Genomic DNA, 72,089 nt, shown 5'->3' with positions numbered 1-72,089 from the left:
ACAGTCGCCCTGCTGATGATATTTTAATTCTGCAAGCATGAGTAGAGTGAGAAAATCAATCACTGCATTCATTAAGTTGAACATTTATTAGTATCCAAAAATAAAGAGGGGTGAAAGTTCATCGTCAGTTTTCTTACCTACCTGCTACTAATGATCACGTACAATAGTTAAACAAGGCAACCGATAATGCAGCATTCCCAGCTAACCAATGCTGACCGCAAGATTAAGTTAACATGAATGTAGCTTTACGCTAACGCTAGCTACGACTGTTCAATGGACTCACGGCAGAGAAGCGTTAGCCAAAACTTAATGGCAACCGGCTTTGTAAGAAGACAACGGGAACCGATCATCTTGCAATAGTGGATGTGTCAGTTCACTAATTGTACAATAGCCCCGTTGTTGGTGACAGAAAGCTGTCTGGCCATTGTCAAAGGGTGACTTGCACAAATTACCGGCAACACAGGCTAACGTTAGCCGGCAAGCTATCCGTCTGACACATGTCATGTCACCGCTGTTTCCTTTTGATTTCCAGTCATATGCTCCACCGCAACTCAAAGAAAAAATCCAGAAAAGATGTACCTGCAAATTCCAGCCGGCGGACTCCAGGAAAAACCGGGCCCTCTCCTCGTCCACATCAGTAACAGCGACGAACTCCCTCACTGACTCCTCTTGGCTCGCCATTTTGATTAGCTCCTTCAAAGACTCGTCCGCCTCCACCTGAGGAAACAAGCAACAGATGATGGTTCCTATCTGATTTCGACCAGGCACCATGACGAAAGAGACGCCAACAAACACAAATAAAAAATAAGTTGGCTAACATGTGGTTTAAAACATGCTTGTATTTGTTTTAAAAGAACATGTGGGACTCTCAATTTTAATAGTCCATAGTCTTTTTTTTGACAATCACAATTTGCTGCACCGCTTACATTGTTTTGACCACGAGGTGGCAATCTATCCACAGGTTACGTAAAACTACATGAACTCACGAGCTTTCTCTGTGTAGAACAAAGGCCTTGACCCAGGGATCGCAGAGGAAAACGTGCCAGTGTGTCTGGGAGCAGATGATCGCAGAAGATTTACTTTTACTGATAAGACTAAGTATGTGCTGTCCATATGTTTCACAGAAGAGATGGTGAATTGTATAACATTTTATTACAACTAAATTATGTAACAAACGATTACACTGGTTTAGGATTTAGATTTGCTTAGACTATGTACAGTTGATAATGGCTCATGTCGATAGTAAAGGATGTTTTCAATCCACTTGAGCAGCAATATATTCACTTCATACATAGTTTTATTATCTACTATTGCTATGTACTGGGTGTGCTTTGTCTAATGCATTTTGATTTCTATGTTATCAAAATGAATCTGATGCTGCTCATCTCTCTAATCTGATCCTATCCCATCTCATCAAGATTTGACACCTCAGTGTGAGACCACAGAGCTTCTAATAGAGCAATAAGACGTGCATCTCATCACACCTTTCAGCTCATGTCTTTAGTTTGTGGTCTTGTGCAAGATTACCAGGGAAACAGATGCTGACTGACAAAATAGTTCCAGTAAACACGCAAAGGTGTCTGATGGCAGACTAGTCAGATGCCACAAAATAATAAGTATTGGACAGATTGGGAGCATCATCATTCTGTGTGTGTGTGTGTGTGTGTGTGTGTGTGTGTGTGTGTGTATGTGTGTGTGTGTGTGTGTGTGTGTGTGTGTGTGTGTGTGTGTGTGTGTGATGGGGCCGGGGGGTTCATGTGTTTGCTGTTGGTTGTTTGATCTTCAAGACTAATTAATTTGTCGCAAAGTAAGAAAACCATGTTGTCACCTCACCTCATGAAGCACAACCCCCATCTCCTCTCAGACGCACACAGAGAACAGGATAAAAACAGAAACATTGCACTACTCGAGGAGGTTTAAGTGGCAGTGATTATATATTGTTTCCCCCTTGGATGTTTTTAGCTTCAGGGTCTGTGTGATGAGGCAACAGCACCCAGATAGAGGGCAAGAGAAAGAAAGACATAAAAAAGACAATGTCAAGAAGAGAAAGATGTTTAAACCGACAGGCTGACACATTAAGAGCAAGGAAAGGTGTGTATGTGAGAGAAATTGAGAAAGAAACAAGATAAATAAAGCAGTAAAGGCAACAGTGACAAATAGGTATTGTGCTGTAACTATGTACCTGAAGCCTGTACACACCAATACAGCACTTTAGGAGAAAGGACAAAACACAACTGTCACAGGAAGAGTGAGCCATAACCCACGTCATGGGTTGACAGCAATGAATGTCGCCGCAGGAAACCCTGAAGCCATTTGTGTGTTGATGTATGTGTACAAACGTACTTAATCTTCCCATGAGAAATGAGGCTGATGTCGCTGTAGTGTAATCTTACTACCACTATATAGTTACAGAAGGTTAGGAGCAGACAGTGGAAACTGACAGTCTGAGGCTCTGGGACACAAAAACATTACAGGGACAGTAACGACTTTGCCAGCGACTGATTCGATGAACCTGATGGAAAGATTGTGAAAGTGTATGATTGTGATGAACAGTAAGAGAGATAAGCTCTAAGACAAGTTATTTTTGCGTTAGTTTGCTGGTTGAGACTCATAAGCACAGGGTATTAGAATTGGTAGTCGATTAGCTCAGCTTAGGATAAAGGCTGAAAGCAAGGGGAAAGTCCAAAGTTCAGAAATACACTGAACCAGCCCCTTTAAAACTCCCCAATTAACCAGTTGAGTCTTAAATGTTTAAACCTTACCCAAATGGCATCTAAATGTGGCAAAACTTGCTATTTAACTGGGAGTTAAATGCTGGAACAATTTCTCGGCAGCCAGCAGTATGTCAATGTCCAATGTTGCTGGCGATTTTCAAAAGGCCTCTTTCAGCTGGCATTTTGACTCGTCACATTAGGAAAAGGTGGCTGTATCCATTCAAGTATCCCAGTAATTGGACACAGACAACGTGACAGTGACGCAGTCATTCGGTGATGTTACACCCTAATTTACATACATCATGCAATAATGTATGGATATGTAAAAAAAAAAAAAAAAAGTGAAACAATTGAGTCACACTAAGCCAACTAGCCAAGTGAATCTAATTAGCTTCATGATTCACTATAATTATTCAAGCTACTACTGGCTCACCTACTGTATCTAAGTCTACATGTAATTTCAAAAAGCTTTTATAAGAGGTGTTGTATAGACTGTGAAACTTAAGCATCTTGAACACGGAGGATTTCAGAGAAACTGATTTAAATTCACTTTTGACAACTCTTGTAAACTCTGTATTGTAAAAACATACAGCAGGAGGAGTGATACACACTGTCACTGTCCTAAGGCCTGAGCAAACGGTTGGGCTATATTGGAATCCGCCTATTATACCAGCAGCAAAATGTAAATGTAGCATGTTGTATGCAGTATGTAAATATAACTAATATCTGTTGAGAAGCTCCATAAGTGTCTGCTAGCCAGCAGGTCCGTTGTACTCCAAGACCCCTCTTACCCACAGTCACACTGACCACTGCAGCTACACAGCAGACTGCAGCAACAATGGCAATGGAAAGCCAGACCCAAAACTGAGAGATATTTAACATTTTCATACCACTGTTATTCTGTCATAAAACGTACTTTATTGAAATCATGCAGCTATTGCCAATTGGGAAATGTTCACAATATGACCACACCACCATGACCATTAACACAAACAAACAAAAATACCATCAATCAGCAAGTGTTTTGAAAAGGCCCGCAGTTTGACTGAAGCAAGGATAACAAGGATAACATCAAGCTTCCAAAGCAACAGAAATACCAAGAGGACTAGCTCCAACGTGCGTTACATTTGCAGCGAAGTAATGAGACAAAATGCTGGTGAATATGGTTCCTTCCACACATCAGATAAGAAGGAACCTCACATAGATGTACACTTTCAGCAAATCATTCCTCACACTCAAAGTCTTTGGGAACAAATCAGGTTTCCACTGTGGATTGGGCAGCTACATGTACTTTTATAGCCAAGCCCCCATCAGGAACAGAGCTGGGCTGAGAAGCCATTTTGACAGTGGCCACACAGAGCGCAATAGTTTTTTCCAAGGATGTCAAAGGCATTACCCTGATATTCTTACCCTCACCCTAACCAATCACACACCTCTTGCCTAAACCTAACCTTCTAACCCAACAAATGAAGGCAATGAGTACCAACCAATCAGTCAGAGTATGGTGGGTCATGACTTCAGTGTCCAATAGGAAGTCAATCAGCTTGGCCAGAGGAAGTCTCAGATATGGTCAACCAGCTCAGCTGGTGAAGGACTCTAGTGAGAATGCTCTATAGGCCCAAAAGCAAGATGAAACCTGCAGAGCCTTTTTTGGAGAATATGTCCAGTGAGCAACTTTCATGGGAATGAATGGGGCACCATGTTTGGAAATGTAACGTATTGTACGTAATGTACTTAACTTAAGTCACGTACATAAACGGTGGTAAACGGGGCTAACGGCTGTAGGCGAACCTACATGTGTTCTGGCCAGGACTAGCTTCCTCAAAGAGCAGACAGAAACTAGCTGTTGTTCCATTTCAGCCTGCACTGAAATGAGACAAGTGCCCATAAATCAGGTAAACAACATGTCAGGGATTGGACCCAAACTGCTTCTGGTCTTTATGCTAAGCTAAACTAATAACCTCATGGCTCCAGTGTCATAGTTCAAGCAAAATATGAAATAAGTGTCTTTCCCAAAATGACAAACTATTCCTTTAAAAATATGTGGCTGTGTATCCAAGTAGTAAAAGGCAGTTCAATCATTTGCAAATGTTTCTTATTTGTAATTACACATTTTAAACTCTTGTAAGTCAGTTTCAGATCCCTTTTGCAATGCAGTTACCTTACAGTTATGGCTAAAAAATATTTCAAAAGCCAAATAGTTTTTGAATGTAGCATGGATATTCAAAATACCTCTTGAACTTTCCCATTAGAGGAAAAATACACTCCTGTTCTAGGTTGTAATTTAACCTTGAGCAACCTGCAGGACGTCAATAACCAGCAGAGCATCGTGAAAGTCAGGTGAAATGGCCTCATAAAAGTGAAGCTGTTGGTGGAGGATGAGTAGGACAAGCATCCATAAACCCAAAGACCCGAGAACATCCCTCCACCTCCCTGTCCCCCATCCATCTAAATCACATACACACAAGTTGTGCAATTACCTTGCTCTTCTTTCCTCCCTCAGGCAATGGCACCATGTCATAAAGAGAACCACAGCACTGTTTATGACTCCTGACAGTTAGTTAGTGAAGGCTGGATCTCACCCCACCCTGACCATAGCTTGTCCGTCTCAGGAAAGCAACTAACCTTTTGGCTGAGCAATGCTTTGGAAAGATAGTAATAGTAATAATAATCATATGTCTTGCTTATTAAATGAAATATGTGCTGTTTTTGTTCTGCTCTGACACTGTATCACTACAACTGTTGATTGATACTGACTTGAGGAAAAAGCATTTTTTGTAGACTAAAAGCAGTCCCTTTAAACTTTTCTAACTACATTACTATAATTTGTTATCCTCTACTGCTGCAGGAGTGTTGACCAGAACAATAAATCTCCTTCGTCTTCAGGCAGGCAGTAGCTAATAGTGACAATGCTGTCTGAAGGGTCAAGGCCTTGTGTTAACCTAACTACCCTGCTAAAGGTCAACAGTGTCACAAACCATTGGTTCCCTAGACGCAAATCCCAAAACAAGACAGCACATGATGTATGGGCAGTAGACATGGTGATGCTGGATAGATGGATAATAGAAAAATATTTATGGCACTGACTCTTAATCCAGCTGGTTATCTGTATTGCCTCATAAGACCCAAAGTCTTCAAAAGTAGATCATCATATTCACTCTTTTAGTGCACCGTAGAATTTGTAGCCAACAGGCTGTTGTGATCTCTTTGTTATATTTTGTCACAAGGAGCCGCAGGATTTTTGGACGCTGTGCTATGATACTCATTCTGCATATATCAATATCATCACCGACGGTGGTTTTGTCTGTTGAAACCGCTAGTGTATTCACAACGTTACATCGGTATTTCCCTTTGGGAGAACTTTTTTGACCACCACACAGACACGATCATAGAAGTCCAGGTGAAGTCAGCTCCAACAATGGCTGCCCTGAGGGTCTCTGACAACATGGGGCTTTGTTCCCACCCATCAACAGCCTAACCATAATTACAAACTGTCAGACCCATTTCTTAGGATCTGGCTGACATAATACCACTGGGACTTACCTTACATCATTCTGTAATGTGTAAGCAGGGAAAGTAATCAAGTATTAGTGACTGAGGGGCCCTGGAAGAAACATTCATGAGTTTCTGTAGACCAATACTATCTGCAGTAACAAAAGTAATGCCATCATACAGTTGTGAGAACAGATTAGAAACAAATGGGACAACTAAAGAGCTGCAGGTCATGGGTGTTTAATGACTAAGATTAATTCCTGACGCAGAGGCAGATACAAACCTTCATTCAGTGTTACCTCATAAAATACTTGCATTGTTTACATCCATGTTAACTAGCTTGTAGTTTTTCATTGCCTTTGTTGGCACAGTGCTACACTTCTTTGTGGTACCACCATCAGCCGTAAATCTGGTCAAGGTGGAGCTAATTCTTGCTATTTTATATGCTGTACAATAGTCTAGGAGTTGTTATTTCTTTTGAATATTTGATTTATTCTTCTTGTTTTTTAAAAATTATTAGTTATTTATTACCTACTCTTCACCTTGTTTTTAGGTTTTTAGGTGGCACGGTGGCACGGTGGCAACACTGTCGCCTCACAGCAAGAAGGTCCCGGGTTCGAATCTCGCTGCGGGCACCGGGTGTGCCCTCCACCATCGGTGCCTGCTGCTCGAGGAGGGCCTTTCTGTGTGGAGTTTGCATGTTCTCCCCGTGTTCACCTGGGGTATCCTCCGTAAAACATACCCCCACTAAAAACATGCAAGAAGATCACCACCTGACCAATGGTGACACAAGGAAATGGGTCCCCGGGCGCCGGTTGGATGGCAGCCCACCGCTCCTGGTCTGCCGCGGAGGAAGGACGACCAGGATGGGTTAAAGGCGGAAGTTAAATTTCGTGTGACAAATAAAGGGGAATGTCTCCCCCCGATTCTTCTTCTTCTTCTTTAAGCAACCCTAGCAGTGTGACTCTTTAGATGGAAATATTCTGTCAGTCCACCACTTACAAACTGAAATATCTACAACTATTGGATAAATTGCCATGAGGTGTTTTAAGAACTCAGGTGGTCCCCTGACTTTTCTCCTGGTGCCATTATCAGGTCAAAAATGTAACAGTTGAATATATCATCATCAATGTCATATCATTAAATGATATATTTGGTACTGCTTCCTGCTTTGAGACTTCACTCTGGCACAGTGGACAGTGACGTTAAATGTTAGTTTATGCATAACAGATAACAGATAATGTCATATATCTGGATTGCTGTCCAAGATCAATGTTATTGAATCTTTGCAGCTGAATGTTAGTAACCTCAATAAGCTGTATGTATTTGCTGTGTTGAACACACCCCATTCCTCCTGCGAACAAATGACTTGAATCCCTCAGTGAGTGAACATATCCCGACCCGTTCGCTCACAGCTGACTCAAAGCTCAACTGAACTGACAAATGAATGGATCATTTCAGTTTGTTCACCCAAAAGATCGGCTCTTTTGGACAAAATGTTTGTGAACGACACAACACTCCTGAAGAGCCTGATATATCCCTGTGGAGACCAAAAACAGAACTAAAATGAGAGGGAACTCATAGTCGTCAGGTGGACACAAACACAACTTCAAATGAATTCTCATGATACACTGTATCTGCTAGATGTGTAACGGATCACTGTTTGCTAACATGTTTGCCATATCCACTTAAAAAGTGACCCAGATTGGCAAAATAGAATATGAAAATGTAAGAACAGTATTGTTTTATATCATCAGTAAATGTACTAATGACTTTCCACCACTGTTGAAATCTCAGGGAGAAACAAGCCAGCACTGCTGTAGGCAAATGATATTTACATTCTCAATCATCACTGTGAGTTTTCCCTTGAGTTATTGCTCGCCAGACATTATCATGTCTCGTTTTCTCTGTGTTTTGCTTTAGCCCATGAGGCTGTACAGCGAGAGGAAGAGAAACACTCTGGTATCAACAGGAAGAAAGAAAGAGGAAGGGGCTTATCATCTCTGCAGCCATTATACTGTTTAGCTAGCTCATTAGTTTTGCCTGCATCTCAAAAAGCATCTTCCCTGCACGTGCACATACTTGAAAACTGTCTGTCTGCCTGTCTGTCTCTCCACAAACCAAAACCAGAGCCAGCTCCATTTCTATCTCCATGGCAGCAGACAATCATCTGATACAGTTGGCAGAACCGGGTCTGTGGGGACCAGACAGGAGCCACTGACCTACATATGACAAGAGCACATCCACTGTAAGTAACACTGGGTTAAATTGTTACATATTGTGGCAGATCATAGAGTCAATACATAATCATATAGCAGCAGTGAGGATGCTCTGATATTGGCTGCAGGTACTACAATGCTGTGGATGGGGCAATTGAAAAGGGTCCAATCCATTCTCTTATTACCCCAGCAGGCGGTCATAAATCTGGACATGGCCCTCTCCTCTCTCCACTGCCAGAGAGAGATTTACTACAACCAGCACACCGCCTCTCCTTTCCTCTCCTCTCCTTTCCACTTCCTTTATTCACATGTCTTTGTCTCTCCTCTTTTCCTTTACAGCCCCCTTTTCTTACTACATTTCCTCTTTTTAATCCATGTATTTTCTCTGTCCACATCCCAGTGTCACTGAGGGTCAACCAGCCACTACTCCCTCATTGTAACTGAGTGAGACACACTGACCCACCACCGAACAGGCTTTAATTAAACCCACAATGATTTACAGCTGACAGACTGGCTGCAAACGAAGCAGGTGAATGATGTAGAGTAAAAAAATAAAAATAAAATAAATCAATATAGTGTATTAAATAGAGAACATAGAGAATTTTATGTCTCGTGCACCTTCAAGTCTAAAATCAGGCAATGTGGATAGAAGGTCAATGTAATTTGTGTGTAATTGGCTTATTTATAGTGGACAGAGTTGATGCGTGAATTGGTTAATGTAACTTAATTTGATCTGGTTGAACTGGAGATTTAATCAACAGCAGCAGTTAGCACATACATATGACTGACACCAGACCAGCTCTCACCCTGCTGACCAGATCTCCAGGTGTGTTTAACGGGACAGTTGGCTGTCCAGAGGGACACACCGGCAGCTGACGGCTCCGCTCTCTCTGCTACATCACGTCAAAGGAGCCGGCTGCTGGCTTCTCCTCTGAATCAGAAGAGGGGGAGGTGCAGATGACAGACCTGCTGGAGAACACACTGAGGCATATGCAGCACAATCAATTCTTTGTCTTTTTTCTCAACAAAAAATTAAATATAGCAATGTACCGTCTGGCCTTCACATTTTTTACAGTACATAATACTGTAGTATTATGCCTATATATATATATATATATATATCTTCCTGACTACTGTGTGGAGGACATTTGTAAACCCACCCACTGCATACTACTGAATTAACTCTTTTTGCTATCTACAGAGGACATTTAGGGCTTTTCAATGATACAAAATGTGAAGAGGTGGGGCTTTGGTACCTTTGTCTTTCTCATTAAGGAAAATGGTGTCCATCAGTGCAAGCACATTTTATGGGAAGAGGAAAAGTAAGTGTATAATACTTTTTATTGAGCAAATTTTGGCTTGAAATGTTGTTGGCATATTTTATATAAGTCCCTTAACACATTAAAACATTTTAAATGTTTAAAAAAAAAAGTCTTTTTTTTTTTTTTTTTTTTTTCCAAAAAATTGTAAAAAAAAAAAAGAGGGAATTTAAAAAAAAATTGTGATTGGACAAATCTTCAGAATCACCTTAAGCAAGAGTGCATGACCTTCACTGTGGGAAACTGAAAAGCTGTCCATCAGTTAAAAGACTGTAATTACAGAACAGAAGAAACTGACAATAGTAGCTTGGTCGGCACTTTTCTGAGACACAGATCCGACTGACTGACACAATTGCACCAAATGCAGCCATACAGATATTGAAAGGAATATTTTAACACGCCATGTTTCATTCTTTTGTTTGTGTTTTGGTGCAGGTAATTACATACCAGCAAGTCAACAACAGAGAAACATCGTAAATGTGCTACTTAGATCCCATTTAAATGCGTCCATCTAAACAGCACATAACATCAGTGCATTCACACTTGAACTTAAAAAGAGAGTCAATAAGCCTGTGTAATAAAGCCCCCAGGGCCCGTGTGCTACTGTTAATGGCTACTAAACCTAAATAAAACACAGATAAAAGCAGCCTATAAACGGACATTAAACGCCCCTGTCTCTTTGTGTGTTTTATTACCACACCAGAGCATCCAGACAACCTACAAGGCCCTTTCAGACTCTTTTAATGTCCAACACTGACACTGCACACACACACACACACACACACACACACACACACACACACACACACACAAACTCTGTTTGGGGTAATACCACATGACATTCCCCTCGATGCCTCCCGGACAATCCCCCCTCTGCAGCTTTCCAGCATTTTTAGTGGTGATGATGGAGAGAGACCAGGGTCACCGTGGTAACCACATGGTCGGCTGGATACAGGACCTCATCTGGCTGTGTATAGGCGTCTGTGCCATGCCTGCGAGGAAACTGCCCCAGATCTCAGTTGACATTTGGCAGCCTTTAGTGTCTGTGTGTCTGAGTTAGTGTGCGGTAGAAGTGTTTGTGGTGGGGGAGGGGCTGGTGACTCTGGTCTATGGTGAATATGAATAATTTCATTTTATGAGTCAAATGAGAACATTTGGATGTGTGTTTTTGGCTTTATGTTTGTTCACTTTTTACCATATCTAAAGCTGTCTATGCTGACTTCTGGCTGAGATGAAGAATCTGGGTGAAATATTGATTTGCCACATCCAAACTAGGCCTTTTAACACTCAACACAGATGCTTTCAAGTGTCTTCTTTTCATCAGAATTAAAGATTCTCTTTTCCATTTCCGTCTTTTCATCTTCCAAGTTTTTGGGGGTCTTTGAATTTCTGGTTTTCTGGTTTCTCACTTTAAAAAGGTTTAGTTTCTCTCCTTCTACGCATGTGCTTATGTAAGCCACTGACATTGCATTGTTGCAGAAAAGGAAGACAGAGAGTAAGGGAGAAAGACAGTGAGAAAGAGAGCTGGAGAGACAAAGCAATGAGATGGAAAGACTGGGGGTGATTAACAGGATTATACAGATGCATGACTGTTGCAAAAGCCTTACAAAACACTGTCCTCACTGATACATACGTCAGCCCAATAACTAACTCAATTAATACCTGAGCAGAATTATCATCTGCTATGAATCAGGAGCTATTTTTACCATATTTTTTGAGCTTTAGTCATTTTCTGTGACAACAAACTCAAATCATTTCATGAGACAGTGTTACAGGTTCATGTGTAAATCTGATTTGATCTGTTTAATTATTAATTACGTCGCAATGATGCCATCAGGGTTATCTGCTTAGGCTAGGAGACAGCACACACTGGGGGTGTCGGGTTAAAAAGAAATGCAATGTTCCCCAAGCTTGGGGGATGTAAGAAAAAACCTGCTATTAAGCTGCATTATGGGGAATGTAAGAGTCAGTGGTTTTTGGAAGTTGACCCACATAGTCAGTCAGCATATTTCTACTGTGCAGATTTTGACCAGTCTTTATTTAATCTATGTCACATGGGTCTCTATACGTAGTAAAATTGAGGGTCTACATATGCAGATATGGTCCCGACATGTGCACTAGAAAACAAGGTGACGACCTCACAACTGAAAAGAGCTCTTTGTTTGTTGTATTTGGCTGAAGAAGAAAAAAAAACATAATGTGTTTAATTGCTTAACAGCAATTACCAAGGATGGGGAACACAGTACATACATGCAGTACATAATACAAGTTTCCAGTCTGTGCAGTTGACGTGCGTGTGGTGCTGATCAAACTTGGGACGTGGTTGGCGTGGATGTATTGCTTCTAATAGCCAGTTTGGTGACTTGATTTAAGAGAATTATGTTCTCAAGCTCAGTAAAGCCCAACATATCTTTTTACAGCACGTTTTCTATTGTGCAAAGGCTGACTCTGTTCATCATGTGATACCTTTAATTATCACTTCAGTTAATGATCAGATTTATTCGATTTTATAGCTTGTCACCACAGGCCATGTGATTGTGTCTGCTCTAAAAGGTTTCAGATAATCCTCACCTCTTCCTTTCAATTCATATAAAATTTAGGGCTTCATATATTCAAAACACAGAAAGTCATGATGCATTTATGGTGAAATACTTCCAAGCCCTGCATAGGATTGAACTTGTTTTTATTGTGTGACTCAGACTTAAAGTAAAGGTGTAACTACTACAGCCCTGTAATAAAATCACACAGGGGACTGTTAACTATTCGACCATTTCAAGGCACATAGAGGACAACTCATTTGATGCATGTAGGGCAGCCTGTATGGCGCTGCCTCATGATTTCTGCAGTGGAAGGACAATCCTAGACCCATCAGTGCCTCTCACCCATATTCACATTAGCTTAGACAGAGGAAGTGGGCTGCGGAAAGCAGGCCAAAGTTGTGTTGCAGACACTTGGTGTCGGTTACAGAGTCAGCCGGCGCGCAGAAAGAGATACCCGGCCTGTGCGTGGAGATAACGAGGAGACAGAGGCGCAGCCCCAATCACACATGAAAGGGATTTTTGGAGGCTGAGTCGAGGTTCTTTTCCCCTGGAGTCCCTCCTCCCTCCGTCTCCCTCCCTCTCACACACTCACAGACACACACACACACACACACACACACATACAACAGGCATCACACACAGCAGCACACACACTTCATCCCTGTCTTTCACTCTCTGTCACACATACACATGTAGCTCCTGGCTCCCTCCTTCTCCTCTCTCTGATTCTCACAAAGACAAAACAAGTCCTTGGATCTTGTGACACCGTTGCTGCCGTGCTATCTTTGTGTGTTTTTCTTGCAGTCTGGGTCTTTTTACTGCTGCTCTCTCAAACTGTCTATCAAGTCCGACCTCCCCCCCCCCCCCCCATGTTGTCCTCTCTCATGCATACACACACTCTTTCTCAGCCTTTTATCTTGTTTTGATTTAATTGACAATTGCATGTCAGGTCCCATTTTCTCTTCGCATCATCCAGAATAACTGAACAATGGGAGCAAATATATCCTTTTCTAAAAACATCCTAATAACAGCTTTTTCTCCAACACTCCTGCTTTTGTTTAATCACCAAGCAGTCAACTTGATGCCCCCTCTTCCCTTTTCCTCACCCCTGTTTCTTCTGGTGCGGTTTCCTCCCAGTCTTCCAGAGATTGCCGTTATCAGACAGGAAGTAGTGGACAGTGGCTTCCTTTCCCATATTCCCAACGCAACATAATGGTACCAATGTAAAAAGAAAGTCAGACTGTTTATCAAATATTCAGTGGATAGGCCTACAGCCAAGAGCTCACTAGAGCATTACATCAATTTTTAAGTAAGGGCCTCAAGAGGCGTCCTTTACCATTTGTTCTATCTTATTTGTGAGTGTATGGCTTTACATGTGCATGTATTAACAGTTCTAATTACGTCATGCATTTCAGCTGCACCGAGCATGCTTTGTTGGACACAAAATTAAGTGTTTTTGGCATAAAACATTCAGCTGCATATCAGTGCTACAGCAACATTATTTTAATGATAGTGAAGGAATATTATGACAGAAAACATGCAGGTCTGCAGATCACAGTGAGGCCAGCTGGTCTCACCAACTGTATGTAAGTTAGCCAAACTTAGCATGGTTCTAACCTAAGTGTTTACCAAGTGAAGATTTAGGAATCACTAAATTGAAATGGATTGCACCACGTAAAGTTCTTCTTGTGCAGAGAATAGCTGGTAAATATCTCCACCCACTAACTGCTGGGTGTACGGTAACTGAGCCAATTGACAAAGCTAATATTAGCTTGCTACAATATGATCTGTTAGAGTGAAGAGTAAATGAGGTAAAAAGATGTAGTCGACATATCTGAGCTGATTATAATGCTAGTTAACACATGTAAACTGGAAGGTTTCACAAAAACAACACTGTCATGCATGAATCATGAATCATGGTAGGAACTTCTTGTTTTTTTTTTAACACATTTTTCAAGGGGTTTTTGCTCAGGTGAGCAATATGAGTTAGAGTTTCAGCTGAAGAAAATATGTATTTAACAAACCAATGAGTAAGATGATAAGGTATGGGAAAACTATAGAGTATGTTTCTAATGCTGTGAAAATATTTCTTTAACATATCATGTACTAATTCTAACACTGTTCAATACAATACTGTTCAAAAATACTGATCCTCCCTCATTCAGCTCTTCACTCTGCATATATAAGAAAACACCTTTTGAACAGCTGTCCCCTGTAGTGACCACTGTGCATGAAGAGCTGACATTGCACAATTTGATTCAAATAAAGTTACGCTAAAAGGCCAGAACACATCAGTTAGGTTGGCATTAGATATTTTCCACTCATTCTAACCTGTAGGGTGACAAACTCTGCCAACAAAATCATAAGTACATTCACAAAGGATTTACAGTTAAGTTTTGCTAATTTATCATTTGGCCTAAAAACTGTTTTGTTACAGTTTGTGAGCCTGCAGTGACATCCTGTTCCCATTGTCGATCTTAATCGCTTTGATTGGGCAGCGCAGCCAGTGTTTCCTAGCATTTGATTTACACGTGACTGTACCAGCTAAGACAAGTTTAAATGGTGCAACCGGTTCAGTATATCACTAGTCTGAAACTAGCTGGTAGTTAAGAGCTTAGCATGGACTTTCAATGCAAACTTAGTAATGAATGTGTTAATAGATGGTGCAGCCCAACCCCGATCAGTCAACAACATACTCCCAACTTGCTCATTAGGATTATCTTTATCACTTAGTGCATGTAAAAACACATTTAGACCTGCTGTCTACTGTTTTTACTGGGCCATCTGTCAAAGACTGAAACATCACGACTATGTGAGCTATGCAGTACACAGGTCACATTGATTGTGCCATAAAGTTTAACAAGCCTGTTTAGCATGAGCGCAGATGTAAAAGGGAAACAGAGCAACCAGTAACCAGACAGAATGACGTCTGTGAAGGTCATTCTGTCTGGGTGGTGAATCACACTGGAAATAAGAAGTAAAAGAGAGAAATAGGAAGTTTATTGCATTTACAGAAGTTGCACAAGTTTTGCATCTGTTGTGTGTTTTCTCTCTCGGAGTGCAGTAAGAAAATGATTTTGGGCTGATAAGACACCAGCAGATATGCTCCACGTTACATGGGGGAACTGTGTGTGTGTGTGTGCACATGTGAGTGTGTGGGCTGTGCATGCTGACACACTAGTGCTACCGTTGGGTGCATGAAAGAGCATGTTTGTATATTTTTGTGGATGTGTGTGGTTCAGAGTTGACTCCCCTCTGCTGGACTGACGTCACAGTGACAGCCACAGGTGATTCAGCCTGTAAGTCATGTGTGGGAGTGTGTGCGCTTGGGTGTGTGTGTTAGAGAATGATGTGTAAGGTTTTAATGGAATTTTTCCGAGGGAGAGAGGTGGAAGTGGAGAAGATTAAAAGTAGCTGGAAGCTCAGGTAGGATGAAAAGATGAAGAGTGAAGGATGGGGCCAGTGCAAAAACATCCACGTCGCAAACCCATGTAGCCTCATATCGTTTGTTTGTTTGTTTTGTGTGTGTGTGTGTGTGTGTGTGTGTGTGTGTGTGTATCACATAACTTATTCTACATACAGTAATCAAGGCCTGTGCTTAACCAAGAGAAACTTTAAGGTTACTAGAAGCTCAAAGAAACTCAGCAGAAGCCCTTGTCACTTGTTTAAGGAATCTTCAGACATGTCACAGTGCCTTGAAAATAGACAAAATAAGGCATATCATCATACTGGTGTCATGAAAATGACAAAATTCAAGCAAATTCTTGAAATAAGCAGACACTGGCACTGTGATAAAAAGAGATTTTTTTTAGAACCAATAACAATGAATGAAATAATTTAGATGATTAATTTACATCATGAGAGAAACTGACTGAAACAGGAAGGAGTATAGACAGAACCTGTTGGTTTGACAGCTCATTATCCAACCAGAGATCAGAGTTCTGACTCACACTGCTGGTTAGCATCCTTCCTGCTGATGTATCATTGAGCTGCGCCAGGACTGCTGCTCTGACGCTGACCGTGACCTCTGACCTCCCTGTGGAGTTGGACATGATAGAACAATTTTCCTATGAACTAAACATTTCAAGTCTGACTAGCTGCAGGGACAATATTTAAACATTTTATAAGGGAGAACTAGAAAAAGCCATGGTGGAAAATAGGTCTGTGTGGGAGCAGTGATGTTCAGCTCTGACACAAACAGCGGTGGTATCAGATCTCTTACCTGGCTTCAGTGACGTGGGAATAAAGAAAGCACAGAGAACAAGGCCCTGCAGTGTGGAGGGGATGACAACATGACAGGCTATAATAACATGCATTAAGTCCTGAGCGGGAGCAGAAACCAATACACCGCGATATTAGCTCTCCTTCGCCTCGAGGTGGCCATAAAAGAAGTACAACCATGTCTCCAATACAGAAAATACAGCACACACACACGGTCACACACTGCCTTGCTGTCAGCCACACACACTCCCACACACATGCAGGAACAGACACACACACTCTCGCCAGTGAAATCCCACACCATCCCTCTGTTCTGCCTCCAGTTACATTGTGGTGTATGAATAACAGCTATTCCACCGATAGAATGGACTTGGAAAAACATGTGAATAATGTAAATGTCCTGCTGAAATGAGGAAGACTTTGATAAGCAGAGAGAAAATTGTTTTAATGGAGGAAGAAAAGATGCACTATGGCCTTGATTTTCCGCTCGTATTCATGTCGGTATTCTTCTTCTGGACACTTTCTTTTTGTGAGTTTTCAACTTTTCTAGAAACTTGATTCAAACACTCAAAATGTTGAGCTCATTCAGGACATCTCTGTCTCTATTTGGGTTTCACTTGTGGTATGTTTCATCCACACCTCATTCATTATTAACTGAGATTTTGGCACGTGTTGAATAGTTAAAGTGACATCTCAACTGACGATTCACCTGCTTTCATCTCTTGCTCTTCAGTTGACATTTCAACCTCGACACATTTAACTGCTGTCAGTGCACCCAGCAGTCAAATAAAAGTACTTTCACTTCAACTGATATCTGAGCTACTTTTACCACTGACACTAAAACCCACTGCTTTCAACTCTTACTCTTCAGCTGGATGTTCAACTGCTTTCAGCTATCACACGTCAGCCCACATTTCAGCTGCTTTCATTTCTTACTCTTCAGCTAACAATTCAACTGCTTCCATCTACAAATGACAGTTCAGTTGTTTTCATCTCTTACCCTTTGACAGTTCAGCTGTTTTTATTTTTTACTCTTCAACTGGCATTTCAACTGCTTACAAACCGTACTTTGAAATGACAGTTCAACTGCTTTCAGTGCTTACACTTCAATGTGCCACTGCTTTTAGTTCTAAAGTCCAACAACTTCCACTCTTCATCCCAGGTTACTGCAGCTGAATCATACCTACATTTCTCTAACTGTTAGTTTCTGGTTTTGTGAAGTGCTTTTAGTCTCATAGCCAGGGAGCGAGACAGCTGATTAGACAATGACATGACGTAGGATGGGACTTGAAATTATAGGAAAGATATATTCCTTATTCATTCGTTTGCATCTGTCATTGCGACTCCTCGTGCCTCCACTCAAGTTCAAGATTGACAACATTGGAATTTCTTCAGCACAGACATATACTCATGAGGGTATTTTAACTGTTTTCTATTGTTTCAACCTTAAAAACATAACCTGGTCTCCTGCATTCTTGGAATACCAGCCGTGCTTGCCAACACATTGTTAGAGCCAAAGCTATAATCTGCTGAAGCTATTTTGAATGTTTAGGCGAGTTTTGCCAGATGAGGCCAGTTGGATCAGAATACAGACTATTCATGGAAACACTGATCCTGGAACACTTACAGACAGTGACACATCACACCACTCACACCTTTGTTATTGATCTTGGCTGTCCTCTCTGTAACCTCGGACATGTTGGACTGAAAAGTAGTCACATAGAGATAAATGTGGGAAAAGTACCATTGATGATTCACAGTTTGCCAGAATGCATCTGTGTGGAAATGCCACTATGAGTCAATGGACAGCGTTAGAGCGTTACATAAAGCTGGTGAGCACATGCTGTAGTGAAGGAGTTAAAGTGTGAATAACAGACATGTGATGAATGCTGTGTGCCAGGGCCCGGTCCTTCCATGGGGGCTGCTGCCTGCTACATTTCCACTTTGTTTACACTTTGCAAACCTAAGACACCTGTCTCTGAAACACAGATGTTAACATGGTATCTTCAGTGCTTTGGCTTCCTCTCGCTGCTCTCATCAGCAGTTTTCAGCCGCAGCAGCTGTTTCCAGTGAAAAGGTTCGGATAAATGGACTGTATGCAAACTGCCCAGCAGCAAACGGGCAAAGTTAGCAACTGGCTGGTGAAAATATTGGACCATCTAGCAGCTAAAGATCTAGATATTTCCCTCAGGAGTTGCTGCAGGACAGAAACGGAAACTGAGCTGACAGGACAGTGACTACTGGACTTAAATTTATCAAGTGGACACAAACATGAATTCAAATGAATGCTAGTTTTGCTCTGCATCTTCTGGATGCAGGAATGAATATGTAGCAATGTTGTGGTTAAAGCTTCAGTGAATTAAGGTAAATCTAACATGAAAAACTATTTCTTAGCCAGCTGCACTGACTGCTGTCCAGTGCCAATGTTGAAATACTTTCAAAACTACATAACCACATTACTGAGCTTTACAGGTGTTGGTTGCAGAAGTATTTACTTTGGACAATGCCGGGCCAAGAATGTCCCCTTTCTTCTTTTTATGCAAAGCTAACTGCTTGCTGTAGCTTCACTTTATAGCTTTATAGTGGGTCTATAACTTTATAGACTTTATAGGTCGTTTCTGCTTTACTGGATAGTGATAATGTATACAGAGAGAGAGCGAGAGAGAGAGAGAGAGAGACATGCGGTGAAGGCCATGGGCTGGATTTGAACCCAGGCTGCTGTGGTTAAGACTCTGCTGCTGCACGTGGTCAGCATTGTTTCAGGTAAGCCACAAGGGCATCGCTCGCATTGCTACATCAGTTTATATTTTGCCATAAATTTTTGTCTGCTTGACCTTAAGTTGTCTCCAGACCCTCTTAGCAAACCAAAAGCTTGATAAAAGTCTTTGGAGCAAGGTTATAGCAGTTTGAGAGCCAGAAGTCAGGAGTAATCACTGTTTCAAAAGACGGTTTCTACTCTCGCATTGAGCAGTAAACTTCAGCAAATCCAAATATATCCAAGTACAAATACATTTTTACTACTCTCACTGCATGCTACAGCAAATGCTTCCAGAAAAAAGTATTTCCAATCAATGACTGAGGCATGCATGCTGGGTACAACTCTGCACGTCTCCGTGACTGCATGGAGCTGAGTGGGAATACGAGGCCGTGGATTAGATGGCTGCAGGTCGGGGTACATGTAAGAGGATTGGTTGTGTGTCCAATAGTCTGTGGGGAAAGCAGACAGATGAACAATCAACCAGCTGTAAGCCTGGAGTCAACAACAGTTTATCATAATCTGCCTTCATCTCTTTCTCCTCTTCCTCAACCAGCAAACTCTGCCTCTTTTTTTTTTTTTTTTACAGCACCTTCTCCTTGCATTCCACCAAAAACCTCTTTCCAATAGAATATTGTCACTTAATTCCCAGGAGTTATTCCTTGTGTTTTTACTCCACATGTTCCATCTTCTTTGCTCTCACCTCTGTAATTGTTATTTATCTCCTGCCTCCATTTTCACCCCCTTTCTCCCCCTCTTCTTATCCTCTTTTTAACCCTGCATCCTCTTTTAACCCCTTCTCTTCAATACCCAGCAGACAATATGAGAAGGTTTACTATAATCATTACTCTAATCACCCTTTCCTCTCTGAGTACCCCCATTTCTCGTCTGCATAATGAGGAAAATTGTAGGTCATCAGGCAGAAGGCTTTGTGAGCTGAACCGATCAAAACAGGCATTCACACACAGAAGCCTCCCAGTTAAATCCACAGCAGAAAGCAGCACTACTGACGTTTTCAATGGAGAAATGGCATCATTTGCCTGGTTTAAAAATAATGGCAACGATATCTTGATGGATAGATATTTGTCCTATTTAGCCACGTTGACATCCAAGTGTCAAAATGAATTTTGAAAGAAAATTGGAATAACGTCTGCTTTCATCAACGGCTCTGTAGTAAATAACCTGTCCAAATACCGAAAGAAAATGAAATGGAAAAAATTCAAAATATCCCTCGTACCCACACTATCTGGGGTTTTGCTTCATTGGAAACATAAGGTTTAAATGATGTAATCATGTCAATGACACCATTGACTGTGAACAATGACATTGCTAAATCGAACCGCACAATATTTCAGTCATATATATACATGACTGAAATGTATATATATATATATATGTGTGTGTGTGTGTGTGTGTGTGTGTGTATACACACACACACACACACACACACACACACATATATATATATGTGTGTGTGTGTGTATATATATATATATATATATACACACACACACACATATATATACACATATATACATATATATATATATGTGTGTGTGTGTGTGTGTGTGTGTGTGTGTGTATATATGTATCATGGGGGCCTTTTTCCACAAGCTCGGGTCCTGAGCGCTTGAGGGTTCTAGGACTGCACTCCTCTGGACAGAGACCTCAGATGTTGTTCCTGAAATCTGCTGAAGCCACTGCCCCAGTGCTCCAATTACCACTGGTACCACTGTTGCCTTTACTCCCCACATCTTCTCTAGCTCCTCTTTCGGCCCTTGGTATTTTTCGAGCTTCTCATGTTCCTTCTTCTTGATGTTGCTGTCGCTCTGGATTGCTACATATATCATTACTGCCTTCCTCTGTTGTTTGTCTATCAGCATGATGTCTGGTTGGTTAGCCACCACCATCTTGTCAGTCTGGATCTGGAAGTCCCACAGGATCTTGGCTCAGTCATTCTCCGCCACCTCAGGAGGTGTCTTCCATTTTCACCTTGGGGCTTCTAGCCCATGTGGCCAATGTATGCTTTTCCCAACTAGCATCTCACACCCTGCTACTATGTGCTTGACAGGATATATGCACACACACACACACACACACACACACACACACACAAAGTATATACAGTATATATGTATTTCTCCTGGGCATACCAAAGTCTTGGATGGGCACCCAAAACTCCAGGTCTGGACACACTGCTCTCCACAGACTGAAGCTGTATGTTGACATTAAAAGCTGCAGATCTTTTGAATCAGCTCTTCTTTGCATCTGGACTCAGGATTTCAAGCCCATGTTTACCTTGTGTCTTTTTTTTCACTATATTACACCACACACACACACACACACACACACACACACACAGCTGCACATACATATACAGTATGTTACACCCTCCCCCTCCCTCACATGTTATGCATGAGCAGACAGACTTCTTGCACGTGTTCTCTCACATTGTCAAAGCTTGTATTTTCATTTCCACAACTTTGGCTTCATGGAAAAAGCCTTTCATGATTTCACCACTCCACAATTCACCAAAGGCTCCAACACATGACACTCTTATGTAACATTCGTAAGAAAGTGGACTTCTTATAAAATCTTTCCTCATAGGACCCATGTCCTTGTTTTTCTTTTTTTCTCTCTAATCCTCTCCTCTTTGACCCTCTTTGCCCCACCCCCATTTCTTTCCCATGTTAATGTCCTCCCTTTCCCTCTCAGCTGTCTCTCCACCTCCATTTTCTCCTGATCTCCATCAGTGCTTTGTCCTCTATCTATGTAGTGCTGAAACATCTCAACAACTATTGGATGGATTGCCATGGTGCTTAGCACAGACATCACTGGTCCTCAGAGGATGATTTCTAATGACTGTCGTGATCCTCCAACTTTTCCTGTTGCACCATCACAAGGACAAAATTGGAATGTGTTACTTTGGATTATGACTGTGTACCAACTGGCATTCCCAGCAACCTCAGCTGGACTTATTAGTAAATGTGGGCATGCTAACATGCTAAGATAAGATGGTGAATATGTTAAACAATATTCGTACTTAACATCAGCATGTTCACATAATCATTGTGATTATTAGCATGCTAATTCCAGTGTTTAGCTATAAAAGCACAGCTGTGCATAAGTACATGCTGACAGAACTGCTAGCATGGCTTGGAAGTCTGTTCTATTAATGCACTTATTTACTGTCTAAGTCTTTCTAGAATAAGTCCGTCAACCCCATGTAAAGTAGAAATACAGTAGGTACAAATATTTCACTGCTCTTATTCTCGTCCTCCCCATGATTTCCAGTGAAGCACACTCTCTCCCCACCTTCCCTCAGATACAGCGCCTTCATTTTCCACCACTTTCATGCATCAGCTAAATAGCTGAAATATGAGCTGCAATGTCTGCTCACTTCCAGGCCTATTTATTAACCGGTCCTATTTGAGGCGTCTATTTCTCACATGAGAATTCGCGCATGAACAACCACGAGAATTTGCCTTTTGCTGCTCCTTTTGATCCCACAACCACAGACCACACACTAATGGACTACATACTTGTCCCTTCACCAGTAAATTCTGCTTAAAAACCAAATGCATTTTCATGGTTAATGAGCCAAATCTGAACAACTATTTTCTGTTTTTATTGTCATCAGAGATGTCTTGACTGCAGTTTTTGAAATGAAAAATCTGTTAACTTGTCAAGACTAAAACTAGCAAGTTCTGATAAGTGGATGGCCTGCGTATTAATAATCATATCACTGTGTCACAGTGTCAGTCAGGCTGCGTGTACACTCAGGTCAAAGAATGCAAACACTGTACGCACATGTCGACCTAAACCCTGTTCATCAGCTGCAGCCATAGCTGTACTTCTTTCTGATAGCCTGATCTCAGAAATCTAGTGCCTCTCTATAATTCATCTACACCCTTTCTACACATACATGCAAGCACAGACACGTGCACACCCATGCATGCTCACTGGCACACATCCACCACTGTCAACATGCACACACACACACAAAGGACTAGGCTTCAGACAAAACTGCATACCGAGTTTCTGTTTACATATTTCATGAGTTAGACATGCAGGTCTGAGTTATTGGAGAAATGCAGCTGAATTATAGGCCCCAGGGTGCCATGTTTTTACTGGTCGCTTGCATATGTGAGCTCGAGGAAGATGCTGCTGTGACACACTTCTGCAGCCACACTCACAAACACAATACTTGCCCTCTGTTTGTGGTTGTTTACCTGTCTTTCTCTCTCTTTCACACACACACATATGCACACACACACAGACACAAATGCAATAGATATAATTGCTTACTGTATGTCCACACAAGCAAGCAAGGATGAACACACACACACACACACACACACACAAAGCCGCAGCAAGCAGTAAGATGCTGAAAAGGCTCATGGGATCTCACCTCGTCAAATGTAAAAGCTTCCAAGGTCAGGCACTCAACTAGGCTATTATCTCCACATGCAAGAACCCCCTGTCTCACACCATTAGACCCACACACACATGCACTCACACACCCTCTCCTGCCACCAACATTAGGGCAGAAAGGGAAAGAGAGGGGTGTTTTAATGGTGTGACACCTTTTATGGCTGGGACAATGTTAGGCAGACAAAAACCGATGGAGATGAGGGGAATACCATCATCATTATTTTCCACCTCTTACACACAGGAGACATTGGTGCATTCGAATGCTCATGCACATGGCCTCAGAGGTCAAAACATGCGTTTATCTGACTGTCAGTGCTGATAAGAGTTGTCTGAATTTGTTGATGATGCTGGCAGAGGAACATGCTGGCCTCCTTTCTCACAATAGCCTTGGTGATTTCACCCTCATCTTACCTTCAGCTCTGCCTCAGTTTTACATAATTCTCACAACAAACAATAGAAATGTGCCTCTTGAATAAACGAGTGTCTTTATAGCATTGTTACAGCACACAAGCCACATTTGGAAATGTCTCCCCAGACCCAAATAAATCAAACCAGAAGCATTCACTCAAGCCCAAGCCATTACACCTTAATAATGCACTATTTTAGCCCCCCATGCACACACACGCACAAACTTTCTTTCCTGTCTTGCAAAATTCCTTGGCTCATTCTGGCGACCTAGTTTACAGCCCTCGCCTCTGAGCCACAGAGAGTTGGTTCCTTTTGAAGATGCATTGAGCAGCACAGCATGACAAGCCCATTATAGAGCCGGAGGAGGAGAAATCGCTCAATTACCAACTGGCACCTCTTGAGGGAAAAGCAATGTGCACTATTCACTTAACCATATCAGTTTTTATGGCTCAATAATAAATATTCTCAAGCGTCGCACACAATAATCTGTTCTCTCTCGATGTAATACACAGGAACAGTTATATTGATATATTTTGCTTCTGTATCAGATGGATGCTTCCTGTGCCAGTGATAGGCACCATAATTGAAGTCATTACTCTTTCTTACACTTTTGTATCAGTGATCATATGTTGCAGTGCTCATAAACACACCTACACACTGTCTCATAATTTTCCCCTGCCCACAGAAAATTGCATAAACTGGAATTAGAGTGTTATGAATATCAGCTAATGAGTATAGGAGCCGTAGAGAAAACCGCAGGCTATTGTCAAGAAAGTATTGGTGAAGCCACAAATATGCAGTCAGTGCCACCACATGTACAGCGGCTTTGGAAACACTTTATTGTGTTGTACATTTCATTTCAAATGGATAACATTTACTTTTTCTTGGCAATTCAATTGACACACAATAACCCAGAGTGACAAAGTGAACATGTAGGAAGAAGTATTCTTATGTTCTTTGGAGAAGCCTGGTTACACTAGAAAGTAACAGAGCATGCATACATCCACGCATCGCCGTGATAACGTGGTTCTAGAAGCTTGCTGACCCAGTGTCTACTCTCAGGGCTAGTTGGTGAACTACTGTACTTGGAGAGCTGACTGTTAATACAATAGCAATATTTGTGAAGCAGGTTATACGATGTCATTCTTCCTCCATTTTGGACTCTGCAGCTCTCCGTTCTGTCGAAGTTCAGCAGTCAGGACTCAAGGCTTGTAGTTGGTCAACGGTGCTGGTTTACTTTACCCCCTCAACCGAATAAGCTGATGACAGTGATTCCATGGCATGTGCAAACAAGCCTTTTTAAATGCTGTTGTGACTCAGCCAGTTTCTCCCATCCACCCTGACAGATCACCTCAAGCTCAGTCAGGGTGGATGGGGAGCATCTAAGAACAGATGTTCTCTGGTGTAGTGGCAGTTTTAACATGCTCCGAATAGACCACTTAGTCCACTTAATTGAATACAACGCAGTGTACTCACTGAAATGTTGAATGAGGGTTTATTTGAAGATAGAATACAGCATTACTGCTGGTGATTTTTATCCAGAGTTACATCTCAGCCCCCACGATCAACTTGATGTTCTATTCCTGCTTACATGACACTAGCTACATGTTGTTACATGTTCTAGGTGTCACAGTTTTACTATCACCTGTCATACAAAAAAAAAATCCTTTTTACATACTCAACTGAAAACTGTACAAAGACAATATGTTTAATGCTTTGCCTGATCAACTTTGTTGATTTTTGTAAATATATGCTTATTCTGAATTTAATGAACCATCTCCTCAGTCTGAGGTTGAGCTGAGTCCACTCAGCTTTTCCTGTCTACATTTGGCTGCATCCATTCTTCCCTCAGTTCTGACCAGAAGCATGATGCTTCAGAGCAGGACCCAGTATTCATCAGGCATGGTTTGTCTCATCATAGCAGAGGATCTTTTTCCTCATGACCTTTAAGTGAATGACCAGCCAGATTGAAGACATGCTGGACAACCAGCCCTACAAAGAGTCCTGGTGTTTTTTTTTTTGTTTTTTTTTTTTACTGTGATGCAGCCCACTGTGCTGCTGGGAACATTTAAATTGTGTGTAGAATTAATTGCCTAAAGAGTGCATTTGACCAATTCGATCAATGAAATCTACAACACAGCAAAGTGTGCAAAAAGGGAAGGGATCTGAATACTTCAGGAGGCCACCGTATAGAACAAGATTTGGAGATAACAGCCAGTGTGGTCTGTTGTTTGCTCTCGTATGTATGTGTACTGTTGAAAAGAGGCACATCTGCTGGGCTTATCCAGCATCAACAATATAACAGTGACCTTTGACCTGATAAATAGTTGAGCAAAATAACATAAGTGTGCATGCAAATACACTTGAGCACACACAGCGGCACAAGTGAATGAAGGCATTCACAGAAGCAATCAGGCAGACATGCAGTACAGTAGAGGCAGCCATGTTGCACTGATGAATCTGCAAACACATGCACAGACACAGATAAGCCTCTGCACATGCACGCCTAAATGCACGCATGCACACACATATGTGATGGACACAAACACTTGCATAAATACACTTATATATACACACACACACACACACACACACACACACACACACACACACAAATCCCTTGTACAACAATAGTGAAATATTAATCCAGGCTCACAGGCGGACTCTTCCTCAGGAAGATGAGTGGTGAAGTGGGTCGACGAGACGAGAAACAACACCCGACAGTAACCTACATATCCGGAGGTTTCCCGCCGGATCACCAGGTTATTTCACATTAAAATTGCTCCACTTATTTTACTGCGTTTCATTGCACTATTAGAATTTAGTAACTGTCCTCTGGCTGTGTGATGCCATGCAGCCTGGCATGGAAGATGAAAGAAGGCTGTGTGTTAAAGCAGAATAAAAACAGTGTGACAAACTGCCACGACAGCCCTCTAAAGTAGTTTATGATCCTGAAAAACAGTCATTTGACAAAGCAGATTCCCGAAGAAAAACTGGAGGCACACCAGTCTGTGTTGCTGCACTATCTCATCACACACAGATTCAATGTGACACAACATTTACACAGTCTGTGTGTGATAGGATGCTGCAGCTCAAACAGTGTTTGATTCACTGGGACATCTTTCATTCTCTGTGTATGAGATGTCACTGTTACTGCTTCAAAAGCGCTGCCATCATCAGCCACCATCCAAGAAACCTTTCATTTATCATACTATGACATGTGATGGTACATGGTGTGGATACATGATGCATATGTGTTTGATGTGCCTTCAGTATATATGACATTAGCATGAAATACAAAAGGCCTATTTGTTTTTGTGTTTGTGACATACTGCACGCTTAACTGAAGCAAAAGGGACTGAGGAACGTGCAGTCTCCTCATGCAGCTTTTTTTTGCAGCCTTATGGAAGCAGTTTTACGGACATTAGCTAGAGCCAAAAGTGGGCTACATCGTGCATTTGTAATCAGAGCAGGGTTTTTACTCCCTGAAAAGCTCCTCAGCTCAGTGAGGAAGGAGAAAAGACAGAAGGGGATGAAAGTAGAACTGAAAGAGAAAGAAAAGGCTGTCATTGTTTATGAGAATGTTGCTGTTGTGTGTATTATTTACATGGTCTGAACATGCTGGGTGTGTTTTGGTCTCTGTGAGGATCTACTTGAGCTGCTCCAGGCTCTTCCTGTCTGTCTTTGTTCCAGGCTGTTTTAACATGGAGGAAGAGATTTGGGCTTAATTCATTACAAATTCTGATCAATTTGTGAAATCGAGGTTCTCTCCCGGGGAGGTTTTCAGACACTTCAGTTGCTGTCACACTGGGGAATCAGCCTGAATCAACTTCAGTTCTACTTGAATTGTGAAAGCATCAGCCTTTTAGTCTTCCTCTGGGAAATGTTCTCCTGGGACAGTAATGCTTAAAGTACAGATGAAGCCATCGAGTTTTCCAGCATGTTCACTGAGCCGCTGCTCTCTGAAAAAGGTTTAAATTTGATCCGTGACACAAGTTTTTACGCATACTGTGTTTGACAAATGTACAGTCTTGTTGTTTTGTTGTCCTACTCTGCTGCATCAGTGGTGTTCTCAGGCTCTCTGAGGGGCAGGGGCCAAGAGAATAAAAAGGACACCAGCTGTATGTGTCGAGGCAGCAGCATGCAGAAAGCTGTGATGCATTTATGATGAAATGTTTCAAACCCTGCTTAAAATCTAAATCTATAAATAAAGTTTGAAATAGTTTTATTATGTGATTCAGATTTAGACTAGTGTAGAACTACTGCGCATCCATAATGAAAACATACAGGGAACTATTAGACATTCAAACTAGGCTTATTCATTTTCTACCATGGAGGGCAGCCTGTACAGCACTGTGTAGCATTTTCTCGACCTGAACGGCACCCTAGAGAGCACTATGTCACGTTTTCCTGCATGTTGGGCCACCAAGAGGGCACTTTCGTGTTTTTTCCTAACCTAAAGACATCCAAGGGGGCACTTTTTGTGCCATGTGCTTCAAACATGCAGGCACCAGGGGAGCAATTGCTCCACACACTGTACTTGGCTGGTTGTTGTCTGTATTAGATACTTTCCCACAGTTCAGTTCAGTCCAAATGACAGCTGCTCATGACCGTTTTGCTGTACTGCTGAGTACCAGCTGTGATCCAACGGTCCACTCTAAAGACAGCTGGCACACACACACACACACACACACACACACACACACACATTCTCTATGCACATGAGGCCCCGTGACCAATGGTCATAATGACGCTAGTGGCAGACGAGGAGGTGATGGAGGCACACGTGAAGAACATCACTATCCAGATTCTTCAAAAACAACTCTGCTGAAGCCAGCACATAGAGGCCAGCTGTTACTGACCTGCCCCACGATTCTAAATGGACCTCAGCACCATTGCTGGTGATTCAGAACTAATCCTGTACATGTGACGGGTTTAATTAGATGTCTCACTTTTTGGGTAAGGAAATAGAAAGTTGAATGATACTATAGCTATTGTGCTATTCTCCATTTTTCAAACAAGGATAAAACTGGTAAATAAATCTGCTGTCAACTTCCATTTTGCATTATGAACGCTGATACAACACATTTTCCCTCATTTCCAACAAGCCCTTTGAGCTGTTGTCCCAGCACCCATTGTGCTGTGAAGTTTGTGCCTCATTCTGAAAGTGGAAGTTTGCACGCCAGGTTAACTAGCTTCTGCTGTCCGAGTGGAAGCAACTTACATACCTTGCTAACAGTAGCTAGACGTGTTAGATGTCAGTTTTTATTCAATACCTGAAAAAGTAAAGGTCATTGGTCCAGTTGTGATGATTTTGGTTACCCTGTGATTCATAGCAGAGGCTCAATTCACAGACAGGACCAATAATGCTGACACCTCAGCAGGTGAATGTCTGTGTGGCTGAACTGAGGTGATATTATGCACTATGCTGAGTGTCCGTCCACAAGGCACCAATCAAATTACAGCACCGACATCTTCAGACGAAATAAAAGATTGACCCTCCCTGGATAACAGTAATTTAGGAGTCACTGTCACTGCAGAGAAATAAATAAAACTTTCTGGGTTTTTTGTTAAATAAAATTTTGACCAAATAAGTATGCAAGTGAAGGATCAAACTGATTTCTTGACATAATGAAATTTAATTTCACTTTGATTTTAAAATAGATTAAAAACTTTACTGATATTAACAGCCAAGACAGCGTTAGTCCTGCTTTTTAGAGGGTTTTACAATTGGGTAAGAACTCTAACATCAAAAATGAGTTTCACTTTCATCTCAGAAGTCAATTTGCTGTTGCATTGTTAAGGCTGTAGATATCTCATTTAACAACGAGGTCTTAATCAGAATTGCAACTATTTTGCTCTTTGAACTTTCCACGCAGTGAGAAATCTCTGACACTGCAGTGTCTGATTTGATGCTGCAAATATGTAACCAAGGGCAAAAACTCCTGCTATCTTATCAAACACACACACACTTATCTAAAAAAAAACCCTGCCTGGTATGCACATGCAAAAACAGGTTGGAGGTAATCAGATACATGCAGGGAAAAAATACAGGATGGAAAGAGGAAGATGATTGGGATTGAAATGAAGCTGATGATATGACAGGAGAGGACAGGTACAGAGAGGAATGTGCTGGTTCATTGTCTCACTCAATACATTCAGTTTGTGAGCTTTGATTAGACTTTCGTGCATCTGTTTTGGACATCATGACTAGGTGTTTGTTCCTGGTAGAAGCAGTCACACAAAACGAAGAGGAATCATCATCATGTCATGGTATTTTAGTTCTGATTACGCTTCTTCTAAAACAAAAGGCTGCCTGTGGAAATCTGCCTAATGAACAGAGAAGTGCTGAAAGAGGACAGATCAGGTCAGTCAATACTGAGCCAGTATGCTGCTTCTATGTAGGAGAACCGGAGCGCTGGTTAATGGGTCATACGCTTGCTCAGCTGTAAAGATCCCATACCACTGTCAGTCCCATCAGCTCTACTGATGCCTGTCACGTGTGCTGCTGCCTACCACAAACATAGTAGTTTTGCATGTTTTAGCCTTTTCACTACAAGCATGTTCTCATTTACAACACAACTGACCATTCTGCTACCAAATTTTACGTATAATTTGGATGTGTTTTATCTACCAATCCAACCACCTATTGGTTTCCATTCAGTTCTGTATAATACAAACAGTTGTCCACTTAACTCATACCCCAGCTAAACTCACATCAATAATGCAACTTTGACAAAAATAAATGCAGACTTGATGTTCACTGTGATGAAGTACAAATCTCAAGCAAGTTTCGGATTTTCAAACCGTAACAAGACTGAATGGAAATTAATGGCTGCCTGGAACTGAAGGAAGAGGAAAATAGACTATATAGCCCGCATACCGATGAGTTTTAAAATGCCTGAATAAAAGCAAATCAAACAGAAATAAAATGAACCAGTAAGCATTTTTTAGCTTGCTATTTATACAAAACTGTCATAATTAAAGAAAAATGTAGGTTAAAAAAACTTAGCTTTTTGCCTTTACACCTGCAAATATTAAATCCAAAGCACTGTCGTGAGTTTTCAACTGGAGCTGCGAGAGAGTCTTTTTTTGTTGAAATTGATACACATAGGCCATGCTGAAATTAAACATTTTAGACATTTTTTTTGCCTTCTTTGCTTTAGATCCACGGCTTTGACCAAGACTGAAATATCTCAACAACTATTGGATGGATGAAATTTCAAGGTCCCCAGAGGATTAAGGCGACCTCTTGATGTTTCATCTCACACCAGGAAAAAACAGCTCTTATTCAGTAAAATATTTCTACAACATGGACTGTCACAAAGTGTGGTATGTTTTTGAGAGGATGAATCCGACTGACTTTTAAGATCGATTGACTTCTTTTCTGGTGTCACCAGCACATCAAAATCTGGCTTTGTTTGGTTTATGACAACATACCTTCAAAACGAATGGAAGCCCATCAGCCTCAGCTGTACTCTGTGTTATAGAGCTAACTGGCAAATGACCAGGCACAACGCCAGGATTTCGATTCTGGATGCTCTAGAGTCATTTTGGCTGGGCCTTTTAATTGCAAACATTAATACTGTTTGCCCTCCTTTGACAGTTTCCAACTGGTACTCTCACTAACAGACAGGACTGCTGTCAGGCTGTGGAAGGTGACTAGCAGGTCTTCATTACGACAGTTTTTAAATCTATTTTAAAACATTTAAAACAGACAGCAGTTTGTATTTATTACAAGAAGTGTTACTGAGGTAAGAAATCAAGTGAGAAATAGGGACATTTTCTCATAAGCTCACATACAATCAGACCTCTTTTTGCAGCCAGTGGTGTTGCCCCCTGCTGGTTAATATAGTATCTTAGCGTCTTAATGTTTCTCACATTTCTAAGGGGTTTTATTAACATTACATTCACTAAGCTGACCCTTTTATCCAAAGTGACTCACAAAAAGTGCATTGAAATGATTTAAAAGATAAATAGCCCTACCAATTGCAACAAGAGTGGCACCATACAATTATAATATAAAGCTTCCATACTTCCTTCTTTAAGTCCCCAGAAAGAAATAGTAACTCCAATTGTAGGCTACATACAAAAGAAATATTCAGAATACTATTCAAAATACTCAGTTGTTGGAACTAAGGTGCTGCTTGTCAATCGGCAGATAGCCAATCATACTTTAGGATGATGGGGTGGTGCTTCGGTTGGCCAATTAGATTTCAAAGGTGGCCATCTCCACCCCAGGCTCCCCTTCCGGATGTGTCTGTGAGTGGGATAAGGGTGAAGCAGGATGTGGTCCATGCCCCACTGGGTCCACACAGAACTGACACCCACTTCAGGGGAAATCAATAACCAGTCCATACCTGCCAATGCATCGCAGCCAGTGAAGCATCACAGCACATCATGTGTGCACAGTTAGCAGCACAGATAGAGATGGAACAGTACCTGAAGGAATGAACTGGAGAACAACATAGAACCCTATGGCTGTGAGAAGCGGAAACGATGGTTACACACTGTAACAGTCCAGCATAGAGCACAGCAGGAGAGAAAACAGCTCTCCATGCACTGAGAGGCATGAGGAGAGAGAACAGTTAAAGCTCTGCAAATAACACTCACTGAAAAAACACTCAGTGTGGACTGAGTCATAGAAAATTAAGAGATCTATCAGATAGAAGCAAATAAAAGAGCAGGGAGAGTTGACGGGCCGGTGTTTAAGATTTAGATTGATCAGATAGCAGAGATGGAATATTCAACTTAGATTATAAAGAAGTTGGGATGCTTATGAAGACAATATATTTAACGTTTGACCTCATCAACTTCATTGATTTTAGTAAATATCTGCTTCTGATTCTGCTTCTGATTCTGAATTTGATGAAGCAACATGTTTTGGGACAGGAGCAACTAAAGACTGGGAAAGATGTGGAATGCCCCAAAAACACCTGTTTGGAACATTCCACAGGTAAACTGGTTGATTGGTAACAGGTGATAGTATCATGATTGAGTATGAGAGGAACATCCTGGAAAGACTCAGCCATTCACGAGAAAGAATGGAGAGAGGGTCACTCACCACTCATGTGAACACATGATTGGATAAAGGATATTAATACATGGGCTCAGGAACAGTTTGGAAAACCACTGTTTGTAAACACATTTGCCGATGATTGTATTCTGTTTTTATTTAGGTTTTAACATAGTCCCAGCTTTTTTTGGAAACTGGGTTGTAATGTGCAAATACATTTTCATTAGTGTATAATCACCTAAAGACAAGAATAACTGTTACCTACCTTTCGTTACCTCAGAATGATCATTTCTACATAGGGAGCAGGTTCTCTTCCACTGAGTCTACCATGTTGCACAGCCATGTTTCTACTGTAGCCCAGAACAGACAAACCAAACACTGGCTCTAGTGAGTGCCTTTTGTGTTTTTGCGAGTTTTGCAGCCAACATAATCTGCAACCTCTCTGCTAGATGCCACTACATCCTACACACTGGTCACTTAATGCCAGTTAGCATGTAGAATTAGGGCAGTCACAATTAGAATAAGATCCCTTTCACTTTAAACATCTTAAGATATGAGTGGAAATATTCTTGCAACTGCAATTCTAAATATGTTTTGATTCAAATGTACCTTAACCACGTCATATGCTTCTTCATTGTACTTGAAGAACAAATATCCGGGGATCACTACAGGAAATTGCAGATGAACATTTAATATCCAGGAATTGGAACCACATCCAGGAACACCACCACATCATACACATTATAGCATGTTGACCATACGTAGTCCAGCCTGCTCTTGTTGGAGTATACCCCTGCATCATTCTGTTGTCTTGTTTGCTGTTTTCACCTGGCAACACTGTTCTTAACTTAAATATTTTCTACATCTAATGTTTCCATCCCTCTCTTCTCTACATGTGTACAGTCAGAGGTTATAACTTGGATTCACTCATTGCTGTTTATTGTCATTCTGCCCTTCTCATGAAGCCTCACAATAACCAGCATCTGTTTAGAGGTGGCAGGAGACCTGAAAGGTTGGCAATAATAGCAGGGCGGGAAACTTCCTATATTGTAGTTATGATGTTGTTCAGTTAGAGAGGGGGATTTTTCATTCCGTCAGAGGTTAGGTAAACATTAAGCCTCTAGCTTCTGGAACCCAGCTCTCTTTCTCTCACACACACTTGCCAGTCACATTTTCTGTGCGTTTGGCAGCCTGCATAGGCGGGTAAACTCCATGTTTCCGCTGATTACTGCTGTGGAGCTGCTGGCCAGAGATTTTGTTTTGGCTACAGACAGACAGTGTGAATTCCCTTCCAAACATAAAAAAAAAAAAAAAAAAAAAAAAAATCCCTCACACTGCTTTTAAGCTTTGCAATGACATATATTCAAATCAAATTTCCCTTACTTCTGCTTCGCTTTTTCCCTCATTGAATGTTCTGTCCTGTCAAGAGAGCGCAGTTATTTTGATTCCTTTTTCCGTCTTCTGTCCTCCCTCAGAGGCACTGGCTACTGAATGAAAGAGAATTTACATGAGAGCAAAGGATTGCAGAGGATCCGAGCACAGCCTGCAGAGCATGACTGCTCGGTGTTTGCACGTGGGACTGTTATCGTGTAAAAAAGTCCAGCAGATCTCTTCCCAGATTGCTTGGCTGAGTCTGAAGCCTTTAAACCCACAGGTCAGTCCACCTCAGATCGGAAAGTCCTCACACAGGTCCAGGCGCCATGACTGAGTCATAAAAATGTCAAGACAAATTAGTAAGATTTACTGAAAGAGGAATATAAAACAGCAAGTGCGAAGGAAAAATACTACATGCTACATTTCTGACTGAAAGACAAGAAGGAACAAAGAGTCAGATCATTTATGACGAGACGAATCCACATGCTAGCTTGTTTTAGGCTGTGGGTCACTGTTGATTTATTGTGTACAGAAGTGTTAGAAAACAAGAAAAAAAAAGTTTATGTTATTGTCTTCTTGTGAAATTCAAGAATAGTAAGTGCAATGGCAGTTTCTTTTTGTGCTTGCTTTCTTTTGAGCTTTAAAGTAGTTTATGTGAAATTAAAGTTGGGAAAGCTTTAGGCGGCTTGTGCTGCCTGCCCCAATATGTTTTTGACTGGATCCCAGTGTGAAGAGTTACATGTAGCCTGAATGGCCACAGTTATGAGACTAAGACCCAGGTTGAATACTGGAATTTTTCTTTCAATGCTAGTTCTGTTGCTTGCTAATAACGAGCACACTTCCTAACCAAGTGAGTGATGATCCATGAAACAGAAAACATTTGAAGAGTAAGTAATCATTTTCACCGGCGAGGTCGCACACAGCCTCTGTGGCTGAGTGTCTTTCAGGCGTTCACACACCACTTTAAAAGTTAAATCAATTATTGACAATGTCTCTTTGCACTTATCCTCCTTAAAAAGTCTTAATGTGGTTTCTGTAAGGACTCTGCTGTTCTGTCTGTGTTTTATGTGTGTGTGTGTGTGTGTGTGTGTGTGTGTGTGTGTGTGTATATAAGAAGTGTTATTCTTTGCTGCGGTCTGTGAGTGCGTCAGTATTGCGAAACATCCACAGTCCACCTCATTAAAAGTTACACACACTCATCTTAAAACTCTTAATCACACCTCCCTCTCATGCGTTCCTGCTTCTACTCCCACGCCGTCTTCTCTTGTGGGGAAACACACGACTTATCACATGTTTACTGGTAGACAGCCAGTGTACCAAACATGAGGAATTCTGTCTTGCGCAATGCAGGTATCCTTTAATGCTATTAGTCCAAGAGGGATTTACAGTATTGATGGTACCCATTAGTCAGTGTAAAACCTTTTTTTCCTGTGGCATTATTATAGTATTATTATGACTTAACGCCTTTCTTTGTTCTGCTGAAACTTATTACAGATTTTGTTTAATTACTCATAATTAAAAGTGGTGAAATCAATAAATAATCATTGTTTTCAAATGATTTCCCTTGCTCAGCCCACTTTATGAAAGCACGTGGTGTGTAATGAGTCCATTTCCAATGTAACACTAATATTAACACTTACATTCTCTCTGTTTAACCCTGGTTGAGGATTATTCTATACCTTTGGTCCTGAACCAGGTCTGCTGTTAACAGCTGTGATGATAGTGGACTGGAGTAGTGTTGGTGGTGCAGATTAAAAAAACAGCTCTGTAAGACTGTACTTAGCCACAATGGTGATTTTGAGCTAAATGCTAACATCAACATGCTAACATACACACAATGGCAATGTTAAGAAGTTGATGTTATGGAGGTATGGAAGATTTACCGTGATCACCATCATAATTTTGTGTCAGCATGCTAACATTTGCTAAGGGCACTGAACACAAAGCACAGCTGAGACTGATGGGCATGTCATTTGGTCATAAACCAAAGTCTTGGCAGTTGATCAGCAGAACACGCTGTCTGTGAACCAAGAAGGTCTTCATAACATTTTTCCGTTTGGACCAAAGAACCAAAGTGATGGGCTGACGTTGCCGTCCTGAGAGCCACACTGTGTAGACAGAAATGTAGCTTTAAAGGAACAAAGTTCCATCAGAGACACTCAACGAATTGGTTGGAAATGGTTACACAGCTAGATTTGGAGGACAAATCTCTGCTCTTCAAATTTTAGTTAAATAAACATTAGCAGAGATATAACCAGAGATGTTCAGAAACAAGATGGCACACTAACGAGTCCTTCCCTGTATCCGTGTCACATGGGTTCCCCTTTAGCAGACGAGCGGCTGGTCCTGAGTCAGTTCACTCCAATGGGAGAAGTGAATGTGAGCACAGATTATGGTGATTCTTTCACAACATAGACACCAAATTAAATACTGGACAAGCCACAAAATGGCATTTTTCAGACATAGAAATAAAAAAAAAGAACTTTGTTGGATGGAGACCTGTCTCTGTCTCAGCAACACATTCTCATGAGCTCTGAAGATCTGGAGCATAGTAAGCAGATGAAACTGAGCATCAAATTCAGGCACAAACATTATATTCATACTGTATCTCGTGTTGTATTGTTGTGTTGTTGACATGGACAAGCAATTATCAATCTGTAATGTGTTAGTGTTAAAAATGCCCAATGAGGATTGGGGGAGAGGTAACTGGGCCCACTCAAGTGTAGAACATACCACTACCACAGCTTGTAATGCGTCATATTTCGTTATTGATTATCTTTGATGGGACATAAGGATGAGGCGGGGGTGATAAGGGAGCTGCAGCAGCAAGCAGTGTTGGCATGATGGTATCAGCAGAGCAACGGTGAAGGCTCATGTTACAATGGCCTCCATGAATATGATTTAGAGTGACTAGTCAGCTGCTCAGAGAGCCAGAGACTGTGAAGCATGAATGGAACACCTGATGCCAATCAGCTACAAGTGTGAGTCTGCCTGTGCTCTGCCTGCACTAACACTATGCTTCACCGAGGGTAAAGGTGGAACGCATTAACTGGAATGTAATCAGCTCAGTGGTTATAAAATGGATTCACACGTTGCTGTTTGGATCAGATAGAAAAAACAGTCAATCATCCGTAAATCATTTGTTCAGAGTCGAGAAAAGCTGCAAATTTGTCTACATTTCTTTTAACAGTGGGTCCAAAGGATTTTTCAGTCTTTGACTGGTCTTCATTGCACATTTATAATATATTGTATTAAAGTCTGAACCGAGCAGAAACTTAAGTTTTCGCAAAAGCTTGGCTTATGAGGGATGGAAAAATCACATCATGTCAGTGTCATTTTTACTCAAATCAACAGAGATGCATTGGTTTGCCTTGAAACAGATGAAATACTGCCTCACTTAAAACTGCAGGGTTGACCAAAAGACTGAGGACAAACATAATAAGCTGTCCATTTACTGCTGCACACAATTGGACCAGCACATCACCGCTGCAGCCCAGAAGTGTCACAGCACCAAAGAGTCATCTTTACACGACATCAATCTTTATGTTGGCTAGACTTGCTTCAGATGAGGTTTGGCATTTCCCAATGACACTTTAGTGGCAACAGCTAGATTCTTTGCATTTTTTTACACATTAATCTCTGTAACTATGTTCACTGTCACCAGCCAGATTTTAAAAGCCTGGGATGAGATTGAAGGTATTTGCTGTTTGATCTGGCCTGGATGGAAGATGAAAGCAGCACTTTGTCCAAATGTATGGAGGAGCATACACAAAACCGCGTTTGCTGTGTATTTAGGCACCAGGCAGCACCCAAAGACTGAAATGATTGAGATGAGCAGATAGAGGCAGAGAGAGGAAGATAGAAAGATGGATGTCGAGAGATAAGGGAAGCAACGCAGTGCTCTGCAATAACACGTTAAGCTAACACAGACAACCCAGTTTTGTTTTCCCACGGGATATACGCTAGGTCCCAGTGAAAGACACACACACACACACACACACACACACACACAAATATAGTCAAAAAAACAGAGATCCCATCTGCCCCAGCGCCTTAATCAGCTTATCACTCCCTGCACTGAGGCTGTTCAGAAGGACTATATCAAGCTTTGACATACATTAGTGGCACTATTGGGATCAAGCAATATACAGATCCTAACTGAGCACCCCTGTCATACACACACACACACACGCACACACACATCCAACACACCGGAAGTGACAACACATGCCAAACATGCACAAATGCACAAATTCAGACATGCGTGAAAAGAAAACACATACACACACATTTTCATCCCCAAAAGATTGGAAACTCTGCATGTAAGTACCATAAAAACCATTAAGCATGCACACACACACACAAAGACCCAGACATGCAACAGAGTGTGCACACGCAAATATGAACTCTGTGTGTGTGTGTTTGTTTGTGTGTGTGTGTGTTTGTGACCTGACAGGATGCCAAAGCCAGCTGATCTCTCAGTAAATATGGACATATGGTCAGCCTCTGTAGGGAGAGACAGAGACTGAGGGAGAGAGTGTGAGGATGACACAGAGATGGTCCTTGGCGTGCTTTCCTCATGTGTCCACAGGGAGACCGCAGCGGGCGGAGACATCTTATCCTCCCAGGACATGTGTTCCTTTCCCAAAGCTTAAGCGTTTAGCCTTTTTGACTCTTCACGTCACCGCGGGGAGCAGGTCAGAGGTGTCCACTCTTGGTTACGTAATGATGACACTGTTACAGGATGAAAACAAGCGAATCGTCACGCCAGACTGACTAGTTAGTTATGTAATTTCCACAAAGCAGTTTGAGGAAGGACGTGAAATGTGTCTATCATGTATGAGTTGGTCACAACAAAACCTGGGAGCTACAGTCAGTCTGTGACCTCTGTATTTTGGAAATGAACAGGTAGAGATTTGAAATGCTTGAAAAGGTTTTATTATTATGTATTCTAGTAGGACAAGTTTACAGTTCAATATTCCAGCACTACAGAAAATCCAGTGTGGTCTGATGTCTGGCCTAGTGGTTAAAACACACACCTTTTACTGTAGTGGAACTCGCTTTTTCTGACTGTTCAGGAGACATGTATGATTTAATTTCAGTGATAATGAATAGAGTCAGTTCATGCAGAGCTGCTGATCTCACTTATTGGACATGAAAGCCCAGCACAGTTGCTCCAAGACTGAGGTTATTTGCTCTTCTAATCAAAGCTGACACATTACTTATGGATACACATAAAATCACTTACCCTCTCACAGCATCCATCTAATTTTCCACAATATCTCTCTTCTTCCCATTTCTTCCTCCTTCCAACAACTTCCTCTTCCATTTCAGAGCCTTTAAACTTCTGTGATCTGTCATTTTTTTTTCCATCTCTCTCCCCTCAGTGTTGCTGGGTGTTAATCAGAGTTGCCCGGGACATCAGGCGGCTGCTGTAATATGGCCAGCAACAGGCTCCATTCAGCAATATCTATCTTTTGCAACAACAGCGCCCTTCACTTCCCCACCATTTTCCAATGCTCTTGCCACCCACGTCCTCAAAACCAGTAAATTTTGAGAGGAGTAAATCAAGGCCATGTTCTGGAGCAGATAATGCATGCAATGATGTCATGATGTGAAGGGACTGTGATCTCTGACAAGCGAGACCACTGCTGAGTGGATGCAGCCCTGTAGGAGTCACGAGACACAGGCCAGCTGTCTGAAAGCTCTGTGATTTCATAACTCAGATGGAAAGCTCTAAATATCAGAAGTGCCCATGAGAAGCTAGTCAGGGAAAACAAGCTCAAGAAGGAACCCTCGTGGTGTCGGTGAATCTGATCTCAGAATGGTCAGACACCCAGGGTGCTTTAGCACGCTTGAGTTGAAGTTTGACTTGACATACACTTGACTTAGACATCATGAGGGGCATCAGCCTCTGACAGCAGCTGTATAATGTAATACTGATGATGTCATCCTGGTTATTTTTACCTGGAGTTGGAAAGATGTGGGTGTTTAGCAGGCTCTAACAAAGGTTGCTATCAAGTTGCATTATGAAAACAAAGGATCCAGAATTTCTTGATCCTGACCTGAATACTAGGGACTGAAAGGCAGGACATCTCTGCCTCTGCTGCTTTGATTTTGACTGTTATATGTAACATTTGGGAAGCAGGAGTAGCTTTTATACCACGAACCTTCTGAGCATCAAAGACTCAGTGCTGCATGTTTGAGAAAAGGGTCTTTGAAAAGTTAGTGTCTTGTTCTTGTTCTTTGGTGTATGGAGGCAGATATAATCAGCATGGATTCAAAGCAGTTACAATGAAATGAAGATAAAACTCTAAATCATGGCAAAAAAAAAAAAATCCTCAAGCTACTCCTGCCGCACAATCTCCTTCTCTGTCAAGATAAAACCATTAATCTGTATCTGTGAGCTACAAACTCTACTGGAGGTAAAAACCTGATCAACACACTACGCTTCCAGAATGCAGTCAGTGGGCACGCTGTCATAACACAACTTGTGCATTTTCATGTGAGCAACTAGATGAGAGACTGCAAGTCTAAGAGTCGAGTGAGATTTTGTGTGCGTGTCCACATTTTGCAATCTAAATAATGTAACAGTTGAGCCTCACGACACAATCAAAGTAAACAAGAAACATCCAGGGGAGCTCAGTGAAAGCGCTGTGTGTCAATTATTGATGCTGAAATGAGATTTGAAGGGCGAAACACCTGCCTGAGCTGCACTGGACCCGCACCAGATTTCAGATTAGAAACTGAGGACTTGGCAGCAGCACTTCATAAACTCCCAAAACCCTGAAGAAATCAGAGGAGTGGCTGTTCTCAGCCATATGCTGGAACCAGGTGGGTCTGTCGCTTCATTTACAGTCACCTCGAAGGACCAGAAAATAAGAAAAACTGAACAACAACATAGTTTAACAATTTTTTTTTATTAATTGTTTAGAGTACACCATGGTAAAGCATTTTGGATCTCTCACTTGAAGACTCTTTGGGCATCCAGTGCCGGATTCAACAGCACACTTCACCGTCACTGCTGTCATGTTCTCCAGCCCTCTGATCTGACTGCCGCTGTACGCTGCTCTTCACCTGCTTGTGACAGGTACAGGTACAAAGAGAAAAACCTGGCTGGTGCTCATACTGAATACCCTGAAAAGTTAAAGGAAGTAGATGCAGAGGGTGGAGAACCTGTACAGGGAAGACGGACCTCCTCTTCTGCTCCCACTACCACAAACAGGAAGTCAAATAAATACACAACAGTATCACTAAGTTTAGTGCTCCCCGCGGGGGCAGGGCTCGTTACACGTAGCAGTCCCCTTTGTACAGCTTTCACACAGCATGTGACTGGTGCCTGTATTTGCATGTGATCCTACATTTATTGTAACTGTAGTAGATATTGATCAGATTGCACTTAAGAGCAAAAGTTGAATTCTGTACACAAAGTTGTCCAATATTAAAAAATACATTACAAGTTACATTTTCCAAATAAATATTGGTCCATTTTTGTTAGTATGCCAAGTACATCTTCCTGAGACACTTTCAGAATCACGGTACACTCGCCATGAGTATACTCCCTTCCTTTTACCCAGCCTTTGATTTTCTCTCCATCTCTCTTGAGGCAAAATAACTTTTTTCATGCTACACTTACTTCAACCATCCACTTATGAGATCATCCCTTATCATATGACTTGCTCTCTCATCCGTGCCAAGACATACATAGTAAACAGATTTCTCTCACTGCACCAGTGCAGCATAATCCAAGACATGAGACCGTGTTTCAGATGCAAACGCACAACTAGACAATGTTACAGCCAGATAGATACACAGACAGCACTGACTGCAGCTGCTACCATATTTACTGTAAATGACCTGAATGTACATCTGTGCCGTGAAGTGATTATCTGTGTGAGAGTAATGTGTGTGCTTTGAGAGGTCAAACCCTAAAATAAATGCATACAGACGTTTCACTTGCATGCTGACAGAACTTTGTATAATAACAGTCTTACAGCCAAAAGGGTTTTTTTTGTTTTTTTTTGAAAATACAAGTGTTTTTATGGAAGCTTTTTTGTGAAGATTCACAGTATCAACGTGGTTCTCTTCCTGGCCTGCTCAGTCACTGCACCGTGTAGCATCAGTCTCCAGCAGTTTGCAGCCCAGTTCCAAGTTCTGGTTCTGTGCTGCAGACAACATTTGGTACACACGCACGCACGCACACACACACACACACACGCACAGTACCTTTACATGAGGAACCATAGTCGCAAACATCCTCTGCCTTCATCATCATTTATAGCAGTCTATTATTGCTTTCATATACCAATATCGTTATACAAGATCAAGGAACAGGGAAACGTATCGTCCGTTTACTGGTGCAGGGAAGCAGTCCTGACTTGCAGCCCAGATAAAAAAAATCACTGATGTGCAATTTCCAAATCAAGCATGAGTCTTCACAGGAAACAGTAAAAACAACTACTGGATTATCCTTAAATGTGATGTAAGGCAGCAGAAGATGAACAGATGGGCTCCTTTCTTCAGACATGTATACAAACAAAAAGTACTGCTTCCCTGTTTTGTCTTTCAAGTCCTTTCAAGTCCTCTATACGTTAGAGACAGCATTATTAGTGTCTCTCGCCTGACGGATGCCGTATAACCACTTTATGACTCGAGCGTTCCTCTCGATGACAGAGATGCCGTAGGGGACCCGTTCATTGGCTGCGGCTGGTCCATCTTCGTTATCCTCGTCTCCTCCATCCTCCCTCGCCCGGTCAGCCTCCGAGCTGGGCGTACTGACGCTGCGGAGCTTGGAGACAGACACAATGTCCGAGTTGGCTCTCGTGAAACGCTCCACCCCACCCATGCCCTCCACCTCCTCTGGGTCCAGCCCGCAGTAGTTGAAGAAGCGCTCCATGTCCGCTGTTGCACGGGAGTAACGGTCACTCAGGTCTGACTTGGAGCGGTGTAAGGATGGGTGTTTTCGGGCAGACCCCTTCGAACTGGCGTTTGATATACGGGTGAAAGCGGGGGAGGCTGGCGGGATCATACCCGCGCGGACCAGCATGGGACTAGGTGGCAGGTAGGCTGGAGGGGGTGGTAGGGTTTTGGAGGGGTTGTTGAGCTGCGCGTTGGGTTGGTTCTGGGGAGGTGGAGGAGGCGGGACCTGGGGGTGTGCGACTTGGCCCTGGGCAGTCTGTCTGGGCCTGAGCTGGGGCTGCAGCTGGGCTCTCTGAGGCTTCCTCATGTCAGCCTGAGGCCGAACGTCCACCCTGCGCACTGTCACCAAGTTCGGGGAGCTATAGGGCACTGGAACCCCAATGCGGGGTGCTCGTGCTGGAATAGGTGGGGGACGGCGGGTGGGTTCTGCTGCAGGGGTCCGGAGGTTGTTGTTCAGTGGAGAGGAAGTGCAGGAGGAGGTGGAAGAGGAGTTGATAACGCTGTGATTCAATGGTTTGATGTTGTTGAGGAGTCGGTTGCTCCTCTCCTGTTCCACAGACAGGCTACTGCCGATGCTTTTTGCTCCTGATGAAGGAGAAGATGAGGAGGGGGAGGTGGAGGAGGAGGACTGGGAACATGGCATTGGTCCATCACATACATCATTAATAAGATTATTCAGAATATCCAAGTTAAGAGCAGGTCCTCTTCTCCTTCCACGTCCCTCTCTCCCTCCTCCATTCTCCTCATCAACTGGGCAGCGGGGCCCTTTGCGTGCTGGAGGAGTGCTGATCTGACACTGGAGCATCATCCCCGGAGGAACAAGGGGCTTGCGAATGATTGGTGGTTTGATTGGAGCCTGACGGGTGAGGGCCACCTGCTGGCTCTTAACGTATTTGGCCTTGTCGGCCTCCAGGCGTTCTACGGCGCTCAGTTTACGGGCTCCGGGTTCAGCTTGACGACGGAAGTAGTCCGGACCCTTGTTAAGTATCCTGAAGGGCATGGCAGAGGTGAAGGGAACCCCAGCCAGACGGCTGTCTGATGGCCGCAGGGTCTCCACCGGCATCCTGGAAGAGCTGACAGACAGAAGGAAAGATTTTCGATCAGTGCAAAGTTTTTTGAAACAGAATTGGATAAAATTAGTGGAACGAACAAGAAAGTGATGAACTTCTGTATTTGTGTGGAATGTAACAAAGAGTGGACAGGAGACATGAGATGAGGCAAACAGAGGAGCTGACAGAAGGAGAGGTGTGTAGGAGAGGGCTTTAATGGTCAACGAACATCCTTTTAGAGCTCCCACATGTCCTCTCTAAGCTTAAGAAAAAGCTCTTTTGTACTCTCTTTTCTTCCCACTCTCCTCCCCCTCCTCCCTCCCTCACTCCCAGAGCCCCCTTTAACTTCCTTACCGGTCGCTGTGCTGCTGCTCTCACTTCTCCCCTTTTCTTCCTCCCTTCTTCTCCGTCGCCCCTCTTGCTCTTTTATCCTCCCTTTTTCCCAGTCCGGGCTCAGTGAAAGGCTACTTGAGGGACAGGGTCAGTCGGGGTCAAATTCCACATCAGGCCCGGCCAGACCACCTCTATTAGCTCAGTGCTGACCCAAAAGGGGTTAGGCTGCAGATCGGGGTCACGGGTCAGCCACAGTGCAGCCGATCAGAGCCTCTTTATCCAAAACGCAGGTCTGGTAGATCAGCTGGCAACGATCCCGGGCAACACAGCAGCCTTTATGATCCCCCTTCAGAATCCCTGTCCAGTTCGTCCGTCAAGCCTGTCCAGCTGTGATCTCACACAAAAAGCTGGCCGGCAAGTCAGCAGGAGATCCCCACAGTCCTGGAGGGGGTTAAAAGAGATGAAAGTCCAAGTCAGATAGTGGCAGAGCACTCCGTTTTCTGTTCTCCTCTCATTAACAAAAGCATCCACACACACTGATGCACACACACTCACACACACACACACACACACTTCTCCGGCTGACAGACAGGGACTTGCTTGAACACTGAAGTAGAGCAGACGGGACAGGCTTTAATACCGCGTCTGGCTCCTCCCAGCCGGCCAATCACATGTCAGGCCGGGAGCCTCAGTGGGGCACAGGGGGCGGGGTTGGAGGCGGGAGGCACGCTCGCATTGGTCCTACTCAAAAAGGATTTTGACCAATTGGACCCCTCCCCCCCTTCGAGCACAACAAAACACTGAGGCAGGGTTTTCATTCAAATGAAAATTCTTTGAAAGGGAGAAAGGGGGGAGAGAAGAGAGGGGAGGACAACGGGAAAAACAGCTGCAATTTTTTACATTGACTTGCATCAAGCTCAGCGGGGTGCTATGAAAACATTGTGAAAAAAGTGAAAGCTCACACAACCTTTCTTCTGCTTTAGCTCTTTGTCTTCATCACCACAGAAGAAGAGACAAAGTGTGTGAACAACAACAGTAAACAATAGAGGATTATCTTATTGCAGGTCCAAATGTGCGTCTTTAATTTGTATTTTAACCATCTGCCTGGGGCTGCTGGTGCAATGGGCTTAATGTCTAGAGTCTAAAGAAAAAAAAGAGCCCAACACGAGCAGCACAAGTTTAGAAACAAAGAAACAAAGACAGGCAGTGAAAGTTTTCCCCTGCTCCGTTTCTACACCTTAGCACCCAATTACTTCAATTATTTCAAAGCACTGCTGACACACACAAAGTTCATCTATTTTTTCCTCTTTCTCAAAGCTCTAATTTCCCAAAAAAAAAACAACCCTCTCCTGTTTCTTATCATTTACAACATTACACTCAGGGTTACATCACAACCAGCTACTGAGCTCCCACCTCCTCCTCCTCCTCCTCCTCCTCCTCCTCCTCCTCACCTCCAACATACTATCTATCCACACATTTTTAATTAGTCTTTTTATAGCCGTCTTCCTGCCTGTCTCCCTCAACATGTGACCCTGTTTCCCCAACATCTCCCCCTCGCTCTCATCACTGAACAGCCGACCAGAAGCAGGGAGAAAGAGAAAAAACGACCATGACAGCTTAGACTTGGATACACACACACACACACACACTTGCTTTCACGAACTGCGAAGATATGTGCACACACAGTCACACGATTTGCTTTCATCTCAACCATGTGACAAATCAAAGAAGGGTTTAAAATAGTCTTTCTTAAATTACAAACACATTTGCATCACAGAAAATAATGATTCACAAACATTAAGCAACCAAAAGCCTTTAGGCAAACCTCTAAGGAGAACATTTAGGGGATGGAGCAAAAACACCGTGATGGAAACACTGAATGGAAAATAAAGAGAATGATCTAAGTGAGAAGCAAATTTTACATCTTATAGGCAAAGAAGAGAGGGACTGTTCAGTTAGTTTCAGTTACAGAGAGGTAGAAACCCACAGGATGACGACACCAACACCTGTGAGCAGAGTTTCATGTGTAAAATCAATGTATGTGGTGTGTCTGTCAGCAACCTGCAAGAGAACATGTTTGTGCAACAGCACAGTAAACACACGGACGATGGTAAAAACTGGAGCCAACCACTGATACTTTACAAATACAATATAAAGCCGAGACAATATTTGAATACAGGCTAAACATATCCATTAAAATAAGCCATGAAAGCCCCTCTTAAAAGCTTAATTTTTAAGCAACATATGTCAATTTGTTATTACATGGTTTCAATCTTTCTTGTTCCAAAATACTCAAACACTTTTGCAGAAAATCCCCTAAAAAGAGGAACTTAGGAAACTGAAAGAAAAGCCCTCAGTACCTTTTCACTTCTTCAGCTTCGGTGCAATAGCTATAGGTAATTACAGAAATGGTTGTATCTGTTTCCATTCATAGAGCTCATCCCAAAGAAAAACTTCATTCTGATATCAGGAAACGACACAAATACTTTGAAGTCCTGATTCAATGTGTATATATTCAATGTGTAATTATCTAAAAGGTGTACTTGTACTGAACTGGTCATGTCACAGAAGTTGAAGGCTCCATCTCTGCCTCTATCACACACTTAAACAGGATTCTTATGGTGGACAAATCATGTAAACACAAAGTGGAAGCCATTGTTGAAGGAATCATGGGATATCTCCCCAGTTTAACACTATTAAAACACAAGGGTTTAACAACCATGTAAGAGACTGAACCACCAATAGTCATTATTGTCAATGCAAAGCTGCAAAACCCTGGAACGGAGGACTGAAAAGGGTCAAATAAAGGCTGCTATATTCATTTAAACTGCATGGAGATCAGATTTGGAAGTATGCAAATGCAACAGTTACCCTCCGTCTTTAAAACTCAGCAAGGAGAAGAACCATCTACATGCAAATATTGTCCGCACGGATAGGCCCTTATTCCTAAAAACAGCGGCCATTGTCATTCGTCTCCTCAATGTGCAGGACCAGCCAGCTAAAAGACATCACTGCAGGACTAATGTGTGTGCAAACAGCAGCATAATCCCCCTGCCTGCCACCAAACAAGGTGTGAATTGATCAAGCTCCATCATGTGTCCACAGGCTTGTGTGTGTGAGTGAGTGAGTGAAAAACAACTTTCTAGGGAAACAAAACATCTCCTGTCCATCTTGTTTTTCTAACTTTCCGTTTCCATTCATGTTCTGTTCTGCAGTTACACAAACAGCTGATGTCTCCAAAAGCGACAAGCGCACCGCAGGCACCGACCACAGCGACAGACCACGGAATGATATTTCTTTTCTGCGATGGAAACTTTCTTGGTTCGATTATCATAAAACTATGCTAACCACTGCGTTGTTGTGAATCTGACTGCGCTTACATTCGCCTTTCCAACCGCCATATTAGCTGGTAATGATATGTCTTATGTCCGCTGTGTGTGTGAGAAAGAGATTGTGTTTCACAGTGTGTGAGCGAGTCAGGAGGAATATGTTAACAAGAGATGAACAGATTACAAGGGAAGATAGAAGTGTGCTCGGTATTGTCCTGATCTCTGACCAGAGAACTTGCACAGGGTGACAGGGGAAGCTCCAGCTGAAGGGAAGAGATGACTAACTTTTTACCACAGATGACGATGGCCACCTACCAACCAGCCCGCTGAAGACTAATTACAGGGAGAGCCCACGACTAGGAGCCATTTGCCTCACCAATATTTTTAAGCCCTGAGTTCCTGAGTGACTGAATACATAGCAAACAGCAACACGTGAAGGAATGGGTTTGGTAGGAAAGAGGAAATGAGTTTTTCTACTTTTCTTCCAAGAAAATATTCTCAATTATGACAAAAAACAGGAAGATGCAGCACTCCGAGAGTCCAAACACTGAGGGACAGGAACAAGGTGTGTGTGTGTCTGTGTGTGTGTGTGTGTGTATGTGTGTGTGTGTTCTGTGACACCAGCTAGCTTGTCCTATCACAGTGGCCTTGGTCCCAGTGGACAATGACCCCAGACTGTATAGAAAACAACAGACCTCACCGACAGAGAGATGTCAACAGAAAGCTCCTCCTGTCCAATCTGAAACGTAGACACTGAAGAACACATCATTCACGAAACTAAATTAATGGAGGAAGTTACTGGAACAAGATTATGTGAGTTCAATGAATTCTATCTTCAAGGCCCATTTGAACTGTCCCTGACCTGGAAGGGATTCAGCATCTTGCTCAGGGGCAACGTGCAACTGGATACTAGTAAATCATATTTAAATCCTTCAGTCTCTGAGCATAAGAGAGAGGGGGAGGGGGGGGGGTAGTTAGTCAGCAGTGATTTCTCAGGTTCGTTACTCACTCGAAGGACAAGCAGGAAGCGATGACGCATTCACAGCAGGAAATGTGTGAGAAAGACAGCAAAACAAACAAACGCAGTCAGCTGGAGTCTTTGCTACTGACTGTGTGTGTGTGTGTGTGCGTGTGTGTGTCTGTGTGTGTGTGTGTGTGTGTGTGTGTGTGTGAGTGACCAGCAGGTCGTCCCTGTTTTACGGTGACCATCTATTTCTGGGCACACAGACTGGTCTGTTTGCCATGAAGCCAGCGTAACTACTGTAGAGGAATCACACAGCGAGCGAAGCACTGACTGTCCAACCTCACCAGTGCTTAAGCAACAAACAAGCAAACAAACAAAAAACAAAAAAAAAAGCTTCACTAAAGCCTCGCAACTTCTGTCAGGCTGTTGCCTTTACCTGCTCGATCAGCCATTTTCTTAAAAAGTGGAGAAGCGTGGCCCAGATAACAGCTGTGACCACACAAGCAGACACACACTTACATAATCGTTCTGAAAAGACATAACTGTTTTATATCTTTTCATTAGTTCTGCCTTTAATAGACAGAAATATTAATAAACAATAGACAGAGGAAATATTAGTTAAACAAGACATTCCCAACTCAAAGTCCACATTCCCAACTCAAAGTCCACTCACTAGTGTTTTCACCTTTACACCAGTTTTCCTAGCCTATTTTTCCATGTTATGGAGACAACAATTTTTGAAACTGGTCCAGTATTGAGCAAGAGTGCTGCTGCTGTCAGATACGAAACAGGCTGCAGTGTAATCCCTCAGTGTGTTTGTGTGCAGTCAATGTACATCCACAAAAAGTTTGTTTGCCACTGACAGGATCAGGTTGTGTCTGACATTATTATGATATAAGATAACTTCTTTTTAAAGAGCAAGATCTGTTTTGTTTAACTAGAGACAGTCATTATATCGCTCTGGCCAAAGCCACCAGACTCCATTCACAGAAACAGTAGTTTTACCATCGTAAAACACACACACGCAACTAAAACAAAATAAAACCCACCAAAATCTTCTTGGTTCATCTTTCCACTGTTCCCGCAATCACCGCCGACTTCGGTCAAAATAAACCCTTAATTCACCAAGTTAGATGTGAAAATATCAAGGAGTGAGAGGAAGGGCGTACATCAGAGAAGCAGAGGGGAAAACGGCGTTTAAAGCCGGAATATCTTCACATCTAACAGGAATTATTTTCACTACCCATCATGACCAGCGAGATTTCAACCTGTCGGACTCCAACAGATGTCTCCAATTAAAAAAACTGTAATTAATGGATAAGAGAAATAATTTTTCATCCCTCTTTAGGCTCGATGGTGATGTGCACTGAAGTTCTGGACGTTGGCGCAGAAATATTTCCATTCATCAGACAGAACTGTCAAGTCATTACGCTCTGTTTCCATCTCATCATCATCTCATAAAATATATAAAAAGTGACATAATAACCATAATGTAATATTCTCACTGGCCTGCATGCCGCTTTCTACTGTTCCCTGTGTGCGTTTGTGGCATCAACATCAAAGAGGCAAACTTGCCTACTGGTAATGGATAAGCGCCAACTGCTGATTTATGTTAGCCGTGTTAAACTTTGGTGTAAAACTTGTATGAGAGTCAACAGCCATGCTAATGGCCCATGAGGATGTAGCTAAATGCTAACATCAACACGCTAACTAGAATTTTTACCATGTTCACCACCTTGATTTAGCAAGCATGTGAACATTTGCTAATTAGTCATTGAATGGGAATTACTGCCTGGCAGATGTATGCCTCCACCAACCAGTCAAGTCACCAGTGGAGTGACCTTTGACCTGAAAATTTAATCTTGAGTCCAAGTGAACGTTTGTGCCAAATTTGAAGAACTTCCTTGAAGGCATTCTCAAAATATTGTGTGAAAATGGGACGTACGGACAGACAACCCAGAGCATAATGTGTCCAGCCACAGCTGCTGATGACAGTCTAACCTGATGAGAAAAAGTCACAACCTAGGTATAAACCAATCATGTTTTGAGCATATAACACAAACCCCATCTTGTCCGCCCCAACTGGGACACACCAGATTCAGTTTTAAGTCAATAAAAAGCTTAAAGGAAGAGTTCAAAAGGTTATCAGCCACTCCCCTTCAGAGTTCATTTAGGGAGGTCCAACGACAGCCAATGAAGACAGAGAGGAGAGCGCCAGACCTCAGAGGATTCAACCCTTAAAGTCCTAGCTTCACCGCACAGTGCTGTCCAACTCTCAGCTCTGGACACGCTGCTCATATCCTACTGAAAACAGCCCTTGGCTGGGTGGAGAGCTCGTCTGACATGCATGACTGAAGTGTCGGGACCACAGGGTTATGCAACTCTTATAAGCACAAGGGTCTAGTGGACTGCAAAAACAGCCACTGAACCATAAGCAGACAGTTATTACAGCATCTCACTTCATCTTTGTATGGCCTTCCCCCACTCCCTCCACCCACTCCTCCACCTCTGCCCATCACTGTCTGTGTCTGTGGCCCCAGGAAACACACACACACATCCATGCACAATTACACCCAAGGGAGGGATGAGGAGGGGTCAAATGAAATCCTGTCTCATGTGTACATGTGTAGTTGTGCATCCATGAATGTCAGCATCCTGCTTTCTCTGCATGTGTGTGTGTGTGTGTGTGTGTGTGTGTGTGTGTGTGTGTTTGTGTGTGTGTAGCAGGGAAGAGAGTTATGACTGAGTAGGTAATCAGTGGAGAGCAGGTGGCTAAGTCTTCCCTCAGGAAAACTGAACCCAGCAGCGAAGACAAACATTCTATAACATCTGCCATTTGCCCACATAAGCCAAATCGAAAAAATTAATTCAATATGCATCACAACGTAAACAAGAAAAACACAATCCAAAAAGGTGTCACACTGTCCACACACACACACACATACAGTTTCTGTTATTTAAAGCTGTTTTGTCTTTCATTTGCCCACCAGGATGGTCTAGCACAGGGGTCTCAAACTTCTCAAAAGGTCATCTGACTTCTATTCAAGGTCAGAGGTCTGGAAGGATTGGCGATAACAAATGTCCGTCTCTTGGGATTGGACCAGCATGGAACCGAGGCAGACGAGGCTCACACAGTTAGTCCATATTGATTTCAGACTCAGGCTTTTCTTCCAGCTACATGTACACTAGTTCTGGTGTCTCAGAGAAAAGGAGGCACATTCTGTATCAGCCGTTCAGGAGCTGATAGCAAATTCTCCAGCATAACATTAATGTGTGAACTCGACAGCAACAACACACGACGCTCCCTGCAGCAGCTAGCATCACAATGGCAACGATATCAATGATAAGGAAATCAGCCACATTAAAACCAATCATCAGGGGACAGGATCGCTGTGAACGATCTCCAGCTACACTCTACATTCAATGTCACTAACAGATTATTGATCAACAGAAAATTCATTTCAAGATAGAACATGTTACACTTCCTAACATGTTGTAGCTTATTCACAACACACGGTAGTAGAGGCTCTCAGCCACATTTGTCCAAGGACCAAAACACTGTGTTTTAGGCCTAATCAGCCAATTTTGATTATCAGTGTACACAGAGTCCTCAATAACATGGAAAATCCATAATGATAGCGTAACTAGAAAATGCTTCAGACCTCCACCAAGGAGGCAGTGAGTGCTCCACACAAAACACACAGTTCAACTACCAGTGAATGAATCCTTCTCTCAACAACAACAAAAAAAAATCCTCTCTGGGAGCCCAGAAAACAAAAATACCAGAGACTCAATACAACAGTTAGACAACGAAAATAAACTCAAGTGACGCCTCTTAAATCAAGCAGACAAGCTTAGTGACTCTATGCTACACTGGATAGGATAAGACAGTGCAAATGATATAAGACAGAGCATATTGCTTCTGTGAATACAGAAGGACTGCTGTTCTTGCTCCACCAGACAGACATGCTTGGAGGAAATTTTATATTACCAAAAGAAAGACCAGCTCAGTCACATGAGTGTTATTTACCGAGCTACTCACGAATGGACTTTATTCCCAAGACATATCACACAAGCAAACAGCACAATTTCGTTGAATTTTTTTCAGAATAGCATCTTTTCCCTCTGGAACAGCTGTAGAGTCTAATGTATGGAGGTTAAAGTCCCAGTAATCCACATGTGGATAGGCCTGCAGCACCACAACACATGGAAGCAGTGGAGGGTCTGTCTGCATTTGTGGTCCGGGGATACTGGGGGGGTGAGAGGGGCTGTATTCTGATTTGAAATGAGTTCTGAAAGTTGTGAGAAGTTGGTTTCCATGTTTTCCAAACGTGATTGAAGACTGAGTGTAAAGGCGAGTTACATTTATATGGTCGAATACTCAACATCATTATTATGTTACATATATATTATTTCTTTTTTTCATGACTTGATGATAATTGAGGGTATGCATGTATGAACATATTTAGACTTATGTGCACACATCGGTATTCTTTATCTTATAATTATGATTATGGCAATCACCTGGTTGGGTAGCAGATTGTATCTAACTTGGTTGTAGAGTTGTAATGAAAGAAATGCACAAACTAAGTTTTTAGTGCTTCTGAATAACCCAGAACCATGTTTAAAAGAATCACATACTGGAGTGAGATTCAGATCAGAAATGACTATAAATGACTTGGAATACAGTAATGCTAGTTATGAACCAACAAATTCTACAGTATTTAAACGAATCTTACCCATCAGTGGTGGATCCATTAATGAAGTTACAGATTTTCATGTAGTTTGATTATTGTCTTATTGGGAGCTTGTCTGGTCTGAGTGTGTGTTCTAGACTTTGTCATGTTATGTGTAATGATGCAAGTTATTATGGTTGCATTGTCTCAATGTGAAGCTTTTGGTGGACCCCAGGAAGAATGCCGCAATGCTGTAGCTAATGGGGATACTAATAAACCAACTAAACACACACATACTAATGCAATTACATGCTAACTGCATACTAAAAGATACAGAACACCTAAACAGCCAGGCACACATGCACACATGAACATACACACTAACACACCTTTATGCTGCAACTGTATAGCCACAGGGCAAAGAAGCAAAGCCCCCCCAACGCTGTGATGAAAACATTCCAGAGACACGCAGGCGTGGATGCAATCTCATACTGATGAGCTACCACACACACACACACACACACACACACACACACACACACACACACACACACACACACTGGTGGGAGGGAGAGTGGTCACTGTGGAGTCGCCTCAATGGCTCGCCCTAACTGTTGGCTTAGATACAGGGAGTGTTTTACTCACTTGCACTCGCGCACACGCACACGCACACACACCGGTGGTTGCACTCACATGTACAAACACAGTCACACACTGGACTCATTCTCCAACCGTTAACCCTTTGTAATCCCAGTTTCTCTGCACTGACAGAGAGGTGCTGAAAGTCTAAAGAGCAGTCATGAAAAAGTGACTCCGTGTTCGCCGACAGCTGCCCTCAACATTTCTCTTCTCCCACACACATACAGGCTTAATAGCAGAAATCAAACACACACCTTGGAGAGAAAGAGAAAGTTCATCCAACGTTGCTAGATCTTTGACCCTTATCTACTATGAACTGAGGCACCTCTGCGCAAATAATGCTCTCAAACACTTTCCGTTTATGCCAGAAAAAAAAAAAAAAAAAAAATGTAAATGTCAACATCAAACTTGTCACCTGTCTGCAGCCTCTCACCCTGCTACAGCTGAGGGGGCTGAGAGAATGAAAATAGTCCTGGAGCAGAGCTGCCAAATGTTATAATCAAGACCAGTATTTTTAGATTTGGCATTCCATGTCAAGGACAAGGAAGCATGGCAGGAACACAGAAAGAGACAAAAGCTGCCTTTACTATGACAGACATTTCAGTGCTCTGGATGGTTTTACATCTCAATAAAGAGGTGCTGCTGATCTCTGGTTAATGTCCTATGTTTAAGATAGCATTCACAACAAATGATTGAATGCATTTACACCAACAGAAATCAAAAGCTTCATTCATTGAAGACATATTGACAATTATTGACAACTGTCACTCTCAAGTATGTTTGCTCCCCTCTAAGGGGGTAGCCCCTTAAGTACACAGACACAACCCCATGTCTACACACTGCAGGCATGCTGAGGTGCTCAAACAAGACAGCAGATAAAGTTTACTCACATGATGTATATGAGTCAGGCAGCAAGATCTTGAACCGGGTCTCTGGAAATCAGGAAGACTAGAAAAGTGCAACTTCAAAACTCGAGTGAGGAGTTGTTGTGAAAGAAGCAGGTAGGAGATCTGAGTCTGAGGCTGCTTTCCTTGCGTTCCTGTGTGTGCGTGAGCCAAATGAACACTAACCTGAGTCTCTCTCTGCTCCTTCGGGCTCATATGCTTCCCTCCTTCTCCTCCCACTGCTGAGAAGACTCCACCCCCTCTGTCAAGAAGCAGGAAGAGAGTTGGGAGAGCAGGAAGCAACAGCTTTTTCCTCGTAGTCACGTGATCCTCCAGTCACTTTCTCATTAACTTGTCTTTCTGTTGAAGTGCCATTTCCACTACCTATGACAGTGGCACTCGTAATGCAGGAAATGGAAACATTGAAATGATTCATTTTTACCCCTGCAGGTGTAGTGGGTAAGGTATCACCAGTGATCATCAGGCAGATCATCACGAAGAAAATATTAGATAAGATTAGTTTAAGTCATTATTCAAGCAAAAATACCAAACAATCCCTTGTTCCAGCTTCTGTGAGGACTTGCAGCTGCTTTTGGTCCTCTGAGAGAGTAAACGTTAATATCTTTGGGTTTTAGACCATTTGTTGGGCTAAAACAAAGCAATTTGAAGGTGTTAGCTTGGGCTTAAAAAAAAAAATCATTAAGACATTTTTTACATTTTTTGGACCAGAAGATTTACCAAAACAATAGATTGATCACTGACCAGTAGTCGCATCCCTTTACATTACCTTAAAAATATTACAGCAGGTTGAAAAAAGAGAGGAGAGACATTATTGTTTAACTGTTCAGGTGGGTTTAACCTCTTCTACATTCCTGACTGCATTCAAGTAAAATCAGACATACGAGCACGAGGCCATGCTCTGAGAAACACAGCCCTGTTCATTTTAATTTTTCCTCGTTCATTTGAATGGGACCACAGTGTGTCTCCTTTCTAGGGAGAAAACCCAGGGTCCCTGACGAAAAAGCTGAATCTGGCTCAATTTTTGTTATAACTCAATGCAGCGTCACCCAACAAGGTGCTGCATAGGCCAATCGAACTCGTGCATGCGCACATACCTGTGGATTACTTTGTAATGTGAATGCTGTATTTCGAGTGTGATCCTCATATCCCAGTGATAACTTTCCCTCAGAGTAAAGTCCTGTCTCAGTTACTCCAGATAACATCAGCCTTTTCCTTTCAAACACTTTCTGAGATAAAATAATGTATTCTAGAGAGAGAGAGAGTCAGGGAGGGGAAGTGGGATAACAGACAGCTGGTGATGAAAAAAAAAGGAATATCATTATGAAGGAGGTGTGGTCAAGGATATCCTGTCATTAGGGTCTGCAAAACAGTGGTTCAGGAGCAGCTTTAGCTCCTGGATTACCTCAAGAGTATTCCGGTGAGTCTTTCTATGAAGGTTTGTGTCTAATTAATGCAAAAAAAATAAATCAGGAAATGCACTTGTGTCCATTCTCACGAGTCGTTTAATTCACTTCCTGCAGGCCGAGGCCAAGCTGCCCTCGCTCCTTACATACAGTCCAAACACACGCAGCGGTGCTTATTTAAAGTAGTCAGCAGGGCGGGGTGCGACAGAACAACCAGCCTCCCTGTGGTACACACACACTAAAATACATGTATACAAACGGACACACAGAGTCAGGCACTCACACCCACAGTCTAAAATCAAACACACACATGCGGTGGTCAGTCATCCTCCGGAGGCAGCAGCAGGGAGCGGACTTCCACTCACACTCCCCACTATAGAGGAAAAGCAATTGGCAGCTCTGAAGTCAAAAAACACACAGCAGGAGTCGACGGGATGGGAAGATAAATACTTCAGCTGGGCCAACAAATTTCAGCACCTTCTCTACCTCCTGTAACACATCAATCACACTGTCCTCCCTCCCATCACTCCTTCTGAGGCCTGGGCCCGGCTGATAATCACATATTTATCATCTCTGCTTTTTCTTGCTCTTCTCATACATATTTTCTACGTTTCCTCTTCTCTGCTTCGGCAAAACATCTACTTTTCTCTTCCTGGATCAATCCGTTTTCACCTCACTTCACTGCTTCACCTCCATCCTGTCTTCGCGTTCTAATTTAACCTCTCGCCTCATTCCTCTCTCCAACTTTCCTCCTCCTCTCCTGCCAGTCCCTCTCAAATCTTCTGAAAGCTACTCGATCTCTGTGCTGGGGGGAATATTTTAAACATAATACCCTGTGAGCATCCCACCTGGCCCTCCGGCAGCAGTAATGCACCTCCATGAGAACACACACCTTGGTTGGGAGACACAGAGGAGGCAGGTGGATTAAGAGCATTAGTGTGAGTGTGTGGTGCCTTCTTATTTGGCCAAATACTCTGTGATCCATGATACACAGACGTGCATACATGCTCACTTACCCACACAATGATGAGTCTATATTATCGCCCCACTGGATGTTTACTAAACACACACCGTTAGCTCTATTCACAATTCTCTTTTCGGATTGATCAGCTGGAAATGTGTTTTTATAGAGACCACCTAAAGAGGGCGAGGGGTGTGAAGTTACTGCAGCTCTTGCTTCTTTCTCTCATACCAAAATCATAAGCTCTGTCACTTGACGTGCACACACACACACACACACACACACATTCCACGAATGCAGGCACTCACCAGACTAACATCTCACATTACCGCTCACATTACACACTGACATGCCCAAGCAGGCCCTGTCACCGTCACGCTGCATCCTCAGTTGGCGAAGATACCAAACTGCACCCAACTGGAATCAATCTCCTGAGAACATCGCACGTATGCGAGACACGTATGTGCGAATCTAAACTTCTCAGAATGCACATTCATGATGGCACAGGTGCAGGTGAGAAGCACACTGTTCCTGTGCTCCGAACACTTATCTCCTCAAATTTGCATTTCATGTCTTTGGCAGGTAAAGGGAGTTATTGCACAAGTGATGACAGACGGCAGTTAAAATTCAAATTTCTAGAGCGAGTACTTATCAGGTCTGGTTTGGCCTGTGTTGACTTTCACAAACACAAACGTGCTGTGAACAGACAAAGCAAATATTTTGGCCTCGTTTAAACATTTAGAGTTCTTTAGGGCAACATGTGACTTGTTTCAAAGCCCCTGACCCCTTTGCAGTGAAATATAGCAGACAGCAACAGAGAAAAACTCTGTATTCAATGGAAATGAATGGAAATGTGTAAAGTTTCAAAGAAACTTCCCCTCACCCTCTAAATCAACTTTACCCCCTTCAATCTTTCACAGGACTTTTACCATGAGCTACCCGTACAGATGCTCCTGGCACAGTGAACGACACTACCTACATAATACAATGTACGACCTCACCCTGGATTAGGGTTAGGTGATATGATAACATACAGTGAGACAACAGAAATTTGTCAGCTAGTAGAGATTTCACCACACCATTTCCACAGAAGATACTGATGATGATCTGCTGGTATAGATGACTCACACTTGCATTAACTCTGACAGATTTTATCCATACCGCCTACTTCTACTCTGTATTACAGGGGTACTCCAGTGAGATAATATTGCACTTTGATAAAGTTAGAGGACTCACAAGACACAAGTGTTTATAAATGGCCAAAAATTGAAGGACTGAGGCTGAGAAATCCTGACTTTTAGTCTCTAGTGTGGGTCACGCTTCAAAAACCCTGGATCTTACAAATACCATAATTAGTAACTAATGATTAGTTTCATGACTGATTAATCTGTCAGTTACTTTCTCAATGAATTGTTGTCTATGCAATAGGTGGAAAGTACCCATCGTCAGCTCAAGGGCACATTTTCAAATTGCTTGTTTTGTCTGAACAACGATATAAAATCCAAAGATATTGAATTAGTAACATATAAGACAAGAAAAGCAGCACTTAAGCTGAAATGAGTAACAATTCTACAATTGATTATTCAACTAATTGTTTCAACAATACCACAATGTAATTCAGTAGTGTTCATTCTTTCCCCCTTGTTTGTCAGCTCTGTCACGCTTCAGTTCAGAAAACAACCACCAGTTCAGTCAACAAAAAGAAACTTTATGTTGTAACGGCACAGCTGACAACCACATCTTGACCTTCTCTCAGTTCATTTGGCCCGTGAGGCCCTCACGTGTAAATCTGCTGACAGCTTGTCTCTGTATAAAGATAGTCTTGTAGGATTGATTCCAACGTGACACAGCAGCAGAGATCTCAAACACAAAGGCATGTTAAAAGCTGTTTGTTTAAGCCCTCTTCTTAGTAGGTCAGTGGGCCTAGTGTGGAGGGGGGGCAGGGTAAATAATGGTTAATGAGAGGCATGTTACAACCTCAAAACAGCCAGAGGTGCTGGGTAGTGTCTCTCACGTGCAATGAAGAAGTATGGCCTTCTGGGAATTAAAAAAATGGGGGGAATGATGAAAGAAAGGCTGCCATCTAAACTGCAGTTGTTTGTCTTGGAAGGGTGAGGCAGATGATGGACAAGACAGATCCTCCAAAAATACATGTGCAAACACACCCGCATGTAATCTCACACACAAGCAAATGCCCTTCCCAACTCACACGATGAGGGCGTGTGGGGATTCACGAAGACAAGCACACACTTTGTGACATATCAGAGACACACACAAACTCACCAAACCAGATGCTGAATTTGTGTATTCAGCGTTGATTCGGTGTAACGGTCTGGTTCCCAGCCTCTGACCCAATTAGAATTCATGACTCACTCTGTGTTTGTACTGGTGACATATAAATAGCAGCAGACAGAAACAACACTTGTGCTCCTTGACCTGGCAAACACACCTGTTAACTGCACTGAAAAAAAAAAAATGATAAAGGGTCTTTGCAGCATACCAACATCGTGCGAGGTCCTCCTCTCGATGTTAACTCGCATTGCTGTCAGCCGGTCTCAGACTCACAGCTTCATTCAGTCACACAAGACGAAGCTGTTTGCATGTGAGGGATCTGAATGTGAGTGCTGAGCTGGTGGCCTCCAGAGTTCAGTAGAGACACAGCTTGCCAGGACAAGGAGTCACACTGACCTCATTCTTCAGGGGGACAAACTGGGGGCAGCAAGGGGGCAATGGCTGAAGTAAAGTCGGCCACGTGACTCCTACTGTCTGGTATATTTGGGCCAGAGAGGGCTTAACCTGACCGCGCACACTTAAAACCTAAGACATCACATCACATCACAGAGTTCCATTTGAAATGACACATTTATCGATCACTCTGGACAGGTCTGCCATAAAACAGAGGAAAACAAGCAACTTGTCTGTCTGTTTACATGCCATGAAAATAACTGCACTTGCACTGCCGCAAATATGCTTCAGAATGCATGGGAGCGGCTCTCTGCTTCTCCGGCCAGTCGTTACACGACATATGTACACAAATAACGTGCGATGTATGCTGGTACTCGTCTTCCAAATTTCTTCGAGACCAAGATCGCATCATTTCCTGTGAATCCCTTGTGCATGTGAACACCATCTGAACTCAGCGTTGTTATGCTTTTCACCACTGACAATGTGAACTACTATACAGAGCATTAAGCAATGAGTGTATATATATTTAATGGTAAGAATAAATGACAGCCGTAAATACAATATATACATTAAAACTTGGGTTTCACATGATGAAAATTTTGAGGATTATAACTTTAGGTACATTTTGCTAATACTTATGTACTTCTGCTTAGGCTATGAATACAGAACTTCACTTACTTTACTTTTAATTGAGTATTTCTATGGTGCGGTACTGCTACTTTTACTTAAGAAAAGCATCTCCATTCTTCTTCCACCACCTCATCAGAGTACATATGCATTCAAATGCACATCTTATTTAGTGCCCATAATAAGCAAATCAATACAAGTTGTTCCTCTCCACAAGAATGCATACAGAATCTGTCCGACTCACATCAGCTGAGGACTTGGAACAACGTTGCGTAATGCCAGACTGTATCTGTGGCTGTGTGCGTGTGTGTGTGTTGTATACTCTGGCCAAGTGGAACAGATTATTGGGCTGGTGCAAAAAATGAATGCAACATAAGATGACCTCATCATCTCATGGCAGTGCAGATAAGCCGCACACAAAACTACGTCAGTGCAGCTATAAAGGCCAAATACAGGTGGCACACAGGACAGATTACAGCCAAACAGAGAGAGAGAGAGTGAGAGAGAAACACAAGACAGACAAGCAGGACAGTCTGCAAACAAGGAGTCAGTCCCTGTGGCATGATGAATAATACTCATTTGAAACAACCGTGACTGTGGCACCTTCTAACCAGGATGTGCTCCTCCTGGGAAAACTACCAAAACAGCACTCAGTGTGTTCTCTTCTGAGAGACATACATTTTGATGTGTAAAATCTAAGGATGGCCAGTCTGCATTCTGTAATGAAAAACAGAACATTTCTCTATGTTGCTGTGCAACAATGATGTTGGTTTTAATACTACAGGCAACAGCTAGTGGAGCACAATCTAGTCTAGACCGCACTATTATTTCATTGTGATGGATGGTATGTAGGGCTGGCTTGGTAGGAAAACTACATTTTCCAGCAAATCATAGGCTTGCTGTCATAAAGACATTCTGGAAGAGCAGCAGAGAACATCACCAGCATAAGCAGCACTAGTTAGTTAGTCTATTAAGCAGGCTGATGTAAGAGTTGTGATTAAATAAAATCCCTTTATTGGTCCTGCATTACTTCCATAAGTGCAACAGCAAACGTCTACTCAGTTAATTTGAAATGATTCAAAATGAAAGGATGACACTTTTTTAAGTGTTAATTACATTAAAATTCCTGTTTCACTGCAATATTAACTAGAAGTATTTAAGCAAGAGTTTAAAATAATTTTGCCCACCAGCAATGCAAAGCTGCTGATCGAGCTAATTTCAGCTCCTGAACTAGACAACAGCTCTGTTACCACCAGAGTATCATCAGCCAAGATCCTCCAAGTGCATTACATAAGCAGGAGCCCATCCCCTGCTTTGATACCACTGATGTAAAAGTACATCCTGTGCACATGATTCCAGTGGGTTGTGGTGGGCCTCTGACTTAAAACCACCATAAGCTTCTTTCCAGACATCACCAACCCATACTCTTCATCCTAATGTTTCCCCTTGTCTAAATGAGGGAAACAAAGTCTCTGCAGACTTTCTTTAAAAGATAGATGTGAATAACAGTAGGCAGCTCTGCACCACTGCTGTGTGCACTCTGTCACGAACTGTTATTAACGTTTGAAAAGTAGTATGCTTTTCCTATTTAGATATAACAAACAAAGTCAGAGTTCCAGCCCGTGTCAGCTGACTGTTTTTCTTGTTTTCCCAAGATGAATGAAGAAGGGCCCAGAAAAAAAGACTCCACAACCAACAGCAAACTGACTTTTGATTAGGCTGACTTGACTGCAGGATGCACATTCTTGGCCTGGGAATGATTAAGAATGCAAATTACAAGGTGGTGTGCTTGTTTCTGTTGCCTAAGGTGAGCAATTTTTGCAGGTCTTTTGTGAGTTCGAGCCAATTACCAAGCCAACATAATGCAAAAAGGCTGCTTTTCTCACATTCTACTTTATATTCATGTGACAGGATGGGCCAGTGGCTCAGCAGAACATCTTTCAATGAAAGCAGGCAGGGTCAAAAGAAACACAAATGGCACTTTAGTCAGATTATTAGGTTAAGTTTCTAGAGCTGAAGAACTTTCCAACAGGATACAGCTGTCATGCACTTCAGCCTGTGCCTTCATCTGCTCAGAAATCATGACCTTTAAGCTGACTCAACCCGCTGACTGAAAGAGAAGACGCCAGGCTACTACAGGAAGGGACGTCTGATTCTTCAGAGGCCCATTTCAGGCCTCAACTTCCTCATCTGATGGAGAAAAAAGAAGCGCTCTCCTCCCCCCAGTGAAAGCCTGGCCGTAAATACATCTACAGCCAAACAGTCTGAAGCTTTGTGTGACCTTTAAACCAGACTAGACTCACATCCTCTGATACTCAAGAGAACTTCCTCTTTTTTATGCAACAGGCCTCGTGTCACCTTCTGGGAATCACAGCGTCCAGCTAAAACAGGCCTGTTTTCACAACATCACCTCCTCAGTAAAGTCATCTGTACAGAGGATGACAGAGAACCTGAGGTGGTCTCAGAGAGATTACTGCAGAGTTAAATGGGACATGAATACTAACCTACAAATAAACAGGGCTCTTGTAAACAGCCTGGCTGTAAATCTTGAAACAATGAAGCAAAGGGAATATCTTTTGCGGTTGAGTGGAAAGAATGTTGACTTAATAGCCTCTTTAAAGGTGTTAAAGGAACTATTTTGGCCCCTTGCAACTCAATTCAAAGTAATATCTAGCCAACTGCAGGAGAAGGCGAAGTGAATTTAAATCATTTCTTTCATTTTTGTTTCGTTTCATTGCGCCTGACTAACGTCCAGTATGCGGAGGTTACGACGAGGAGTTCGTCACACAGGTGCGCCACATTTATTGCTCCACATGACCGCTTTCATTAAAAAAGACCTACTCACCCGTGTCTGCAGCTCGTTTTTGAACACGGTGTCTCTACTTTTCCTATAAGATGTGTCGAAGCGGGTTTTCGAGATAGTAGTAACCGTTGGTGTTGTCAATATTAACAACGAACAGTGTCCACTTTCCCAGAAACTTTCAATGTTGGCGCGGCTGATACCACGAATGAACTTCGACCACGCTGTAGCAAAATGCTGCAATCTACACTTAAACGCATTGGAATCTTTAACGTAGTGAATACATTAATGCATTTGACTTCGACTGAGTTAATGTGAAATACCGAATTCCTTTAACAACACAGTTTATTTAAGAAAGACAGTTACCGCACCCCTAAAATTATCCCCCACTTTGGTACGGTCGAGGTTGCCCTCATTGGTCAGTCTGGGCCATTCAAGATTTGGAGGACGCAGCGTGCCTGGTGTCTTGGTAACCACTTCTTCTCGCGAGAATGAAAGCATGACACAATATGAAATGACGATATGCACGCCTGGACGGTGAACAGACTTTTTTTCTGTCGGTTATTGCATCATTAGCCCTCAGTATTATCACTGTTACAGGATTTGCAGTTCTAATTGGGACTATGGAGCTTTGGCAACACAATTTCACTTCCCTTTGATTTTCCTTTCAAAAATAAGGGTATCATTTGGAAGAAAAGATAATCCATATACACAGCAGAATGGCATGAAAATGTATATAGTCTTTTGTTCATTATTAGACAGTGATGAAAATCTATAACAGCTTGAGGAATTAAAGAGTAAATAAAGTCTTGATTGTTCATCTAGAAAATTTGATGGAATTGGAATATTCTTAGAGCACTAAATCATTTGATTAGTGATCATTGGTATAGTAGGCCTAATACTCAGTGATTCAGCTGACAGCATCAGCCTGCTGCATCAGAAAAAAAAGGCTGGGATAGATAGAAAAAATGTATTGCACCCAGACCCAACAAGAACAAATATTAATTTTATGGTTTTGCACAATAAGAGATCATTCCAATAAGAGTAAAATATTTATCATATCATATAATGTCTAAATACAACAAAGAACACTTTGAAATCCTATTAAATATATCCCTCCAAGGAATATGTTAAGCTAAAATTTAACTTAGATTTATAGAAACATCTGATTTCTTTTACAGCTATATATTTATCAAGAAAATGTACTTGTATATGTACAATTGACTTGATTCTAAAGAAACAAATGTGGCACGTTTACATTTTAAATACTGAATGTGGAATATCTTGGAAGACAATCATCTGTTCTTTGTGAAAGCAATATTACATTGTTTGGATTGTGGATTGGATTGTTTGGATGCCCTACTAACAGCAAAACTTGTTTTGTATGCCGAATGTTGGACTTGAAAATAGATATTTGCTCTAAAAAATACTAATTGTGGAATTGAGTATTATGTGAAATTACACTATACACACAGTCAACTGATCACAGCATAGACATGGGTGTGCTCTGAATCTGTCAATGAGCTAACCTAGTGAGTGTAAAGTCTGTGAATCCTATCAGTGCTTTGTAATCCTCTATATTACTACTATAATCTTACATAATTTGCATCAATACCTGTAAGGATAATATGCTTAATCCTAATATACCAATAAGGACCAATAAGGAGATTATTATAGGCCCTCTGATGAGTAAAAGCAGACTACTAGAATATGCAAGAACATAATATTTTTCAGCCCATAATAAAAAAGATTCTTGAGCTGAGTGATGAACAAAGTTAGTAAGGTTACAGCTCTATTATTATTCCAACATGGATGCATGATCTTCCTGCTTCATGTTCTCCCCCTCAAAGAGAGGGGGCCAGCTGAGGGGCTTCAGTTCAGCTAATGACAAAACAAGCTGGGGGATGATCTAATGTTTTGGCAACAACCTGCTTTAATTAACTAATTCAGGATGACCTCAGTTCTAAGGAGAGAAGAGTGTGTGTCTCCCCCCCTTTCTCCATGTGCATGCAGGGGAGGATACAGCACTTACCACACTGTTCCCATGAGGACAAAACTTGTTTTCTTCTCCTCAAAAACCCAAGTGTCTGAGGCTATACGTCTGGATACGTGTCGATAAGAGTGAGAGTGATGCAATGAGTAGACTTACCACACATCAAAGAGGAGCCAAGAGCTGCGTGTGAGGCAATCATAGCAAGATCACATTGTAACTGCGGGTGTTTGGTGGTGGACGTTTAGTTTCTATGGATCTAACAGATGTGCTCATGTGAGGAACAGGATTTTGTTCAGTTAATGTCAAGAGAACAATAAAACATTTGACCTGCGACCTGTCACCCTTAATGCTGCTGTGCTATGTCCACATCTAACCATTTATCTTGAGAGAACAAGCACGAGTAGGGCTGGAAAGAGAGGAGTTGCTCATCACAGATGAGAGGCAGTATCAGCAGTACAGTATCACCTTTCCCCTCCTGAGCCTCAAATACTTGTTAGGATGGAAAGAACATTAAACCAAGCTAAAAAAACAAAACAAAAATGTGGCGAACAAAACGAGTCTTTGCCCATCAGCAAATGTATCTGACCTCATCCTTTTCTGAATCTCTTGTTTGTACTAGTGAGTCTGGCACCCACCATTCCACCAAACACCACTTATTTATTTAGACAGACAATAGAGTGTGCAGTCTGGCTTCTGTGAGTAACTTAGGCTTCATCCACACTAATACATTTTTGTTTTAAGATGAAGAACCTTTGCTACGCTTGAGCCTACACTACAGTCAGAAAACAAAGAACGCTGCTCACCCTGTTTTAGTTTGAAAACGTTGTTTTAGTATGTATGGGCAAAAACAGAGACACACATATTTGCTTCTTGGTTGGGTATCAGTCATGACATGCCCTCTCCTGATTTGTCACACTCCTATCACATGATTCACTTACTACCGGCAGTGACTTCATCAGGGATTACAAATTACAGGCGTTGCTGACCCTTTTGTCTGTGCTAGCAGCTGTTAATTTCTGCATTTGCGTCTTCAGGATTGTAAATTGGCACAATAGACAATCTGCTGCCTATTTACACTGGCATACACGTGCCCAGTGTATGTGAATGGCCATGTGTTAAAATGTGTTTTCAGGCATGTTGAGGCCTTTCTTCATGAATGCTAGAATTAGAAATCTATTTACTTTTCAAACAGGCATTTCTCTGCTTGCCTGCTGTGTTGGTTAACATAATAATTTAGTCTAATGTGCTGTTCTTGAGGTGTTAGGGGATTTTCCTCTGATTGCAGGCAGTCCTGTGAGGTGATTTACAGCAGCTCTGATTCCAGACACAATGAAGACACAGCCGGCTGGGACAGGAGGGGCGTCAAGGGAGAGAGGAAAACCATCTAACTAGGAGAACCAAACCAGAGTTGGTGTTTATTGTAACTGTGGAAAGACAAGACGGTTTTGATGAATTTCATCTTGTTTCTGTCAAGTTTGAATGAAGTGGTTATTACGATGAGTTAACTTGGTAATCTGTTTAATCAGAAAAATAGGTGTAGGAATATTTCTTTCTTAACTTCAGTCTATATCTCTGCAACACAGTACACAGACATCTTTGCCATAATGTCATAACTGTTACTTGTTCACTATCTGTCAATAATGTTTGTCAATTTTTGATAATTTTAAACTAAAATTCTAGTTGTATGTTACACATTGCTCCTTTAAGAGACCTTACCCCTCATGTTATGGTTTGAGAGCAGATGCAGTAGATGTAGTTTTGAGTCTTGCTCCCATAATTGTCAACAGTTCAACCTTTCAAAGCGTCAGTCTTCTAGTAAGTGGACAGCATTATTCCTAGAAACCCCTAATTATAGAAATATGCCAGACAAATCAAGCAACCAAAGCAAAATGGATCCAAATGTTGATGGTGACCCCACTGAGGCAATGGAGTCAACATGGCGTCCATAGCTGGCCTTCTGAAGGACCACGAAAAATTCAGAAATGCCATCACGACAGAAACAAAGCTAGACCACATTCAATCCACAGCGACTGAACATGTCCAGGAGATTGCCTCACTTGAATCCAGTTCCAACTTACAGAACATTGGCTGATATGCTAACATGCTAAGCTACTGGCCACAGTAATCAACCTGGAGTCTCATAGCCACCACATCAACATCAGTCATAGTACTGGAGTCTGCTGAGGGACTTCCCCACCAGAGCTTGACTGAGCTACAGGGTGCATCATCAGTCCCCTACTCACAAAGCTGCTGACCAACTCCACCTTCTAAGCACCAGGAACTGCTCTACTAACCTTTCTGTAACTCCTCTTCATGTCTCTGACCACTTATATCACACCCTGTACTCTCCCAAACCTCTTTCTTCTACACATGTCCCATTCACCACAACCTTCGCTCCCTGTCTCCCCCCTCTCCTGACTCATCTGTCCTTCCATCTCTCCCCTCACCTGACTACTTCTCTCTCATGCCTCCCAACGCTGCAATGGACCCCTCTCTGCTTTGTCCTCTTCTCTGGACTCTGTATGTCCTTTCACTTTTCTGCAGGCTCACCCTTCCCCTCCAGCTCTGTGGTTGTCTGATTCAGTGCTTGCTGACTGAACCATCCCACAGGCACTGAGAGACAATGGTGGCAATCCTTGCTTTTCATCTCTTCTCTCCTCTTTCTACACGTCCTTATCTGCAGCAAGAAGCTCCTTCTTTCAATCCCAAATTCAATCTTCCTTCTCTCACCCCAAAAACTAGCATTATTATCTTCTCTGCCCTCCTTGAGGGTACAATTCTTAGAGTTCACTTTCATTCAACTTTGATCATGTCAGTGTGTGTGGTTGACCAATAGAAACACTGATGTTCTGTGTTTGGACATGTAGAGGTTGATATTTTTGGGCTGTTGAGTACAATATTACTGTACAGACTCCAAACCACACCGCTCTCACACAGTTTGTGAGTGCTTAATGGAAGGCAGTTTAGAAGGCTAACACGACATTACATTTAGCCCATGTGTAAGACCACCACCCAACCCTCCAACCTCAAGTCCCAAACCCTCTGTTTAGGGTCTGAAGCTAACCTTTGCCCTGAACAGACATGAAGACTTCAAGTCACCCTGTCACATGCAGGTTGTAAGACTATAATATTGTTACCTACCTGCCGACAAGTTGTATGTTTACAGATGTTGTGAAACCTATACTGCTGTTTTCTGCATAAAGCTGGCTGTATCATTGGTAAAAGAACCTCTAAGAAATTTGAGAGGTATTGTCAGAGATCTTGAAAAACTCAAAACTTGTTTCCAATCCAAATAACAATTAGAAGTGAAATGAACACAAAGCAGGTAAAACAGTCTTTGGTGTTTGAGATGTACAAACATTGTCTACGGTGCTAAAACTGGAGCCTCAAAAATGATATCCTCATCTTTCTGAAGCTGCAGGAGTGTTGTGATTAAGTTTGAAATGAGACATGGCAAAGAGATATGTGACACAAAACAAAAGCTTTGGTGTCTGACTGTGTGTCTGTGTGCTTACTTAGCAAGTCTGGAGCAGGGGTGTGCACTTCCTTCTAACTTGAGTAGTGCGAGGGTTGGCAGGTCCTCAGCTTTCTGGTTACATAACTGTCTTATTTCTTTTAACTGCTACCTGAGCCCTGGGCATCAAAACAGCCCCCTGCACACCCACACTTTAAAACACAAACTCTCAAAGTGAAAGTATTCATAAACTGAAATAGCTCAGAGCACTTTGCTTATCAATTAATGTTCAGCTTCTTGAACACTTTCCAGAAAGCTCATAGTTACATTCATAAACACCGCTGTTTCCCTTCTTATGTGACATAACTAAAATCCCGTCACCAAGGAACATATTTTCCACAGCTTCACAATCAATAAAGCACCACTTGTTTACAGCTCCACCTGTGCTGGTTAATTGTCTCTTCAATGATTTCCAGTTAAGAAGGAAGCTCTTGAAGGCTCAGACTCTGACCCTCAGTTGAACTGCTAGACTTCAGAGAGGAGGAAATCATTCAGAGGCCTCTGGAAGGCACAAGGCCATCAGGTACTGTGGATGCTTTCGTCACACAGGGTGTTACATACAGGAAAGCAAGGCGTGGCGTATTCTAGAAAACTGTTACCGTAATGCACATGTTGTGAATTATACTTTACAGTGGCTGTTAGCATTTCCTTCTAGGAGGGCTCATTGAGATTCCGTGGTAGTGATGCCTTTCTTGGAGTGGAATTATTAAACCTGCATTAACTACCCATTTGTGGATCAACCTTTGAATTCACTTTAAAATGCTTTAAGCCAAATGCAAACTTGTGCAAACATGCAGATAATCAGATACAACTATGACCATGTTTACCATCTTAGTTTAGCATGTGGGCTGGCTAGCAAATGTACAATAAAAAGTACAACTCATTCTGTGACCAAAGTATTACGCAACATGGAATTTTGACCTGATGATGGTGCTTAATTAAATAAAGATTAAAAGAAAAGAGATCAAAGTTCATCCGGAGGGAGACGTGGATGTCTTCAAGTAAATGCACCTAATAGTTGTAAAGGTATCTCACTCAAAACCACAAATGTGAAACTCATGGTGGTGCTAGTGGAAAAGACAAAGGATCACCAACCTTAGTAGGATTCATCATCTGGGAACCATGAATGTCAGTACAAAATTTCATGGCAGTCAGGTGATAATTCTCTGTTACGAGCGATACCTTTCACAATACAGTCATTTCTGCAGATTAGAATAGATATCTGGCCCTAAAAAGAGGTTATGAATGAACACATACAAACACACAAGGCGATGTGATCTGTTAAAATGTAATTGGGGTAATGGTTACTGAGTGAGTTACTATTTTCTTACATATAATCCATAACATTACTGTTAATGGGGATTCATTTAAATATGGCTACTTACCCCTTCACCCCTCCCCTAAACATAAACCATTTATCAGCACACACACACAAATACATGCAGAGGCTATACAATATTGTTATTGTGTATTCTGTAGAAACCTGTTTTATTCTTTAACAGGAAATATATCAAGGTCTGTTAAAAGAAAAGAGCTTTCTCTAGAATGCACTTCCAGGTGGAAAAAGTGTGTGCAAACAAAGGAAAGGCCGAGGAGTAAACATGATTTTCCCTCCTAGTGTTTTTCCTTGCTTCTCAGAATGGAGGGAGGACACCATTTCCACATACAACCTGCAACTTGCCCAGGAAGTTCCTTGGAAGGGCCTAGTTCCTCACCAAGTACCAGCACTACTGTGTGTATTTCTAAGGCGAAACAGGGTATTGCACATCTCTATCTTCCTCTGTAGTCTAAATCATTTGTGTTGGTTTCTTTTAACAGTGTGGAAACTTAAATATAAGTTCTGCTGACTGCATTATTTTTCCACATTATTCATTCATTCAGACTTTGCTTGTGTATAATAGCAAAACATCACAGCTTCACATGTGAACAGTGCATCCACTCGTCCTCAGGTGCCCATGTCATGTTTACGCTCGTTTCCTCCACTCCCTGTTTCTTTGGTAAAACTGTTTCGTCCATGAAATGGACTTTTTAGTTGTTATATGAAGAATAAATGGTGAATTCAAATAAGTTACGGGCACAGTGTTCAGTCAGCTTCTTTTCTGGCAACACATGGCTTCCCTCTCTCCTTGACCATATATGTTGATTTGTGTTGTTTTTATCAGCTCTCTCCATCAGGCGTAAGGCCATAGACTTATTTATACGGCTGGTTTCCTGCTATTCAGAGGCTGTGATGGTGCTGCTGCAGAAAGGCCTGGTCTGGATGCAGGTAGTCCATCACAACTGACAGCTCCGCTCTTTAAAGTCTTCCGCTTGATTCATCCAACCAGTTGTCTCACACTCCTCATCTACACTGCAGTTTCCTTCACAGAACTATTTCTGGAACTTAGGAAATAGAAGTTCAAAAATAACACAGCGTTTCTTTTGTTGACTTCTTGTTGGAATTGTGAAATTGTAAGTGTAATCACATTACTTCAGCCTTTGTGCCGGTTCTGTTGTTGTTGTTTGTATGACACTTCATAAATAAAGCACACACATGAATATTTATGCTCAAAACTGAGAGATGAAAGAGCACAAACTTCAATATTCAATGTCTGTCAGGCAAAACCAAAGCAGTGATCGCTAACTGGAGAAAACGGCTCAGAAAATACAGCAGAAGGGGACAAACAGTGAGGGAAACAGGATCGGGTGCAGTCTCGAGCAGCAGGATCAGTCTGGTTTGCATTGGCGCTCCAGCTAAAACGTGAGTTGCGGACAGAGCAATTGCCCGGGCAGCAGACGAGACTTCCAGCGGAGCCAACCA

General features: G+C 42.2%; 2 protein-coding genes across 3 annotated transcripts in view; both read right to left on the bottom strand.

Moving 5' to 3' along the window:
- nsfl1c (NSFL1 (p97) cofactor (p47)) overlaps positions 1–717 on the bottom strand; it is a 9,851-nt gene extending 9,134 nt beyond the window's left edge. Inside the window, exon 1 of the mRNA XM_076741600.1 lies at positions 580–717. Coding sequence (XP_076597715.1) covers positions 580–681 — 102 coding nt within the window. The 5' untranslated portion in view covers positions 682–717. The remainder of the gene's footprint in view (positions 1–579) is intronic.
- A 41,748-nt stretch (positions 718–42,465) lies between these two features.
- On the bottom strand, positions 42,466–55,478 carry LOC143327357 (protein FAM110A). Of its 2 annotated transcripts, XM_076741654.1 has the most exons (3): positions 55,292–55,478; positions 44,815–45,234; positions 42,466–44,484 (listed from the first exon to the last, which is right to left on the bottom strand). In XM_076741654.1, exon 3 carries the CDS (start codon positions 44,472–44,474, stop codon positions 43,077–43,079), a length of 1,398 nt encoding a protein of 465 aa, XP_076597769.1. In that variant the 5' UTR covers positions 44,475–44,484; positions 44,815–45,234; positions 55,292–55,478; the 3' UTR covers positions 42,466–43,076. The 2 variants fall into 2 exon arrangements, with proteins under 2 accessions (XP_076597769.1, XP_076597768.1); XM_076741653.1 differs by lacking the exon at positions 55,292–55,478 and having other exon boundaries at positions 44,815–45,402.
- Positions 55,479–72,089: the final 16,611 nt, after the last annotated feature.

The sequence above is a fragment of the Chaetodon auriga genome, chromosome 10 (assembly GCF_051107435.1).
Source record: "Chaetodon auriga isolate fChaAug3 chromosome 10, fChaAug3.hap1, whole genome shotgun sequence".
NCBI classification, from domain to species: Eukaryota; Metazoa; Chordata; class Actinopteri; order Chaetodontiformes; family Chaetodontidae; genus Chaetodon; species Chaetodon auriga.
The sequence above is the reverse complement of the archived record's forward strand: the minus strand, read 5'-3'. Positions and strand labels throughout refer to the sequence as shown.

Bases quoted from the DNA above. Each gene is read 5' to 3' on its own strand.
- LOC143327357 (XM_076741654.1), bottom strand. From the start codon at position 44,474: ATGCCGGTGGAGACCCTGCGGCCATCAGACAGCCGTCTGGCTGGGGTT.